The sequence below is a fragment of the Falco biarmicus genome, chromosome 8 (genome assembly GCF_023638135.1).
Source record: "Falco biarmicus isolate bFalBia1 chromosome 8, bFalBia1.pri, whole genome shotgun sequence".
Lineage (NCBI taxonomy): Eukaryota > Metazoa > Chordata > Aves > Falconiformes > Falconidae > Falco > Falco biarmicus.
In genome coordinates this window covers 34151381-34223469 of record NC_079295.1, presented here as the reverse complement: position 1 = coordinate 34223469, position 72089 = coordinate 34151381, and positions in this window count along the sequence as shown.

Here is a 72089-nt window from a genome sequence, read left to right as displayed (position 1 = left end):
TGCGGAAGGGAGCATCTAGCTGCATCACTAAATCCTGCAGGCTTTATTTTGGCCAGAGCTCTGCCTTGATAAGAAGCGAGAGTAGGGACAGCTGGTTCTGGTGCAATCCTCTACTGTTCTCTGTGCTATGGAAAAGCAATATTCCTCTTTGTTCACCTAGACTGGTGTAGTAAGGGGCAACGTGTGCTTGTGCAGTGTCACGTATGTGCTGTTTGTATACGGCCAAGTATGCTAGTGATGGTCGCGTCTTATGAACAGAAGTTCCTGGGAATTTGTAAACATACACCCATACATATGTTTTCTGAATGCAAACTCCATTTGGGGTAATGATGTCTATGAACAACTTACAAAAGGATATTTTATATTAATTTAACAGCTAATCTTTATCCGCAAATCCCTGGAAAGCAAGCCTTTGCAATACACAAGAAAACCTTTCTAATAATTCACATATAGCATTTTTCTTTGTTTTCAAGACTGCTTAGCTAACCTGTTCAAAAATATTTGCAGCCCCTCCTTCTCCAGAAAGCTCCAGCTGATGAGCCAAGCTCTCAACATTTCATTCCTGTGTAGATAGTTTGCTAAATTTTTTCCCAAGGCTTTATGGTTTTCGACAATATATCTTTCATCACTGTATTGCCAAAAAGAAGTGGCTGCCTTGAAGCCTCCCTTAGGATTTGGACTGGATATCGAGGATTAGTTTATAACTGGTAACTTATGAACTGCATAGTGTTCTACAAACAACTTATTTTTCTTAATATAATGGTGAAACTATGAAACCCCATCCTGAGAACTTATTTCGGAAAGGATATTTGAATGAAGCTTTAAACAATACTTTATATTCCTATATCAAAACTGGTGCTTTTTAAAGGAGCATATTTTTGTCCTTTTGTCTTCATACAATAAGCATTAATTGACCACAAATCTTGAAAATATTCATCTCTGGTTGAATTTGTATGTATTTGTTTTGGATTTGGAGGGTTTGTTTTTTAGTTTTTTTTAAATCTCTAAGAATGTCTGAGTTTTGAGTTTGGCTTTTATGCAGCTGGGATCTGACAGTACAACACAAGAAACCCATTATTTATAGGAATGGAATCACAGCAGGTATTGGCAGAATATAGCAATGGGAAACTTCTGAAGAATATTCCTTGCTTTTACCTGTATTGGTGCAAGTCATATGTGTTGGTAATAAGGGCAAGGAAAAAATAACAAGTAAGCACAGATTTTTTTATTTGAGCACATCTGTTTTATTTCAGTTCAGTGTGATGGCTGGAGGGAGAAAGGGATTTCTTCAGAAGGCATGTGTTTAGTTCCAATTCTTGGCAAACTTAAAACAGAAAAGGACATTCAATTTTTTTAATGGATTTCCTCCAAGTTGGTTATGACAAAAGTGTATCATTTTTTTCTAGTGCCCACAGTGCTCTCAGGCCAGTAGAAATACATTTAGATAGAAGGTTTTCCTATAATCTGTTTATGTAGAATATATTCAGAGTAATCATCCCTTTGTTTGCATTGCAGTTGCATCTGGAAACTCCTTTCTAGACCAGGGACCACACTGGGAAGCCTTGCAGGGACAATAACAGAAAGCTAGTCACCACCCCAAAGTCCTTATAGCTATCTAGATAAAACCGGGAAAGAGGGAAAGAAGAGAATGGATTGCTAAGAAGAAAAGTGATTTGCCCAAGGACATATTTTAAACTAGTGGTAGTGCAGGATACTGTTGGAGTATATTACCTTCTCAGTATTTTACTAAAGTGCATAGATGGCTGGAAAATTATAACTTATTTAGCAGATGTGTATTTGGTCATGTTATGGAAAACTCAATCTTTCCTCCTAATATAGAAAGGAGCATGTGAACTAGATTACATTTTTGGCATTAGACTGAATTATTTGTTAATGTTTATTATGATGATTATAATAATTTATTAACTAACATATTGATAAAAGTTCAGGGGAAAGAGCACTCTTAACATGGTCCATTATTATGTTTGTGTCTAAATGCCCTTGGCTGGACAAAGCCAGAAACAAAATAGCAGTCAAGGTGGACACTTACTCCTGTCTCAGCTTGACATCACCGTAGTGAACTCAGCCAAGATTGAGGTTTTATTAGACCAGACACTGTACCATCCCTGTGTAGAAATGTCTCTCCATGTCAAAGAAATTCAGTTTTAAAGAACCTGATGGATAAGAAGGATTAATACTAAAAAATGGAAGGAAATGAGGAAGGAAAACAGCTTTTTTTCTGTAACATTTAAGTCTGACCTATTTCTCTTCCCATTAAAGTAAATTTCTGTTTCCATTTAAATCTTAGGAAGAAGAGTCAGGGCAAAGTTGAGTGCTTTTGAAAATCACTCCCTTAGCAACTTGCCGAAGGTCAGTGGTGGGTGTTTGTGGCAGAAATGGGAGTGAACACTAGTCCGTTGTCCTAATCACAAGACCATGCTTCCTCTCCTAACCCCAGGTTGACTTCAGAGGGCTGTAGCTAATGAAAAAAAATTCCAAATTTTAAAATACTAAACTTGGCACTGATGATAAGGAAATGATTAACAGTCAACCAAGAAAAGGCACAACTGCACTGACAGAGACAGTCTTCAGAGTAGAACCACATTTTCATCTAAACAGGTTTTATTGTAGCTCTCCTGATGCATACATTTCACTGCATTCTGGGGTTTTGGGTTATTTTTTTTTTGTTTTGGCAGGCGCCACAGAAGGCCTGATCCAATTCCTGAAGAAATCAATGGGAGTTTGATTTGAGCCATAGAAAACCATGAAGGCAATTTCAAGTGATAAAAGTGTGGAGCCAGACATTCAAAAATAGCTTTTTAAATATGTGTCACTGACCTTTCTTATGGCTTGCAAATGCAGTCTGGTTACCTTAAGTGAAGTTACTTTACAGGGAAGGCATGAAATTTGGACCAGATACATTAACACTCAGAAGAAAACAGTGAACTTGCTTGGGAGCTTAAGTGTGAGCTGGACCATGAAAAGGAGCTTGGATTCAGCTCCCACCTGCATCTAGATTTCTCTAGATTCACAGGACCAGACATGGAATAGGATAAGAAAGGGACCAGGCTGGTGAGCCTGATCCACCACTTAACCCCTGCAAGGCAATTTGGGAACTCAATCGACCAAAAGAAAACAGTGACTCAGGTGTTGAACTGAGTGCAAGCTCTTCTCACTGTGTTCATCTTAGCATGAGGTCTCTGAGCCAAGGAGAGAGAAATCAACTAACAGCCTAGTCTTTCATTCCAGTTCAAAGAAGAAAACTTCATGAGGTTTGACTGAATTGACTGTTCGGTCAGGGGTTGAATGTGGCTCAGGGACATAGGATAACCCTTGAGGTCAAATAACTCCAAAGACTCAAAGACAATGGTACAGTCATGTTGAGCAGATCTTGTACTTTACCTAAGACTGGAGTAAAACCCTTTTGTCAGAAAACCTGCAAAAGAGAAGGAGTCAGCAGCTTAAGGTTTCTCTTTTGGATCCATACACAAGAATCACGGTAGGTTCCTGCAGCTGTCTCTGATGTCTGAATTCCGGGCTTGTAACCACTGCTGTCTTTGGCTACTGTGTTTGTAAACGGTGTTCAAGATTATCATTCTGCTGTAGGTATGACAAAAGTCCTCCTGGGAAGTTAAAAAATCCAAGCACTGTAATCTGATGGTCATTCTGGTTCTTGATGGCATCCTCTGACTTTTCTCCAGAGTGAAAATAAATAGGGTGGGGGGGAATGTTTTATGATCCAGTTCTGTGGTGCACAGCTGCACAACAGCTCCCTGGAAAACTGTATCTAGTGACAAACATAGCAACCTCCATGTCATGTGCCAGGGAACTCTATTTACATCTACTCTATTACGTGGGAATAGTTTCTTGTGTCTCTCAGATGTCAGAGTACCAAGTAGATGACAAGTAATGAGAGGAGATGGTCCACACGTCTGCTTTTATGGGTTCATCTCCTTGTCTCAGTTCATAGAGTGCCAGAAATAAAGCCTTTTAAGAGTATGTTTGGTGCTGTGGATCATAAGGGTAGTCTTACTGGCTACCACCACAGTGATGTGTTCATAAACAGGATTCAGTTATCATTTTCCAGCTGTTTCCACACTGTTCCCCGCTCCGCCCCAACTGAATCTTCAGTGTCAATTTAGGCAGACACCCCCACACATTTCTACAATGTTAATGACACTTCTTCGAAAAGGCCTCAAGTATTATCTTCAAGTGTTAACCTAGGTCTTGGTGGACTCAAGCCTGCATTTCTACTGACACCAGTGAAATTCCCTGCACAGATGAGGAATGTAGGTGAACAGAAAAGCTGGCAGGAAGCTCTCCATCATAGCTATTCCAACACAGAGCAGGATATTTCAAAAACAACTTTGTTGTTTTTTTTGTGAAGAATGCTTACCTCAAATATTCCTTCTTTTCTCTTTTAAATGGAAGAACAAAAAACTTTTCAGAGAAATGCTGAAACTTAACTGCCTTTAGCATATTTTGGTACAGAAATATGTTGGATTTTTTTTTTTAATCTAATTCCAGCCTACTTTGAAGATGTGAACTTAAATGTTGGATAAGGTTGATAATAAAATTGCTCCAAATTAGTGCTGTGATAATTACCAGCTGCTACAAAAATCAAGTGTCCATATACAATCATGTAGGAGTCCTTCTTCCAAATACAAAGGAGAAAGTATGCCCCTGAGATAAATTTAAGCATTACTCTGTGCAGGGATATTCAGAAGTGTTGTATAAGTAGTTATTATGAGAAGGTTCTGGGCCATGGCAATAATTATGTTTAAACACTTTCTGAATTTTAATTATGTACCAATGTCAGAAGCTTTTTTGGACACAATTTTTTTTTCAACATAATATTCCCTTTATTTTGAAATCATAAACTCTTAATAGTTGAAGTGTTGGGTTTGCCTTTTTTCCCTTTATCCTAAGCAGATGTTTTCTCTCCTCACTCTTCCTTCCCCTGCTCTTTCCTCATTGGAAGGAATGAGTGTGTGCCAAAAGAAAATTGAAAACAATGTGAAAACCAGAAAAAAACTACTTTGTTAGGGAAAAATAAGTTAATGAAGAACTGTTCTGTTTTGAAACTACTGGACCAAATTGAATTTCCAAATTTATTTAGAAGTATATCAGATTCTGACCAGTCACACTAGCTTCTGAACATTTTTGTGTAATTATTTTATGAGATAGGAATTCAAAAGAATTAGGACAAATTTTAATGCCGAGAGGGCAGCAGGTCTCTTCCACAGCTGCCTCCAGATCTTGCTTTTCACTCGAGGTAAACGCTTTTCTGTACCTCATGGCAGAGGGAGCGTACAAAGGAGGAGCCCTGCATGCAGGTAGATAGTCACCCATGTGATACTTTCTGTGAAGTGGTCCTTTAGATGCCATCCTTGCTGAAAGATGATGGTAACCTTAAATCCATAGCTCCAAACGTGTGGTTTCTGACTACCTTAACGTTCTCTTTGAACTCCACTCAGCAAATACAACCACTGTCTCCAAAGGGGCTGCAGGATTTGACCATATGATTTGATTAGAGCCTTAACGAATAGCAGTGAAAGAAAAGCAGTAGCCAATGAATAATGTGGGGCGTGTAAACATTTATCAGAAAGAATCCAGCATGCTTTGCATTTATTCCTCCACTTACTGCTTCTGACAGTTACATCTGCATCCATCCATTTTCTTCAGTCTAAGTGAGAATCATTAGACATGTTAGACATGTATTTATGTAAAAGGGAACCCTCTATGGCTACCTAGTTTAAGCTGAGTATTATTTTAAATGATTTATCATTATTTATCCTGGATCTAGGTTAACATTTTTCCTTTCTTCCTTCTCGATAATTTGAGTGGTTCTACCTGCCAGGTTAGTACCTGCTCTTATTAAATAGCATATCATATTTGCTTCCATTAAGCATGTATGTGTGAATATCTTCATAAAACATACAGAAAGCACTAACTACTCAGACCTGTGGGACAAAAATCAAGACAACATCTAAGAAAAGATATTTTTTTATTTTTTCTTTATTTTTGCCTACAGAGTCTGCTGTGGTTGCTATTTCAGCTGTTCATTAAAGTTATATTGCTTCCTTTATCTCTTGTGCTCATGGAATACAAGCACCTCCATAATGAGCTTAAATTACCACAAGCTAAGAATAGAAAACTCGATTTCAGTTCTTGGGAGGCTGAAGCTGTGGTGGTGCATGGGTAATCAAGCAATATTAGCTGTATAATGGTGTTAGGATCCCAGGGCAGGGCTGCTGGAATGTTTATGGCAGGGAAGCACAGTAAATACTTGTTTTTGAGCTTTCTGGGTTTCTTTCTCCCCTCACCGCCCCTGCCCGCTTATACATTTTGAAATAAACACTGTTGCTTGCTTTATATTAATATCCTATATATGTGGTTGGTCAGCCATGTCTGTCTTTGGAGAGTAGAGCCCCCTGTGTTCTCATTTTCTCATTTATACAGCTAAGCTACAGAGAAGTCTCGGTCACCTGAGTTATCGGTATCAGCAAAGCACAGGGTAAATTCAGTGAAAATGGCAGAACTTAGACTAAAGAGGCTGTGTGTGAGAAAAAAACTCTATTTCCAGGTGTTTTGGATGCTGTGGTTTTCATTCCATTAATTAACAAATAAAACTATTCCTTCCACACCTGATTTTTAGCAAAGCACCATTGAGAGTATCTTGTCCAGAGGGATCAAACTTACTCTCTTGTCAATTTAAGTTTATCAGACATTTTAAGCAGCTTCTGCTCCATGATGCCTGTCCCCTTGGACATAAAAAACTCTGGAGGCACAGGGAATGGTGGTGTGTCCACATTTCCCCAGGTATTAGCAGATTGGCATTGATTTTATTTTACTGCAATGACCACACTGCAGATGGCATCAGTTCAGGACTGCTGAATTTAGCTGTGATGGCTCTGGAGGTAATAACCTCCCAGGCATGTTGCCTTGCTCCAAGAGCACCCACAGGCACAGGTTAAATCTACTAGAGACATGATGACTTGGGAGCCAAAAGGCAGGACAAGAGGTATCATGAAACTCACCTGGATTGGGAAGAAACACACTTTATCATGGCAGTATTACAGAGCCTTTGGATAGTTTTCCTGTTTGACTGCGATATATTGGCTTTTCCCCAACTTCCCAGTCATTTCAATCTCTTTCTATAAATTTTCTTTCTAATGATTAAAAAGCTCACTCACCGTAGCTTGTAAGAGTTCTTTTTAGCATACTAAATACTAACAAAAAACTGTTTAACCATCTTATAGGTCATATGTTTCCTTTGCTAAATATTTTGGCTCAGAAATTCATTACTGATTGTATCTCATGTTCAGAAAATAACATATACTTTTTGACAGGATATTATCCTCAGTGGAGAATCTAAGTTGATGCAAAGAGGGGCACCTCAGAGTGTCTCATAAGACATTTGTGATAGAGCACAGACCCAGCTGAGGCCTTTTGTGACCTGGGTTAATCAGAGGATCATCTTTCATCGGGGGGGAGGATATCTCTTGAAAGCACCACAGGTGGGAAAAGCTAACCCTCTGTTTAAGCTAACAGGTGCCATTTCTGCCACCTTCTTATGTAAACTGCTTCTGCAAATTGTTCTGCTAATACCAGGGAGAGCAGATAGACTGAGGCTCTACCTAAGGGCAGTAAAGTTAGTGGACTTTGGCCTTTAATGAGCAGAAGGTGCAGTTCAATTGCAGTTCGTTAGTAGATATCATTAGCTTATATCTCCAGGGGTCATTGGCAGATATCATTAGTAGGGGGTCATTAGCAGGTTTAGTCGATATAAGGAGAGCTAGAGCCACTTCTGCAGTGTGGAGAAGGTAAGAGCAGATGATGCTTTATTAGTGGCTAATTCAGATGAGGCTGGGTCTCTGCCAGGGGCTGTCAGAGCTGAGTTGTGATGATCCAGGAGGGAGTCCTGGTGCCTCTGATGATGAAAGATCTGGGTAAATGAAAGGAGGCCTCCTTATTTTTAGCACTTCACTCACATAACTTTAAAATGTAATTATGCGACCAGCTTGAGAATACTAAGGCAGCTGTCAGTCTGACCAGTGGATGGATGGATCTAGCACGTACTGACCTGCATTTGAGGTGAGGATTTCTTTGGGAGGTGGCATCTGACGTAAGTTACTAGACTGGTATTTATGATCTGTGGCCTTTCCTCTCCCACGGTCCGCAGCTGTTCTAACTGCTGTGGCCTCATGCCCTAATGAGCCTTGAAGGGATTCACTGTCCCTGGTTGCACAGGTCTGGTGAGAAAGGGAATGGTGCAGGAGATGCTACGAAGGGTGATCCTCTGGGTTTTAGGGAGGTGGCTCATCAAGCTAGCGGGACCCATGAGGCAGCTATAGGGTATGGGGAACACTTTTAGGATGATCTGAATTGTATCTCTCTTGAAAAGCAAATGCTCTTTTGGGTTTGGGTCAGCATAGGTGGTTTCAATGTGGAAACAACACCTGCTTTTTCTAATTAACCTCTAATTACTAATGAACTACCAAATAGCCAGTGTACCTGGGTAGTCTCCCAGCAACCTTGAAGTTGTTTACCTGATTTCTTTTGCTTTTGCCTGGGACTGTCTATCCCCAGCTTCCCCTGGGGCTCAAGCATGCATGGGAGGGGTGCACCCTGTTCTCATCATGTCTCATTGTGCCCACTCCTGTCTTTCTGTAAATCCTTAGCAACCGTATCAGGCCATTGACAGTTTTCCTTAGGAAATTAGTAACTTGTGTCCATGGCAATGACAATCAGTTTGGTCAGTTCTGAAAAGCATTTGTGTTTCAGGCAGGCTGTTTTCACATTGGAAGCTGCTAATTTGCTAAAGGTTAAATTCTTCTGTGGTTTCAGGATCTGAATTTAAGAAGAAATGCTGTAAGTGAGCATTTTGCTATGGATCAATGTTTTCCAACAGAAATGCTCCACTTTTCTGTATTAAAGTGACTGTTTTCATTTTGGTATTTGATCACTAGTAAGAGTGAACAGTATAAAAGAAAACTCTGCTTAACCTAAAAGAGCTATGTGCATATGATGTAATTTACTTCTGAAATTTCACATTTATTCTGGTTCTTTGTTGTGTTTTTTTCTCCCACTTCAAAGTAAAAAAAAAATCAAATTCACATCCTTAAAATAGAGTATATCATCTTCCTTTGAGTAGCAACTTGTAGAAGAATGTAAATAGTCAGTGGTGCTGGTGCTAAACAGTTCTAATGCCATAAACTGTACATCTGATTGCAAGCGTTTGATAGATTTGCCTTTACCCAAGTACAGCTAAGAGCTCTGTTAATGCTTGTCATGGAGCTTTACACAAGTGCAATAAGCAGTTCACACATTCAGTAACATCTCCTGCACATTTTGAAGGAAGATCAGTGATTTTTGTAGTTATCGGGGCTCAAAAAGGATGTAAGAATCACCCAAGGCATATATCAGGAAGATGGCGTAAGTTAACATATCCTATCTACATCAAATCCAGTTGCAGGGTATTAATCCATATACAGGTCTGGGATATTTCCAGTTAAGCCCAGGAATGCTTCCCACTTCTATAGTGTGGGTGTTTCCACCCATATTTCAGAGGAAGATGAATGATTTCCAATGTGCTCCCCTTTCCCCAGCAAAACAGGTTACTTTAATCAATAAAACACTGACATAACGATGAATTTTTGTTCATAAAGTTTTTCCAAAGAAAAATGTTCAAAATGAAAGCAAATGTCCTTTTAGCATTTATATTCATAACTTGGAAACAAACTGAAAGATTATTTTTAAAACTGAGAATTCTGAAGTCTTACCTTACCAGGAAAATGCAACATTCCTCCTTTTCCCCAAATGTAGATATTCTTCACAAACCTTAGTCTTCAGCTAGCTCCAATGTTTAACACACCAAAATTATGGGTACTTGACAGGTAGCATGTGATGAGTAACATTACTATTTTCCTTTCCACAGAATTTGCCCAAGTGCAAATCCACAGTATCTGCACCACCGCACCCTCCCAAATTAGTCACACACTTTCATTTTTTTTTTTTTAAAGGAAGACAGAAAACTTGAGACTCATTTCACCTAGCTGACTGACAAAAATATGACCATTCTGTCCGAGTCAGTGGCTGGCTTGTTTGTGGGGTTTTTTTAGCTCAGCTCCCAGAGACAACACAGAAGTGGTGATCAATTGTCTTTCAACAACATTTTTTCTGTTACATACAAAGGTTATTTAGATAAAAGGCTGAAATTCTAGGTTATTCTACGTAGATTAGATGAATAATTAATTAGAATGGAGGTTAAAGAGGGTGATCTCAGACTAAGCCTACAAACTGATTTCTAAAGCAAAGAAAACCATATGTGAAGGTCTCCTGGCCATTCATTGTTTCCAACATCTTCCTCAATCAATGTTTCACTCAAAACCAAAACCTTTAAAATTTTTAATTATGTATCTTTTGTATCTGATAGCTGCTTAAAGCAATGCAATTTGAATTGTTTCCTTCTACTTCGGTACTTGTTTTAAAAAATTTTGAACAAATATTTGTATACAGTTAGATCATACACAGAGTTCACTGGTTTCTACTTCCGTCATTTAGAGATGTCCCTTTGTAGGGGTGCAGAGAGAAATGAATGTAGTAGACCTTTTAAAATTATTTCTAAATTAAATACAGTAAATTCCTCTGTAATATAACTTATGAGACCTGAAGATCAAAGCCTTACAAGAGATTTATCAAAAACAAATAATCTTTTTATAGAATATATGGTAACATCAAGTAATGTCATGTTGTTGTTCCACTTATCATGTGAAAGTGATGAAGAGTGGTGCTGCTTTATTTTCTGGATCCTTCACCAGTTTTAGAGGAAAAGATGGCATCAGGAATCAATTTCGTCTTTTTTTGAAGTTTGCCTAACACTTTCAGTGCTCTTTCTCCTAAAAGCCCCATATGGCCAGCTATTCCCTGCTTATGAGTGTACGTGTACTGCTGTTCTGAATGCTGAAATCCAAGTCCTCTGCAGCATAAATCTGGGAAAGCTCAGCGAAGTGTGAATCTGATAGCTCTGGTTAGTGCTGATCAGTTGCAAGCTGGAGTGTGAATGAGCAGTCTGACATATACAGTGTTTTGTTATATGTTGCTAAAGAAATTACATTCGGACAGTAAAGTATTTATGGTCGTATTTGTGACTTGCTTCATTCACGTCTGGTCCATGGTTGCCCTCTGGGAATGGCAGGAGAGACAACAGGAGGGAAATGTGAAATGGTTCAGCAGAAATCAAAGGACAAAGACAAGATATTTCCTTCCAGGCAACCCCTAATCTGGATAAGAGAGAGTTTGTGGCCATAGGGGACATGAGACCATAGTGGCAAAAATATATGTACTGCAAGTGAATTTACTTTTCGGTTTATTATTTTCTGTGCCTCTTGTGCCATAAAGCCATCACTATGATAGTCAGCTTTTCAGGTTCTCAAGGAGATGAGAGGTTGGGAAAATGATCTTTTTTTAAATCTATTTTTGTTTAAATGTAATTTATTTTCTGTGTGTGTGTCTTGCTACTCTGATTCTTTTGCTGCTTCTCTTTTCTCTTGAATCCCATTAGACCAAAGAAACTACTTAAGAAGTATAGGAAAAACAAGTTGGATGGAAAGTTGTAGACATAATTATTACTTTTGTGTTGAAATAATGCCTAGTGATGGTGATGCACTATTTTCATAGAGAAATTTTCTGCTCAGGTATTTATTTTCAATCAACGCTAGATTTTTTTTTAAGAACTCAGAACAATCTAATCTTTGACTGATATCAACTACTAGGCATGAAAATACTGCAAGAACAGACTCTGGCCCAATATAGACGTTTACTACATGTCTACCTGGGAGTGTGTGTCGTATGTGTGTATACAAATATAAATACTGTCTTTCTTGTACTCTGCTCTTGTATTTCAGTGTAACCTTTACTCAGGACAGAGGTGCTCTGAGGTAAAAATCAGCCTTTCTGAAGACCAGTTCTGGGTATCTACAAAGTAGGCAGGTGTTTGGGGTAGCAGACAGCTAGAGGAAGCGTGGGGAGAGAGACAGCAATGAAATGGGTCTTCTTCCTAACGTACTCCTTGGGAGCCCAGGGTGTGCCAGGACGCGGGGAGCTGGGGAGGAGGGGAGGAGAGCAGCAAGGGGCTGCTGCTTCATGACTGGATCCCTCACCCCAGCTCTCCTGGCGCTCTGACTCCAAGGGCTGGCAGGACCTGGTGGCTGATATTCCTTCCCTCTACACCCCACCCTAAGCCAGCCTCTGCTCTTAAAAAACACTTTTCTCCTGATGCAGGACCAACCTAGCTCTGTCATGACCTCAGCTGTGACCTCACCATGTCATTCATAGTGTGGCAACATGTTAAGAAGCCAGCATGGGCATTTGTGATTTTTTTTTTTTTTTAAGGAAGGAACCACAAATGTCGTCTGCAAAACTAAATACCTTCTTATGTTTGGAGCTGCATTAAATTTCTTCATTTGTTTGTACAGAGTCATCCTCATGTTGAAACTTGTATTTTAAACTGAGTCACAAAGCAGCAATATCTGCATTGAAAGGAAGAGATGAGGGTAAAGGAACAGTAAATAAATTTCAGCTTATGCATATCTCGGATAACTTACAGTGTTCAAATGCTTGCTGATAGGTTTAGCTATCCCCAAACTCATCTTGTCCTACTGGGTTTTTCTTTTATTAATTTATTTTGCCAAAATCTAGTTTTGTTCCATATCCTGTTCCTATTGTAAACAACCCCTACAAGCTTGGTCTCCCTTGTGATATGAAATTCAATATTCCAGGTTTCTAGTCAAGACTGTCATCAAATGAAACATGATACTGAGATATTCATGCTATGAAGTTCACTGATGTAGATCAGTGGAGGAAACAGTCTGCGGGAGTTATTGGAAAATACAGAAGTGGCCACTGTTACTGGGGTGGAAAAATTACACGGTAGAGCAAATCTGAGTGATATCTATGTTGTGACCATTTGTGGGCAAGGAGGGTGTGTGAGATCAGCAAGGCTGACCTGTTGCCCACATGGTGACTACCAAATGCTCCAGCTGCTGGAGCAGGTGGCTTTAGATTCTGCTAATTTGTTTCATCACTAGAAACCATCTTAAGTAGCTATAAATTTGGTTTTATACAATTCCAGATTTCTTGGTATGGGCAATAAGACCAATGATGAGGAGGGCTGATGAGGTTCAGTTGCTGGTGATAACAGATCTTGTATCTTGGCTTTTGACTTCAACTAATTATGTTTTTTATTATCTGTTAACCTTGTTTTATTGTAAAGGAAAACCTCATTGTATATCAGAACTGATAGCCATGTAACTTATAAGTAGATAATGGACAAATCTGACTTGGACCAATACCCTTGCTATTATTTCTTTGTTCTCCAGAAGGACAACAAACAGAAAGCATGCTTGTGTTTTCTTATAAAAAAGCTCCATTTTCCATTCTGAAAGGCTGTAATCTATATGGTGGTCATGAAAAAGAAGGGGAAAAGTATGAGATGTAACCACAAAAAATTATAATGTGATGAAATCATCTGAAAGTCGTCTTGTGTTAGTTAATTCTGTTTGGGACTGCCAGGTGTGCAGGATGAGTCATATAACTTCAGAAATATTTTACTTTCTAGGACAAACTGTGTTCTCGTGTCCGGGTCTGAGTTGACTAACATCTGAGGCTAAGCATTAGCATTTACTCACTCTTCTGTTGGTAACATTTCTGTATGAAATGATTGGGCTGAGGGACAGGCAGGAGGTTTCCTTGTCTTTGCTGGGAAATGCCAGTTTGTTGGAACTCAACTTTTCTGCAGAAAACTTCGAAGGGCACAAAAAGAAGCTTTTGCTCAAAAGGTATTTATTTGCCCCTCGTTCCCACTACAACATAATTGGCAGCCTATTGGTTCAGATGAGTCATAGCCATCCCTGCCTCAGATGTCTGTTCTGAATAAGGCAAAGCTTGGACTTGAACTCGAGTTATGCAAATGTCCAAAGCCCATTTGGTGTAATTGGTATTGAATTATGTATGCAGAACAGATCTCCTACCAGCTAAGTCCTCAGATATTCTAAACTGTTCTAGCTGGCTTTGGGAAACCTCATCACTTTCAGCAAAATGGACTTCTGGGTTTCCAGCAATCTGTTCTTTCTGTTCTGTGTCTGCACAAAGTGCAGATGTGTACTTCACAAATTCATTGCTGCTGGAAAAGATTTCCCTTATGGGTTCAGTTCAGATTCAGTAGTAAAGGCAAGCTCCTAAGAGCTCCTTCCTTGAAAGTTAATTTTAGCTATTTGTTGTAGGTGTCATCATTACAGACTATTTACACTATTCATTTTCTGCTTTCTTATACTGATATCTTAACCTTGCAAAATCCAGTTTCTAGATCACATGACGTGAACTATCAGATTACACAATCCATTAAACAACACCTTATCTTTCAGTGCCTCTTTTCCCATTGTTCTTAGAACACATCTTAATTCATATGCACTGTATTCTTTATGTGGCTTGAAATGTTTCTGTTAGTTAGAAGTCAGCTGAAATGTGCTTGCATCTGCCCATTTCTGACAATAAGGTCAATATTTGTTTCCTTTCCTGGTGTAAATTGGTTGATCTTCAGAAAAGCAACAAAATCTTTTGAGGATTTTTAAAAAAGAAAAATGTATGTGAACAATAATACTATTCTCATGCTGTTGCTAGACAAAATACTCATTTTCAGCTTTCTCCCATCTCACAGCATGAGCAAAACTCTCTTATCTCAGTATATGTACTTATGCGTGTTGTTTCTTACCGATATCTGTGGATTCTTAGAGGTAAACCTTCAAACCACTTTTTCAAATAATCGCATTTTGCTGTTTGAATAGCTTCTAAATGAGAGCTAGCACTCCTGTTAGGGTGCGTAGGCTATTTCTGCTCTTTGTACATTATGAGATAATTTGTGTGAAAGGTTACCAGAAAAGGTCTTTACATTGTACTCTATTCTCAGAATGTACTTTGTAAATTTGCTTCATATCGGCAGTTCGTCTTTATTTCCTCTCTGGTGGACCTGGGTTTAAAAGAAAAACACAACAAAACCCCAAAAAATACTATTTCTTCGATGATCTTTACTTTCATTTCAAATCCTAATGAAAGTATAAACAATGAAATGTTTAAATAGTTGAAAGCAATATATAATTTTTGAAATTTTATTTACATATCTATCTTGAATAGAACTTGTATCTGGAATTGTATTTCCACAGGAGATATTCCTCCATGAAGAGCCATTATGTAAACTCAGAACTGGGGTTCAGTGCAACTTTATGCAGCACAGGAAACAATTTGTAAGGGCACGTTGGTGATCTCTTGCTGCAGACCTGGTTCTTGACCCTGAGGCAGCTTAATAAACATCCACCAGGAGTTACCACAGCCTGGCCCAGACATGGCTGCAATGCCATATTAGTGTATCTGGGTTTTGAAAGACTGAAACCCCATCCATACAGAGGGGAAAAACATTTGCAAAGTGTTTCTCCTCCAAAATATTTTTTATCTGAAAATTTAATTTAATCAGCACATTCATCATTTAGAACTTGTTCTGTAACTGTTTTTTCAACCTGCTTTAATAACGATTTAAAGCATAAGGTATGGTGTGGTCAAAAAAAAAAGGAACTTATTGAACAAACGATTCATTGTAACATTAAAATGCAAGACACTCTGGTGAAGCCAATAAACGTATAACTGATTAATTAAGGTAAGAAAAATCAATACTAAAAATACAAAGTACCTACATGGAAACCATACCAATGCTGTGCTACTCCAAAAAGACATCTGGGGTAAGCAGTTTGCTTTATCATCATGCTGGCATGTATGAAAGTGTCCACTAAGGATAAAGGAATTGCTTTCTTGGGTCTTTGGAAGATTGTGGAAGATTGCATCTTAAAAGGCTGTATAGGTTAATTTCTACAAAGCTTGTAAAGAAATAGCAAGTTATTGCAACCTTAGTAGTATCTGAAGTAATGGAAGACAGCAGAACTTGCATGCAACCTACACACCAAATAGAAAATAATTAAACTGAGCAATCTGTGTTGCCACAGATACCAAACTGAGCAACCAGTTACAACTTGAATGCACTTTTTGATTAAGTGGCACACACATCAAGAGCTGAGGTTTCTTACTCTGAAAGGTTCCTGGTATTTACCATGTTTTCTCTACTAGGGCTCCTGAAACTGCTCCTGGTGCAGTGGCTGATTGATGGGGTCAGCACTTGAACACAGGGGCACTAGGAGGAGGACTTGAAAGCAAAAAATATATTAACAGAAGTGAGAATAGGAGGTTATAGAGCCCTGCAAGAGAAGAGATTGTCTAAAGATAATAAGTATGCTTCTGTTCTGTAATACATCTCTTGAGCAAGTAGGCTCTCTGGAAATCACTTGCCTCAGCAAAACATGGGCCTAAAACTCGTCGTCTTTGCCTGATACAGAAAGTGAAATATAGATTAGGGTTCTGAACCCACTTTTGTGCATTGGGACTGTATCCAGGGCTGGCAAACGCATGCAACAGCTGACCTTTCTACTGCTTTTATGAAGATTGTTTCTGGTGGACTCCTGCCACAAGAAAATAGAGAAGTGGGTTGTAAAAGAGCTTGCTTAGACTTGACAAGTTTGCTGAGCGTTTCTTCCCCAAATTAGAATGAAAAAAGTTGAAGGTAGACTTCAGCTTTCTCAGCTGACACATCTTTGGCTTCAGAGTTGAAAATGTTTCAACATCTCTGTGAATTTCAGCAGATATTTGGGTTCACTTTTAATGTGCCTGATGTCAGCACGGTGTAGCTGAAAGCCAAAACTCCCTGCCAAGAAAGAAATGTGTCCAATATCAATCATCATGTACTTAGCAGCCTGAGTCCTGTCTGGACCAATGACTTTACTAACTGTATTCCCATATCTGGGTTACTTCTTTCTGATCCCATAAATAGGATGATTGCAAGACATAGCCTAAAATACCTAAAGTGATCAAAAATAGAACTACATGGAAACTATCCTTTTAGAAGGGTGTATTTTACCTTGGCTTTACAAGAATGTGCATATTTCTCCGTAGTAAAATTCCAACCTGGAACGAATTATGAAGGGACAACTCTCAATGGGCATAAATCAGCATAGTAATGTCAATTTACAAGGATTTGAATTCTTGGGGGTTTTTGTTGAGTGGGGTTTTTTTCCCCTCCACCTGAAAATTTACCACTTTCATGGAAAAGGTCTTACTAGGAACTGTTTTCATACATGCTGTGATCAAGAGGTCGGGGGTTGTTGTTTTGTTTTGTTTGGAGGAGGTTCCCCTTTCCTTTCATTGTTATGGCAAAAAAACCCAAACAACTGATCTTGTAAATAGGTTTACGCAGCTCTAATGAAGAATGACATGATCTCTGTAAGGATACACGTGAGGCTTTGTTGTTCCAGTTTCCACTGAGCATGACATGTCTGGAATGCTTTATGATGACTGCATCATCAAAGTACTAGTGGGTAAAGAAAAATTGGAGATGTCTCTGAGCCTGCGTATTGACTTGCTTTACCATTTTATTGGGTTAGCAATCATTATAAATCAAATTCTAACTCTCATAGTTTGATGATGTTGTTAAATTACCTAGGTGCCACCTCTAAGTACTGCCAATGCTTCATGCCTTGGGTGCTCTGTAATAAAGTGAGGGGGATGTTTTACTTCTAAAGCAAAGCTGGCCCTGGAACAAGACAAGGGTTTCCTGAGGTTTTGCAGCTATATCTCACAATTCAGCCTTGTGCTTGCAGCCTGACTCCACGCTGCCTCCTCCAAGCCCTGTACCTCTCCTTCCTCATCTCTGCATAGTGTGGCATCCTGTCTGGGGAAGAAGGAAAAAGGGCTTATCTGTCAATGATTAGCACAAAACTGCTAGGCTACCTTTACAAAAACAAGGTATTTTTTCTCTGAGTGTTGTAATTGAAAACTGTCTCTATTTTAAGGGTGGGTGAAAATGCCGCAAAGGCTCCAGTACTGGTGGTGAACTACTGGATGCAGCCAGAGCTGTTCATTCATGTGTCACAGTCTGCGCTGCCTAAAGGAAAGTCTCCTTCAATTTAAATTATAGATAAGCCATACTTTTGGGGCAGGTATTTTTGAATACTTTCCAGATAATCACAGATGCATTACAGCATAGGAACTATACCTTTTTCTGAAAAAGGTATATTTTTATAAGCAAAATATGCTCAACAATGCGTGTACATTAGCGTATACTTCTGTAGTTTATCCATCTATAAGTTTGCCCAGACTGAAGAAAACTCACCACTGTTCCTTAAACCTTTTAACCTGAATCAGATGAGGGGAAATAAATGAACTATGTCTCAGTATTGAATCTTTTATACTCGTTATCTAGCCATAACACTGTGTTTGATATAATTAAAGCTGCCAGCCAGGTGATACTTGGCTAAAGTTCAGAGCAAATCTGCCCATGACAAACAAGCTTCAGTGAGTGTCCCCATTAAGAGATTTCCATGGCTGATGAAGGTTTCAGTGTAAGTGTTAGATGAAAGGCAGCATCCTTCCTACCCTCAAGTGAGAGGTATTGGACAGGGAAGAACCTGCTGGCACTGTCATAGCAGCTATGACAGCAAAGGGAAGGTTATACTGGAGGTGTCAAACACTTGCTTAAAACCAGAGGCAGACACTGAAGTTTTTGAGATCAAAACCTCCTCTGCAGATGATGCCAAGACTTGGTGCAGATGCAGAGTTCAGAAATGGGGAAGATACTTTTCTTCATTCAAGCAGACTTGGCTTCTGCGCTGTCTGTGGAAAAAGAAGAAAAGGACCATGATGACTATGGACTGCTAATGAATTTTTGAATTAAAATTTCCAGTGGTTATTATTCTCATGACTATTACCTGCAAGAAACATTGCTTGGAGCCAAATTGTTTCAAAATTTCTAATTTACTCTTTTTATTAGGAGAAGCCTAGACTTTTGGTCAGGTCCCATGTCAGCGTGACTCAGTGTAGCTCTGTTCAAGCTAAAGGCACTGTATGAATTCATACATGCTTACAGTTTAGAAGTCATGGAACGACTTCTCTGTTGGCTGTTCTAGAAACACTTCTTCCTCTTCCATCCATCCAAGACAGTGTGCAAGTATGTGTGGGGAAAGAGAGGAAAATATAGACATTTCTGTTGACTTGGATAGTGCACCTTATATTTTTAGACCTCCAAAGGTGCTTGTTTTGTGAACAGAGATTTTTGTTAGGTGTAATGAAATTAATTTGCAAGGAAGTTACTAATTTCATTGAAAACTAGAGATCCTCCCAATACATGATTCATCATAACTCCACCTCAGCCCTGGCCCGCAGGGATAACTAACTCCTTTGGTGAGAAGATAATTTTATTTTAATTCTCATGCAATCATTGGACAACTTCAAGACAAATGCCAGCTATCAATCTTTATGAGTGAATTATTGTTTTCACTATTAGGGTGTGGTGGAGTAAAGGATGTCATACTTTAGTACCTATAAAGCTTTTGGATATAATTTGCGTGTAAGCCATAATAAACATAAAAATGATACTTTGTGACCTACATGAAAAATACATTAAGACAACGAAAATTAAAGACTTTGAATAGCATGGGAGATTTTTTTGATGAAGAACATAAAGATTTATTTTTCTCAGCAATTCTATTCAAATTAATAACAGGGTGGTTTGGGTTTTGTCTGTAACTATTTTCCTGTATCAGTAAATTATTATTTCTGATCCCTCCACTCCTATGTGCCTAGAAGCAATGGTGAAAAAAAGATCAGTTTTCATTATTTGCATCCAGTGTTGTATCAAACAGATATCTGAGGTTCAGAGGTACTCTCTGAAGAGGTACAAGTCAGGGGGAGTGTTGACTGTGGAAAAAAAATGAAGAACTGGACTTTGAAGAGCCCTACAGACTAACTACATATTACATTGCAAAGTCTGCATATTACTGTCAGCATACTTGGTAGATTTTGCTAGCATATAAAATGTACTAGACACTCCTAATAATTATAGTTCTAATCTTGCCAGTGATTTACCTAGGCAGACATGTACACCCATATGGAGCTCCATAAATTTTAATAGGGCTCCATGTGGGTTTGGAGGAAGAAGTGGGGGGTTGGCATAGATAACTGTTGTGTGACCTTCATTCTGAGTGGAATTTGGGTGGTCAGAGATGTACCATCGAGTGTGCTAGGTGCATGTGTGCATGCATGGTTCCAGAGCGTATTAGTTTGAATGGTGGTGTTATATTTGGAAAAAAGTCTTTGAGGATAAATTAATTCTGTTGTAATACTATTTGGCTGTGGTTTAGTTTCTCACTTTGTGTCTTCAAAAAACAGAGGATGAGAGGCAGCACATTTTTCTTGGTGAATTATTATTTATTAATAATAACAGAGATGGCTTCCAATTATTTTTAGATTTCTTTGGGTCCTTTTGAAGTGTGGCAAAAGCATCTTTTCTAGGGACTGCATTTATGTCTTTTGACAAAGCATTTGGTATGGGGAATATATTCTCATCCCTTCAATTCTGGATTCCCAGAATTAGCTCTTGCTTATGTAAATGGTACACAGAACTCAGAGCATATGTTGACATAAGGGTTGTTTGAGTGAATAACCCTTACCTCTTTTCTAATTTTTCTGAGATTGTTGCTGTCTTTCAGAACCCCAAAGTTCTACTGATTTTGTATTGTACTGTAAACTGTAAACCGGTTTTGGACTATGACATTTCTAAATTTCAGTGTAGAAATGCCTTTGGGTGTGATCGTTGGGGATCTTCTGCATTATTAATTGATGTAAACCAATAAAACAGTATATTGGTTTCTTGATTCATGTTGATCATTAATTTATAAAAAATATTGGTGAGCTGTTGTTTGAATTGCATAAGTAGTGCAACGAATCATGTAAAAATAACTGAATAAGTTCCAAGTATGTGCTTTGGTTGCATTCTGAACCACTACTTATGAATAAGAGAACTTATTTATTAATAGAAAATCATATAGAATTATTATTTATTGAAAATTTAGACTGATTTTCTTTTGAAACGTAAATCATAACACTAAGTGTGAACTGATGCTGAAATTCACTTCACTATTAATCACATCTGGAAGTCTGCTATCTGGAAAACACAGCGTTGCCTGCTTTTGCTACATTACATTACTAACAAATGCCATAGTCCTCTTGAAATAGTATTAGGGTAAACTAAAGAGAAATGAGGAAACACAGGTGAAGTTAAGTTCCTTTGGTGAATATGTGTAAAGTTATCCTTCTCACAACTTTTTTGGGGTAATTTACGAACAGAAGTCATTTTTTACATGCCTGGTTCTAGTATGGAGGTGGTACTGGGTGTTTCTTGATTGTCAGCTTGGTAAAGCATGGAGACTGGAGAATTACTTACTTCCTTGTCTGCTGGACTCTGATGTAATTCATTGCACATCTTGACCAATTTATTTTTTTATCTCTTTTAACAAAGAGGAATTCGGGTCAAAGGGATTCAAGCTGTTTGCCTCAAACCTTACAGAGTACAAACTAAATATTTCTGAAAATAGTGGTCTTTTACTTCATTTCCCATTCATACTGTAAATGTCCTGAAGTAGGTAGGATCAGGCAAGGGGATGGTTTTGTGGTTTAAACTCTATAATTAGGAGGCATTATTGCCTTGTGGTCTGTGTAAGAATCCAGGCCAAGAAAGTTGTGGGTTTAAGCCCCGTTTGTTAGTTTGTGCTTCCTTTTTGAACTCTTACAATAGCGGTGGTTTGAAGACCAGACTTCAGCACTCAGGAGTACTAGGATTTATTGTAAGCAATCACAAAGTCTTTTAGGGATGTCAGGTAGCACATACATGCTAGATGCTGGTAATTCTGCCAAAAAATGCTACCATGAAATTATTTTGGTTCTTTCCACAATCTGGGGTTTTTTTCAGAAGAATTAATAATGTTCTTTCTGTTTCCCAAAATTACCTTTTTTATTAAATGCTTCATAGTATATAAATAGTTTTCCTCAAATACAGCTTTGAAACAGAATCTCTGAAATGATCCATTATCCCTCACCTAGAAAATTAACAGACACCTAGAAACAGCTAATGTTTCTTGATGCCTGTAATTAGTGTGGTTTAGCTATCATTTTGTTTTGCAGCTCTGTACTATACTACTACTACTGAATATGTATGTGTGTTGATGGGCCAGGAAGTTGTGGTATCTCAGCAAACAAAATAGACAGTTTTATGAGCTTCAGAACTAATGAATCTTGCTTTCCTATGAATTCACGGTTGCCGGCTCGGTTTTGAATTTTTCCTCACAAATCAGGCATTTCTCCCCACTGTAAACTCTCAAAAGCACTTGATTCAGCTTTTCCATGAGTTGGGTAACTTAAGCATCTCTTCCCTCAGTCAAGTGATTTGGTCTAATGAAATTTGTAGGAACCTGGTTAGGAATTTTGGTATTCCTGTGCATTTGTCAAACACATTCAGAAGTGGTCATTGGGTTGAAAATTACAAGAGGTAAAGGCAAGTAGATGATTTGGTCACATAAACCTTACTTTAGGGAATCAGGCTAAAAATATCCAGGGAGATAGAAGAGATGTTATAGGAGCTTTTTGATCCCTTTAGTTGCATTAAAGAATATTTTCTTCTACATTTGATCCTTCTGATTATGGAAGGTCTGTTTCAGCTCTGTGCTGGTGCTCTGAGCATGTGTATCTGTTGGAAAGTAGCCCCAAAGAACCCAAACAATAATTTTAGTTTACACAATGTTATTTTATTGCTTTTATTTTTGCTTAATTAAGAAAATGTTTTGATAAAATGGAACTAGAAAGGTAGGGATGGAACCACAGAAGTAGGAATGAATACTGTGAAAAATTTGAGGCAGATCTCAAATGTGTGCAACTAAGCGCTCTTCATAATTCATGTTAAACACTCTGCAATTTTTAAAAAAGAAAAGCAATATTTCAGAAGTACTAAGCATTATGCTTAAACCACAGATTCTGTAAAAAATGAACTGCATAAGCTATTAGCAACTGTATGCGTCATAAACACCTTAGGCAAGAAATCAGATCCTAATGCCAAATGCAGCTCAGCTCCATCAGTCTACATGGAGCTACACTTCTGCAATTTTATAAGATAAATGTCTGTGCTGTTTTATGTGATGAAACTACAGCTTGGGTGAATCCTCTTATTTTTCACCAGTGATTTAATAAAGGCAAGCTCAATATAAATATTGAAAGGCTGCTAGTATTGGAAATACCTTTTCCCTAGTAGCTGAAATATGTGAGAGCTTCGTCTTTTCATATTGATCGTTAAAAAAAAAAAAAAAAGTTAAGATTTGTCTATACAAGAAGTGGGTATATTTACTAACTAGTGGGCTCTAAACATTTTCTGTAACATAGTACCCTTTATATTGCATTTACAGAGAAAAGCTTCGCTGAGCTATGTTTTACCCCAGCTACTGGGAACTTCAAAACAGATTACAGAGTAAAAGAGGAGAAATGTAGCAAACTATATTCCCCTGCACCGATTTCTTCAACACAAATCACTGTAATAACACAATAAAAGAGCTGCATTTAATTATTTTTCCAGAACTCATAAGTTTAAAAGAGATAGGGTATTTATGAGTCCCATTTGTGCTCTCTAATCCACAAGATACCAAAAGATACAGAACATAAAACAGTGTCTATTGGAAGTGACACACTGTGCCTCTGAAAATGTTTGCCTTATTCTGCATCTCTCTCCAAATAAAATACTGAACATTAATTTAATCATTAAAAGAATAATGAAAACAAGGACCGATGAAAATGTAATCAAGATAGATGATTAATAGTCACAGAAGTGTCATTTTTAAAACAGTTTAAAATATCTTCCACGCTGCTCTGCTGTGTTCATGGAATAAACCTACTTTAATTATTTCCTGTTCAAGCTTTCCTCTGTTTCCTTGGTTTTAGGAGGAGTTTACCTAGCAAAAACCAATGCTGCTCATTTCCTCAGTGGATTAACTGGGCAATGATGAAACAGAAGCTTCTGTCTGCTTCATTCTTTACACAACCTGGTGTTAAAGAGTGACCTTTCACCCTCAGAGATTTTAAGGATTAAGGATGCTTTTAAGTCTCGGTCTGGTTACTAATCCACCACTTTCACTTGATGTTAAATAAGCACTTCCTGATTTACCCTTTAAATCCTGTAAACATAATAAAACAGAGTTTAACCTTTACCTTAGGATTTTACCACTATCTTATGCTCTGTCAAATAAACCTTTATAAGAAGCAGGAAAAGAAAACTAATAAGCCATAGCCTGATTTTTTTTATTTTATTTTATTTTTTTACCTTGGGATATGTAACAAAACATTACAATATTTTTAATATATTCAGGTCAAACAGTTGTTAGGGTACATAGGGGTCCTTACACTCTGCAAATAATGGAATTTTTAAAAAGCATTTATAAGCTATTTGAGGTAATGAAATAGATGTTTCTTCTGCATTCAGACTGCTGTGAGCGAACGATACTGAAAGGAGTTGAAATGGAAATATATTGAGAGATTTCATAATCCAAGGCTTTGCAACTTTCAAGAATATCATTTAGCCTCCAGCCACTGCTTTGTAAAGTCAAGCTTCCATATGGTGTAAACTGCATGTAAACTCCATTTGCAGTCCAGGGACTATCTTGACTTACACCAGCTATGGATTTGACCCTGCAGAATTGTTTTACTGCTGTGTTTTTCTCTTTAGGAAAATGGCATCTATGCTGAGGAAATATTCGTTCATAGCTATTTCCAGTGGCTGTATTTAATAGTACAAAGTTAGCACTACTCGCTGCCAGAATATTTCTGTCTGTCACAGCTGCAAAGAGTGTCTCCTTATCATTTATTTATATAAATAACTTCCTATCCATATAAGTAACTTCAACACAATGCTCCCAGCCTGAGGGCTGGTCTGGAGACCAAGGAGGTGGTGGGACCAGCTGGAAACCCCTGCGTGCGTGACAGCTCCACAGGCTGAAAACTAGGGACAACACTAGCCAGAAAAAGAGCTTTGGAAATGCCTTCCTTAAATCATTACAGCCACTGCCCATTGAGTATTCCTAATAAGGTTTGTTTTCAGCAAACATCCAAAATACCTCATTTCAAAAATTCAGTGTTCTGTCACCTTAGAGAGTTTCTGGGTTTATATCTCATAGCTGATAGCAGTAAGTAGAGAAAAATTATCATAGGATAAGAAGTTAATTCCCTCTTCTGAGGCCCTAAATCATGGACCTTATTAACAAAGGAATACAGTTATCTGTCTGAATGGGGACCTTGCTTGGCTTTTGATATCTTTTTGGGAATATTTATTTTAATTAAATTGAATATCTGCCTTGTATCTTGCAAATATCTGATTGTCTCTGCATCAGCTATTGCCTAAGAGGAAATATAGACAAAGTAATCATTTATACATGCATGATTTTCTTACCATGATCAACAATCCCTTTGTCTTCTGCCTTAATAATGCAAAATATCCTGTTTCCTGCATGTTTGCTAATGCTGCTCACATTGGTGTGAATGACTCAAGTACAACCTCTCCTCCACAAGTTTGAGGGACCTGTTTCCCGAGCTGGAGAAAAGCTCTTGTCAAAACAAATTCTGATGTTTTAAAGGCTCTGAATAATGTTAGGATGTAATGCTGAGGTAGCTAGCTTCCCTGGTGTCAGCTGGGGATAAGTGGATGATAGCTGGAGTTCAAAAATATTTTGAATTCATGGAGCAAAGATTATTTGCAACCTCCTTGGAAATTTATTGGGTTTACTGGGTAGGGCTGCTTTAGAGAGTTTTATGGTTCCCAAAATGGCCTGCTGTCTTAAGAGATGTTTATAATATTGGACCTTTTTCCACAGTCTGTTTGGAGACAAAATGCCTGTGAAAGGCAATAGGAACTGTGGCAGGGTATGAAAACAAGAAATAGGACAAAGGAGAAAACTGTAAGCAAAGAAAATTTTATTTCTGTTTTTCACTGAAATTTGGGAAAGAAGGTGGACAGGAGAAAATGCTTTTGTTTTACAGATTTTTTCATCCACCACAAACACTGGCAATGCCATGTTCATGTGTCTTGTGTCAAAGTGGTCCTGTGAGGCACTGCCAATAGGAATAAAACCCGTATGAAAATAGGACTGAGAACATCTTAAAAACAGAACAATCTTCCCTTTGAAATAGCCTTCCACAGACGCTGAAGACATGAGTAGCTCACAGCGATGTGAATAACATTCTTTCCCATGAAGCAGAATTTGACCAAATTGAGCAAGAGCAAACCAGCCTTTGGCATAGCCCTGTGAGATTCATGGGTGCTGAATCAGTGAAGAATTTGGTCTGTTTGGTAAATGCAGGTGGTTGCCTTTCCACATGACAAAGGTAAGTGTAAGAGATCATCCACCTTTCTTCACCTGTGAGACCCAACCTTTAATGAGGGATCCTACATGCAGAGATCAAATGGAACTGAATAAGAAGGGCTGAAATAGGCTCTGCTGGAGTCAGTGGCAATAAGCTTAACTTCAACTAAAGGGAGAGATGGCCGAACTACTAGCATCAGGAATACAGATCTGGGGGTAGAATACGGCACAGCGGCATTGCACTTCATGATGCACATCTCTAGCTGAGCTGACTCACTGACTCTGCAGTACTGGCAGGGTGTTTGCAGGATCTTCCTTCTACATGTCAAGGCAACTGTTTCCTCAGACCCTGCTTGTCTGAGCCAGCACTACCTCATGGTTATGGTCACTGTCTGTGGGCATGTTGGTGAAAGTAGGGTGTCTTGTTCTTTGATAGTTAAACTGACTCTTCTAGACAAGCAATGCAGAGATCTTTTGTTTTGTTTTTAAATCAAAACTCCTGGGAAAAGAGCCTTGGAAATCCTGAAAAGACAGTATTGCTCCACCTAGCATGAAAGCAAGCCACCACATCCTTGCTGAAAGTCTGAACTCGTCCTCACTCCCCTAAAATCACCTAAATCCTTTTTACTTAAACATATCTAACATATAACTCAGCTGTGATCTGCATTCTACCAGGAAAAGAACTACCTTCACATCAAACTGTACTTATTGGTGGTGGTTTTTAGCATTAATCCTAATTGGGACTTCTGGTCTTATATGAAGTTTGAATTGTTTCTGCTTTTCTACAGAGACCTGAGACTTCTTTTCCAAGTCCCTTATCTGATTTCAAAAAGGCTTCGTTCAGGACATCCATAAGCTTTGTGCTACATATGTTATTGCCATATACTCTGGAGAGTCTTCAATTGAAGGAAACCTATAACAGTAAAAAAGGGGGAACAGATTTAAGGTGTTGAACTGACAAGGTGGTTTGGTGCGGGTTTTTCTTCTTTGTTCTGTAACTACAGCTTTCTTTTCTAGTGCTATTGATTTTATAGTACTTAATGTCTTGAAAACAGCTTATATGTGACTCCCACAGTAATTTATGACTCTGGTTTGTTTCATTATTATCACTGTTTTCTCAGCTCTCCTGAATGAAAATGATGTAAAAATAGTTCTATTTCTGGATTCTGGCATAATGAAGGAGAGCTCACACCTGTATCTATGATGTATTATTTGCTAAAATTTTTTATGACAGTTAAAGTTCCCTACCTCTTGCTATTATTAATAATATCTAGAGTTTTTCATTATAACTTTTAGTGAATTATACAAGAAGCTGATGGAATTTCTGTCTTCATTTTGGGAAGCTGGACCACTGGTGAGGTGATTTACATGAAGTCAGCCAGTAGACCAGTGGTGGGTAGGGGTGAAACACCGAGCTCTTTGTCCAGTTCTCTGTCCATGGAGACACATTACTCAATTAACTAATGGTAATCAAACCTGATTCTTCTATTTGGCTGATGAACTGCTGCTATAGCACCTACAATACCTGTTTTGTTGCTGAGGTTGCTTGCAGAAGGCAAGCAAAGAAGGGTCGGGGGAACAAGACCTGAAGGATTTTCCCAAGCGACCACTAAAGGCAAGGATAATGAAACTAGAGGAGAATGGGGACAAGCAGTCGCAGTGGCTGATTCAGCACGCTGGCTGTGGCCACTTCCTGAACCTAATCTGAGCCGCTATCAGGGAGGGGACCAAGGACAGAGGGATAGGGTCTTGCTTCTGGCCTCAGGGGGTTACCACAAACCTAACTTGGAGCCAGGTGGATGGGTCCATCTGGGAGAGAGCAACTTCTACAGAATTTCAGAGTGCCCAGGCTATGGTCTGTTCTGTGCTACCAACATCAACCACTTTCAGCACATTTAGTGAGTCCATGAATGAAAAGAAGATGATGTGTTGGCTGAAAAAGAACGTTTTGCATTTCTCTGCAACTCTGCAGCAGAGTAACGTGGAGTCAAACACATTTCCAATGTATGTATGCAAAGTATGTGACTGTGCTAGATACATGCCAGAAAAGACCGTAATCAAAGGAGTTACACAGATTTCATGTAGTTACTGCTCTTTTGGCCTTCCAACAGGTCACTGTACTGTCATTAAAATCATCAAAAGGCCGAATGGTCCTATCACACCACAATTTCCAGAGTTATGCTCAGTTTACATCCAAATTAACAATAATGAAATCTTAGAGTTTGGAGAAAATCAAGGAAAGGTTTTACTTTCAAATGGAATTGATGTCCTTAGCCAACAACAACAGAAAGAAAGAAATGAATATATATATTGCATCTAAGAAGTGAATATTTCATTTAAATTTTGTAATATATTGGCCTGACACATGTAGTATTACACTTAGCATCTCTTAAACAAAACAAAACCTTTTATTGAGCAGTTACCATTCAGACAGGTTATGGCATTTGTAGACTAATTAGCAACTGTAAAATATGACTAACCAAATCATTATTTTTGACTAAAAAAACTAGGCGCCTACATTCCTATGTATAAAACATTTTTTATAAGCTGTACATGACCAAGGAATATTTTACAACAGGGCTTAAGACAGAGAAAATACTAATCAGGATTTTAAATGTCTGTAGTTATAGTCCTGTAAATGTTCTTGAAAATGAAATGAATAGCTTCCAGAGAGGTGCATAACCAGAGAGGTGATGCAATGGTGCCAGTGGGAAGGAATGGGCTGATGGGAGAGCTACTGGGAGGCCTCGGGTGCTGTGGAAGTCATCCAACGTGTAGGAGAGAGACTGGCCCATTACTAAGGCCCTCTTTGGTCTTACATTGCTTTGGGTCAAGGACAATGGTTACAAGTGCTGCAAAAAGGAAGGGAAGTGACATTCAACTTTATTTCATTGTAAAATAAGTACCAGTTAAATAAGACTAAGATTTTTTAAAAATAGATTTAAAGGATTCTTCTAGATGAGAGCGCACTACCACTTTTGCTAGCACCTTACCAACTTCAAGAGTGCAGCGGCTTCAGTATCTAGGAGGAGGTTTTTCCCAAAGATCACTCGCTGTGCTTCTTAACAAAGTGCTCTGGATTGCTCACCTGGCTTCCCTTTAAATTTACACATCTTAAAAATGACTTCAGCGCCAACCCACTGGAGTTGATCTAGGTTCCCTCAAGTCTCATGGAACTTAGCTCATGTTCATCAAGAGCTTCTCTGAGTTGCAAGTCAGTGAGGTGTGAAATGCTTGTGGTTTGATGATTCACAGAACTCTCACCGTGAGCCTTAATTAATCAATCTTTGCAAGGAATTTGAAATCCTTGGATGAAAGGCTCTGTTACCACAAAACACTGTTATTACAATGGCCACCACTTTTATTCATGGGGACCTCATTTTTATCATTCTTTTTTGTACCATTGCAATAGCTATCCTTTTATGTTGAAAGGGGAAGAGCTGTGTAAAAACGTTCGCCAGCAAACATTTCTCATGCTGATGGTTTAAAAGAAACTATACTTGAAAAGCGACACAACTTTCCTTACAGCCATACCTCCCCAAGCTGTGATCTTGTCAGGCTGCAGACATTATAATGAGACTGAGCTGGGTCAGCACTAGGATGGAAAAACAGGCAATGATGCTGATGATTGAGAAAATAAAGCATCTTAATCCAGATTCCGCCACTGCGGGTGCCCTCACAGAGCACTGGGGAGCCCATGGACTGTCCTCATGCAGCATGAATTAAAGCAAAAACCTCTGCTCACTGCCAGCAAACAATCTCTTTATTTTTCACACAGTGAAATTACCAATGTAGTAGATGCACACTTTGGTGGCATACTACATTGGTAATTTTACTGTGTGAAAAATAAAGAGATTGTTTACTGGCAGTGAGCAGAGGTTTTTGCTTTAATTTATGCTCCGTTAAAGGCAAAGAAATCTACCCCAAAGTGTACAATCTGTATCCTAAGCACAGGTGTGTCATGGATGTGGCTGAAGAACAGAAAGAAAGAGAGGGATATGAGGGATGGTGTTAGAGTTATGTTGTGTTTATGTCAGATGTGGTTTTCATTTTCCCACACGTAAAGTACTTTCCTTGGTCTATGTGTTCACGGCTCTCAGTTTCATGGATAGATCCATTTCTCCTGGTACTTGGACCAAAGTGGTTTTCAATCATCATGTGGATTCCTATTTAAGGGAATAATTTAGCAAAAATAACCTGCACAAGTACTTAGAATGATACACTGGAATTTAAGTCTCCAAGTTTGTCTTTGATTTTGTTGGTATCAAAATTTTGCATTCAAGTTACAGATTTGATATTCAGGGAAAGAGATTGAGAGGTAATTGGCTCATCCAGCAGCTAGTTTGTCGTGTCTAGTACATGAAGTCTCTGAAGTGGGGAAATTTTTCTTCCTCTCTTTGCAGAACTGTGTAGGACAATTAGGGGTCGAATATGAAGTTGTTACTGTTTTGTTAGTATTACATAAATAACCATGTTTTCTGCCCAGATAGCCAGTGTGCAAAGAGAATAACAGAACAAGGAGCAGAAGTTATGTTAAGCTAGTGAATTCTCAAACCTGTTGGGATTTGAGGTTGGTTTTGGAGTTGATACCCATGGCCAGGTTATCAGGCTTGTCCTTTACAATCTGTGTTTAAAGTAGGTGTAAACATTGTAAGAAGTTGCAGCAGGTCTGGCTGCTGTAAGTGGCAAATGGAGACTACTGATCATGTTAAAAAGACATGTAAAAAGCAAAAATTAAGTCATGTAAAAGGACACAGAAGGTGCTCACTGCAATTCTCTATCCACCAATTTGAAGTACTAGTTCAAGGACATGCTATTGCACTCAGTGTTCAAAACCAGTATTCAAAATCTTTTGCAAAATGCAGCAAAAAAAGGTCATTATATAGATCTCATAGTAGATGTAAACCTCTGTCATCAGCAGTGCACCCATGTAAAGGAAGTCCTGTCTGTACAACACTTGAACGTCATAATCTTAAATTTCCACTGGTGCTATCTTCTGATCTTTCCAACTTGGCTTCTTTCCCATCTAGGTTTAGCACTCATTTCTGATGAATATCTGGAAGGCTTTTGTAAACATAATTTTTGCATGTCATGTGTAATCTGAGATCAGCTTAGTTTTGTTGAAGTTTTATTTTGGCATGTAGGATACCTATGTAACTGGTTGTGCAAACCTGTTCATCTAATCTGGTAATGTGTGTCTAAACTTTCAGATGCAGTAGGAGAAATGCTTCTTGGTTGATCCCAGCGCTTGGGACAGAGCAGAAGGAGGAGCACCCAAGTAACTTCCATACTAAGGCAGTGAAGAGCTTGGAAAGTCCCAAGCCACAGTTGCTCCATTTTCAGTGTTCTTTACCCAGGCTTTAAATGATCAGGTCATGTCCTAGTTTCTTGACAGCTCACAGTTATACCCCACTAGCAGAGACGAAAACTGGAGGAAAAATCAGTTTGTACCTAGGGGACTCCACCATATGGAAATTATTGTCTGTTGTTTCTATGCCCATAAGTTCCTTTCACTGGCTTAAAGAACTTCAGCACCTTAGAAAGAAGGGAAAAATAAAGTTTTGTCTATGAGACACCATCCAGGGTCAAGGTGGTTTGAGGAGGCTGAGCACGGGGCTGCGGCAGACTTACCCCTCTTAGGCTGCCACATTTAACAACCCCTGATGTAAGCAACCGTACCTAAGCTTTCCTACATAAGCTTTTCCTGAAGGAAGCTGGAGAACTACATTTAAAAAAATATGCCTTTCTCACATCTGCAGAGGTGCTTGGATTTTTGTCGTAGTGCAAGATAAAACTGCAGATGGGAACTTCAGGATAGAAAAGTATGGGTTTGAAATGAAGGAAAAATAGATTTGAAATGTCCAGTGTACAAAATCATATGGTCTAATGAAAACCAGTTATTTCCTTTAAAAATACTTGGTTCTAATCATTAACCAGCTATTGGGCTACTACAGGTATCTTCGCACAGATCCAAGACTTTCTTCATATATTTAATTGTTTGTGTGTTTCTTGTGCATTTAACCTCCATTTTGAATGGGCTGCACTTTTATTGATCAATTAATTTGGGCCAGGTAGTATTTATTTTAACACTTTATATTTGCTTTCTAAACAGTAGTTTTACTAATTTTAAATAGAATTACAATGGCATAGCAATGTCTGAACTGTGCACTTACTAAGACTTGGATGCAACAGAGACATCAAGTTTGTATCTTTCCTAACTTTTGCTTCCATCTAGTGCATTTCTGAATTTTTACCTTAGTTTCTTGAAGTTCAGTAAAAAATTAAAATTGATTAATTTAATTAAACAACATTGTCCCAAGGCCAAGTAGCTCAAATGTTCATTTTTTATTAAACAGTAGCTTCATTCACACTTTCAAATTACACTTTGTTCAAAGGTCTCATGAAAAGAAATTTCTTTCTTTTTCCCTGTCCTTCTAAAATAAATGTTGAGAGGATTCACCCTTCAAATAGCTCATAGAATTTGAAATAGAAATAATCCAAAAGGATTTCCATGGTGATAGGAACATGGTCCAGGCTACACTTTAAGGAAATGGCATAAAAGCAAATGTTGGAGAAGTTAGATTAATAAGTAATCATTTTCACTGACAATAAAATCAAGTGGAATAGGCTAGACATGAGTAGAATGCATGTCATTTATTTAAAAACAGATTGGGGCAAGCAGCTTTTGGTCAGGTGTGTACAGGATCCACACTGCAATGTTGGGTCAGTCTCTTAAAAAAAATCAACTTAATTATTGTTCAGAAAGGGAACAGAGTGTATTACACTGGAAATGGAGGGTCTGCAGCAAAACACATTGAACAGATGCAGATGGTTAAGAGGTGGAAAGTAAGAGCCTGGGAGACCACAAAGCATCTATGAGGAAAGAAAAATAGTGGGGTTTGTTTACTGGTAGTGAGTTTTGTTTAGTTGTATGAATTAAGTGACACGCAAATATTTTTATGACTGCATTTATTCTCCATAACAATATGAAGGAGCCACTGAATAATAACAAAGTCCCTTGTGACTGCAGAAGAAGGGTGATTAAATTATAATCACATTGGATTAATTAATCTATAATATTTGTTCTTTATATGAAAGAGGAAAATCAGCCTTCAACATAAAGGTTATGTACTCATGAGGTCTGTGTCTTAATAAAGAAAAGGCTTTGGGAAAAAGCTTGACAAGCCCCCCAGATATGATATGTTGTAAATGTAGACAGAAGGTTATTACTGATATAAAATACATTCAATGTAATTATCAGCCACAACAAATAATCAGAGAGATGATAATGAATAATTAACATTTTTATTTTTCTGTAGTAATGTGTCTAATAGATAAGTGCACAACATTGAATTAATTTATTATGCTATAGCATTTTAGTAATGAAAACTGTATCATCAAAATATCTCTTCAGTGGTAGTGCAAGATATCAGCTTAAATAACTGATAAGGCTTATTCCTTTGTTTTCCCCACCCAATTGTACTGAAGATGCCCTGAAAGCAAGCAAGTAGCAAAAGGAACTATAATAATCTTGAAAGAAAACCGTAATAAAAATATAAAACTTATGACCTGATCCTCTAGTCCCCGTAAATTAAAAAATGCAGGTTATATACTAAAAGGACCTTTAGTGTATTACATCAAATTTACACATATTTTAATTTCGTTTTTGCTGGTTCTGTTACTAACAAATTACATCTTTAATTCTTTCCAAATAAAATACCAGTTGCAACTTATCAGGTATCAATTAGTGTGTCAAAATCATCTGTGTTCTGAATGAGAGAGAAAATTTATGCCTGAAAGATAATGTACATTTAGATTTTAATTACTTAAAACCAATCATTTGTCTATTGGAGGGATATACTTAGAGATTTTAAGACTGACCATATACCTCATTTTATGCAGACTGGTTTTATACTTATTACTTTTAAATAAAATAAATAACTGTTTATTTTTAAATGGATTTTTTTTTATCTGTAGCTAAGAAAAACATTCATTTTATCATATTGTGTAGAAGAAGGTAATGTGCACATTTCTGAAACCCTGGAGCTCTGCACAGGCACTGCCTGCAATTTTGAAGCCCAAAGTCTGATTTTTTTTTTTTAATTATTTTTTTAACTTTCTAATAAAGCATGAACTGTAATCAGACACCTAAAAGCCCTTGGACCTTGGCTTAGTTCAGTCTTGTACTCTGCCGTTTAGGCTTATCTCTAGCTAATACTGGTGATTAATTATGGTGTGTTTTACAGAATATTGCTCGTGCCGATAATATTGTATTAAGTAAAGCACTGAGCAGCACTGTCCTGTCCTCCAGCAGCCAGCTAAGGTCCTGGCTAGGGAAGGCAACTCTTGCACTGTGTTGGTACGTCAAATCTGGTGTTTATTAACACCATCGTATGTCTTGATTTCATGGGATTCCTCTTTAACCTGCTGCAAGGCAGTGCTGAGTATGTCTGTCAGGATAAAAACAGGGTGTATGAACAAAAAAAGTAATGGGGGTGCATATCTGAGAAAAAACAGAGGAAGATGGGGAGAGTATCTGGTGATTGGAGAGCCTTGATTTGATACGATGCGTAGGCTTGGAGATGCAACAATCTGTTTAATCCTGCATGCTGTAAATTGCACTAGCAGTCCTCACCAAGACCAGCAGTTGCACTTTTTCAGGATCCTATAGAGGCAAAAATACGTTGTAAATGCTCTGCTCCAGAGTTGATGTCACAAGCCCAGGGACCTGCTTCCGGGATTGCAAAGGGTACGCTGGTTTAGATGTGTCTGAAGACCAACACCTTAGTGGTCACATTCTTGCTCAAAAAAAACCATACACAGTGGAGTTTAAGTGCAGAAAGCTTTTCTATCCATATATTTAAGCAAAAGTTTCCATCAGAGATGGGTTCTAGCTGCAGTGCTGACTTCCTTTGGTGTAACATCAGGATGATCCTAGGGATTCATGACCCAAGGATTCATTTTAATCCACACCACTGGGTAAAATGTTGATACAGGTTGGGGTGATACAGGTTGGGGAGTCTGTGGGTTGCAAAAATACTTCCCTTAGCTGGATAAATTTAAGGACCCTTATTTTGGGGGATCATCAGTTGTCTGGCGGCTCTGCTCAGGTAGTATTCAGAAGCTCTGTTGTCTTCAGTCTATATTGCTCCTCAGAGCTCCCAGACTGATTTTCTTTTTATGAACAGCTCCACCAGTTTCTCTTTCTGAGCAATATTTTAATGTTTCTCTTTCTCCTTTTTTCTTGTTCTCCAAGGTCTGCTTATTAAATTATTATGCAACTGTGATACTAAATCTTATCTTTTGACTATAGTGCACAGAAGAGGCAGATAAGACTTGAAGGGAGGGATGAACCATTTGTCTATCAGTAGGCTATGAGAAGCAAGAGAAAGTAAAGAGAGGAAGATGACGTTTTTGATGAATATTTGTAGCTGAGCAAGACAGTGCATTAAATGACTTTTCTATTTTCAGTATGGGAGCGTATTTGTATTTCTAAAAGCAGAAGACTTTTACAAGATTTTAAATCAAATCTGAAGTTAAAAAAAAAATAATTTATAACTCTGCCTCCAGCAACTTACTATTTATTCCCTGCTAGCCAAGTTTATCTCCTGTTTACTTTATTGAGTAAGGTATAGTACTCAGTTAAGAAAATTTGTGGTCACCTCATTAGGCTATATCATCAGCAATAGCCTGAGGTCGTTTGCATGAAGTGATTTTTGGGTCTGTCTTCTACCCTGCCTGTATGACTGTATCTGTGAGAGCAAGTTAGGAAGGATTGTGCCCCAGGTGCAAAAAGGGTGAAAACAGACATCAAAGATTTTGTTTAAAAAAAACAACTTTGCAGTGGGAAGTTAAATCAATAAATTTTCAGGCTTACATTTAATACCACTTCAGCTGTGGCTAGTGTTTTCCTGATATAATGGAGGTGAATTGCTAATTGATTTGGTTATCAAGAAGGCTAATGACCAAGTCTACATTGGAAAGTAAAGCAACTCCTAATTCAGAAGGCGATGGGATGGAGTCAGTCTGTGTGGACAATTTCTGTCAGGCAAAGTGAGTCCCCATTTCCATCTCTGTGGGCACAAAAATGCCCTGGACTGAGATGTCCTCACTGGGGCATGCAGAGAATGAGGTTTGGTATTGTTGTCAATGCTCACAGCAGGCGCAAGTCCACTCTGCGCAGAAGGGGATCCTCCTGGGGACACAAAGTAGAATTTAATTTTTGTTCTTACTGGCAATGTAATTTTTTCCCTTCTTTTTCTAATTTATGTTCAGGTAGAGCAAGGATTTCAAAATAAGAGTTGACATTTAGTTCTTGTTAAAAAGTGGCTGTTTAAGCCAGTTTGATGCTGAGGAATAACTCAATTCCCTGCTTAAAAAAAAAGATCTTTTAAAAAAGTATGCAGATTTTTGTTTTGGAAAATCTTGAGTATCTTTCTATCTTTTCTCAAAGACAAATTTTTGAAAAGCTAAACTGCTACTGTCATCAGGCTAATAACATAGTGTCCCATAGCCCCTCTAAATCTAGTTATTATTGATCAGTTAATGCAATATTTAATTATACTCGCAAGGGAAAGGGACTTCTTCAGTCTGTGATTCATTATCCCTTATGAATGGAAACTTCTCAATCTTAGTAGATAAACAATAAGCAAATGTTATTGATTGTTCTCCAACATCAAATAAGGATAATAAATATCACAATTTGGGGCTTGAATGTCACATTCAAGAGAAGCTTCATAATCATCCGTTAATGAGTTTCTAATCTTTGACCCCCTTGCTAATGCCAGCTGTGGTCTCTTCTTGATCACTGCAACTTCCCTGTCATCGCAAAATGTGCCTTGGATTATCTGCATTAATATAGGCTGACTACAGAAAAATCTTAACAGTATTGAATGAACTGTACTAAAGCCACTTATCTAAAGAAGGCTTTTCTTTAAAAGAAAATTTTAGTGGAAATTAAAGAAACGGCAAGAACAAAGAGTAGCAAAATGGTGAACAGACACAAGAAATGTTTGAGAATACAAAAGAGAATTTACCCTATTAGTGAACAAATTTCTTGATGGCTTGCTCCAAATAAAGAATTGACCTTCTTGTGAGAGGCTGGGGCAAGTTATCTGCCAGAGTGCTCAGACATATACAGAATAATCAATAACAGTGCACCAGCTCATCTGTGATAACTGCCCATATATGCACTGGCATCTCATGAGAACTGTGGACACTGAGTTAGCAGAGCCTTCTTTCTCATCTTGAAACCAGGCCATGCTCATCTGATGTTATTTGCATTTACAGTGGGCTAAGAAGTCACCTGTGTAAAACAGCTACTGATACTCCAAAGCGTGTTCTAGTGCTCTGCCTCTGTCTGAAGATACCTGAGCCCTAAATCCAAACCTGTAACCCTGAATCCCCCTGATCAGCTACCACCTAACTGTACAAGCTCTGCAGCCTGTAGAATCCTAGAATGGTTTGGGTAGGAAGGGACCTTAAATATCACCTAATTCCACCCCCCTGCCATGGGCAGGGACACCTTCCACCAGCCCAGGCTGTTCAAAGCCGTTTCCAGCCTGGCCTTGGACACTTCCAGGGATGAGGTATCCACAGCTTCTCTGGGCAGCCTGTTGTGGCTGCCCCATCCCTGGAAGTGAAACCTCCCAGGCAGAGGAGAAAACTTCCTCTTTCATATCTCACTTCTTGAACAAAGGCTTAGCATGTTGTCTGGCTGATTTTTAAAGGTCTGTGCGGGGCTGCAGCCCCCTTTGGGCATCTACCTGCTCCAGCGTGGGGTCCTCCCCAGGCTGCAGGTGGGGAACTGCTCCTCCGTGGGCTCCATGGGCTGAAGGGTTGGCCCACCTCACTGTGAGCTTCCCCAGAGGCTGCTGGGGAATCTCTGCTCCAGCACCTGGAGCACCTTCTCCTTCTCCTTTTTCACTGACCTTGGTGTCTGCAGAGTTGTTGCTCTCACATATTCTCACTCCTCTCTGGCTGCAGTTGCTCTTTCACAGATTGAGTTTTTTCCTCCCTTCTTAAACATGCTGTCCCAGAGGTGCTACACCCATCACTGATGGGCTCAGCTTTGGCCAGCGGTGGGTCTGGCTCAGAGCCAGCTGACATTGGTTCTATTAAACATGGGGAAAGTTTCTAGCAGCTCCTCAGAGAAGCCCCCCCTTTAGCCTCTCCACTACCAAAACCTTGCCATGCAAACTCAATATTACACTGATGGAGATAGGTGCCTAAAAGCAGAATTTTCAGAAGCTAATCAGTTTGCACTAGAGTCTTTGATAATGTCTGTTGCTTTTCAGGAGTCTAGCACTTACTCAGCTATAGAAGGAATATAAAATCAAGGTGCTCAGCTTAAAACAAGAAAAAGTAGAAAAGGAGTCACCTATTGATCTGTAAGTCCACACCTATACAGAATAAGATTTTTGGACATGTACTTGGAAGTCAAATGTTCACAGTCAAGGCACAGTCATCTTGACTTTTAGACTATCTCAATCTGTTCAATTTGCTTTACAGCAAATAGGATGTGTTGCAGCTATTAGGCCAAGGAAGTCTGGGTTCAAAACAAAACCAGATGACCTCCCCAAAATTAAACATGCTATTAATTGTCTAAATAACAGAATTCCCCCCAGCCCAAAGCGGTCCAAAATCCTTTCCAAAACATCTTTCACTGAACTGGCTTCTGCATGTTTTCATTCTAAGAATGAATAGATTTGTCTGCAGCATGCTTTCTTGGATGAATGATGGACTTTCTGGCCCAAGCATTGAATCTAGTTATCTTTAGTGAACATGATGTGCTGTACTTTCATTAAAAGTCTGCAGCAAGTAGTTTGTGTAGACTTACACCCTCATCCTCTTATTGCTGGAAATCTAATTTTAAAAGCTGTCTTGGGACTTTGCTGAAGTGTTTGTGGAGTAAGATCCTTGGCAGGCTTCTTTGTCTGTGTCATAGAAAACCACCCCACTATCTGGCACAAGCATCAGATGATGCCCAAGGGATGCCCAGCAGTGGCAGAGCAGGAGGAATACAGCAGGACAGGGCTGGCAGAGCTGCTGCATGGACTCCAGGCATCAATTCATCACATGCCCAAGACTAACCCATGCCACTTTCTGTCTTCACTGAAAAGTACAAAAATGTAACAGTCTCTTTCCACCCACAATCCTTCCTTAATTACATCTTGCTTTTATATCTGTACAGTTTCAATTTGAATTTCACCCTGTGCCCATCATTATGGTATCTGACTCTTAGTCCCTTTTCATGTATCCAAGTGAGCCCAAGGCTGGATTGACCTGCAGCAATGTCCTTCATACAGTTTCTTACTTTTCTGTCAATATCAGCCACAGCACGTGAGATGGAACCACTAATATAGTCTTTCCACCTTAAAAGAGCAAATAGAATGTGAAAATTAGAGAGACAACAGAGAACAAAACAAAAACATTTTCATACTCTTGCGTAGAACTGTGCTCCCATGTCTTAAACGTTGAATGCTGCATTTGAAAGGCCATAAAGCAGAAACTGGGAAAGGTCAGAGGAGGATGAACACAGAAGATAAGGAATGCGTTACACAAACCAGGGAACTTCTGGCTGGGATGTTGGAGAGGATATAAAATGAAATTTCTGCAGGCTGTATCTACATTTTCCAATTCATTTCAGAGTGAAGCTATTTTGAAATGAATCCTCTGGTTGTCTCCATTCGCCACCTGCTAAGTAGATTGTCAAAGCTCTTTTGGTACAAGTACTTAATGGTGAAATTTGTTTACAAGCCAATATATAAACCTCATCACAGCACATTTCCCTGCTGTGCATCTAATAGAAAAACTACTCCAGGTATTTACTATAAGGAAATCAGATATTGATAAGGATTGAACAGAGGTGACGGTTTCACTTCCTACCATTAGAAATGCCAATTCGACTCCTCCTCACCAAGTTACTTCCTTCAGAGACAAGAGCAGCTCGCAGAAGTGAGCCTGCTGCCCAAGGACTTCTGTGTTGACTACAAAAGCTTGAGAGGGAAGGGAAGCCCTGTGACAGCTATTGCCCCGTGACTTCTGATCTGTTCTGTGTTAGCAGCTCTAAGGTACTAGATTAGGTGGGTGTGCAGCCACAGTGACAGAGAAAAGCCAGATCAATAACACAGTTCTACCCTCTCTTCTAGCAAAGCAAACAGAGGGCAGAAATGGGGTACAGCACAGAGCCTGGACTGATCGTGCCTGCAGAGAAGGCAGGACCAGAGCAGTGCAGGGGCAGGAGCAGAAGGCAATAATGTGGGGTGGGAGAAGGTGATAGCAACAATATCCCTAAAATTAACATTTGGTCTCCCTTCAGTGTGAATCAGACTGTATGTTGGGACGGACAGACAAGACTGGTGATTTTCTGCCGCAGAATGTTGAAGCCTAAAACCTGGTCTGTGAGGCACTGAACAAAGCCTTACATAAATGTAGGTGGTGCATTCTTATAAAACGGTTCTCTACAGAAGTTACATTAAGCAAACATTTCATTCATTCTCATATCCTTTGCCATAAAGCACTGGCATTAAAAACTTGTGCTTTTCAGTGGTGAGATGATTCTGTTATTTAACTGTACCTGGGTACCTGAAGGACCCAGAGAGATCAGGGACTCATCACCTGGGTGCTATACAAACATCCATTTATTTATTTTACTTTTAAATATTAGTCACGTTCACTCATTGGGCCAATGATTTAAAGTACCAAAAATATGTTCTTTTATATCATGTGCTTTCTGACCTTTTCAAAATCTTAACAAATATTCCTACAGATTAATATTATCAGTGTCTAAAGACCTTTTTGCCTGGAGGCTGCATGACTGCAAAAGTAAAAAGCAGACACTGTCCAAGGATCTTTTGATACAGTTATGCAATAAGAGATAGCAAGTGGATACAGTCAAAAAAGGAGCAAGAAGCAGCAATGGAACACTTTTTGTACAAACGATCAAGCAGTCTGACCACTGCCAATTTTATTTTTTTTTCCAGCAAAAATAAGTTTTATGAGGATAATGAGATAGCTCTGTGCATATTTCTGGCGAGCACTTTCCAAATGTGCAGAAGCAAAAGAACAAAAAAGGCTTGATGAAGAGTTTGTAAAGGGACTGAGATGTGGGCTAATGTTTCAATAGTGAAGAAGAGACAGTAGATGCACTGACAAGAGCCTGTGAAGGGCTTGGGAAGTGAAGAAGTGTGGTTTGTACACAATTCAGGAAGGAAAAGGCATAGTCAAAGCAGCAGGCTAAAAACCAATTATTTTTGGTAGCATTCTTACTGCATATGAATGGAGTAAATTTGCACGCTTTGGGGGCCTGAGAAAATGATATTGCATTAATTGAGAGGTAAGATGGTGAGAACTCGAGTTACTTGGAGGGATTCCATATTTCAGAGAAGCTAGACCAGCCAGCTTTAGGCAAACCAGGCATCCAAAGACCTAGGGATGGACATGAGTCAAAGTTAACACCAGGGTTATGGTTTGAATCAGATAGGAAGGTGATACTGCTCATAACAAAGAAAATGAGAGGGAAAGGTTAAGAATGACATTTTTGCCATGCTGATTTTTAGGTGATGGTTAAATACCAGAGGATGTTAAAGAGACAGACCAAGACCTTAATTTGGACACAGGGATAGGTCTAGTGAGATGTAGATCAGTGAATTATTAGCATAGAGATGGCAGTTGATGGTAATTGAAAAAGTCATCTTTTAACAGGTTATGCGGGGATGGATAAGATTGGTGTCATTAACAGCAGAAAAAGCAAAGATAGTGTTTCAGAAAGGGTGAAACGTTCAGAGGGCTGGGGTGTAAAAGGCTTTAATTAAAAAGTCATGATGCAAAGTCCATTCATTTAAATTCACACTGGCTCTAATGAGTTTTGGATCAGGTCTAAAGAAGAAAAAACTGAATTTCACAACAGAGAGCAAATGACAGAATTCAAAGTAGGTTGACATTGGGTAAGAGTAATACTGAAGCTCCACTACGTGTGATGTTATCCTTTTGGGATTCATTGTACACAGCAGATAGAGTCATTTCAGATGGTTTTGCTATGTTAAGTGATGTCCAGGCAGCACTAATTCCTGTGTCTTTAAGAACTCATACCAAAAAAATGTCAGATTAGAGTAAGGGTTGTGGCTGGGAATACTTCCAGGATATATCTCTGTATCATTGACAGGAGGAAATCTTGGCACTCAGATAAACAGTGTCCTTGTTTCAGCTGAGATACAGTTAATTTTCATCCTAGGAGCTGGTACAGTGCTGTGTTTTGGATTTAGTGTGAGAACAACATTGGTGACACACTGATGGTTTAGCCGTTGCTAAGTGGTGCTTACCCCAAGTCAAGGGCTTTTCAGTGTCCCATGCTCTGCCAGCGAGGAGGGGCACAAGAAGCCGGGAGGGAGCAGAGCCAGGACAGCTGACTTGACCTAGCCAGAGGGATATTCCATACCCCAGAACATCCTGCCCAGTATATAAACTGGGGGGAGCTGGTTGGGGGCTGCTGATCGCTGCTGGGGGACTGTCTAGGCATCGGTCAGAGGGTGGTGAGCACCTGTATTGTGCATCACTTGGTTTTCCTGGAGTTTCTTTCTCTATCTCTTTTTCTTGTCTCCCTTTTCATTACAATGATGATGATGATGATGATAGTATTATTATTTCATAATATTTTATTTCAATTATTGAACTATTCCTATCTCAACCCACAGGTGGGGTTTTTTTTCCAGTTCTCTTCCCCATCTCACCAGTGCAAGAAGGGATGAGTGAGCAGCTATGTGTTACTGTTGCCAGTTGGGGTTAAACCACAACACAGGGTCAGATTATTGTCCCTCTTTTCATGCTGAACAATAGGTAGTAGATAAAGTCTGGCAACTCCTCAGACTATTTTCTACTAAAAAAAAAAGTCAAATAGGTTGAGGTAAAAGACATGACTCCACTGAAATCAATGGAAATTTTGTCACTAAATGTATCGAGGGTATCACTGTGGGGCTTAAATAAAGTCTTTGACATAAATCATAGGATTTTCTTTTCCTACAGCATGTGAGCATAAGACAACTTGTCTGTTTGTGATGCTCAGAAAAAATAAGGCAAATAAAGAAAACTTATGATGTCAGTGCGTGTAGGTTAAAGTGCTTAATCTGGTATGAAGGCTTCATCTGATCTAAAGCCCCTTTAGCTGAGAGCGTTTACATGGGGATTTGACATGCTTTAATTTATGTTGTATTGACCTCACACCATTAATGGATTTGCTTTATCTTTCCCAAGTGCCTCAACTAGACAAGCCATTGGTTATAATTGACAGAATGGGATAGTTAGACCCAGGGATGTAGGCAAGCAGATACCATGTTGATCCAAACAATATGAATCCCTCGAATGTGCAGATGCCACTAGATTTATTTAAACATCTCTCACACTTGCAGTTTGATGAGTGTTATAAAGAATTAGCTCCGTGACCTAAAATAATCCAGTCATAACTGTGTTTAGTTTTATTTTGTAAATGGCAGCCTTGTTGAATCCACGCAAGTTTAATTCAATTTTATTTCTCTCAGTGAGGTAACATGTCAAGCTGTGTTAATATTTTCCCCTCCCACTCCTTGTTAGTTTGCTGAAAGGACATATTTACAACACACTGAAGGGCAGGATCCTTGTTGCAGCTTCTTCCTGTACAGTGATTGAATTAATCATGAAGAAAGAGGATCCTAAACATTAGACTGAGTGCCAAAGAACATGACTTCTCTCTGAAGCTACAAGACAAATCTTCCATTTGGGATTTTGGGTAAATACCTAGGGTCAAGATTTTCATGCTCTTGTGCCTACCAGGGGAGCCTGAGTCCATGTTCTAGATGTGTAAATCAGTGTACTGATCATTTTAAGAGAGCTGGTGGAATAAGGTCAAAGACACTGCCCAGTATGCCAAATCTGGGACTTGATTGCAGACATCCAATATACAGTTACTAATTTTAACTCAGTTTGCAAGCATCTCACCTTAAAAAAGAAATAATAGTAATAGTATTTTAATTAGTTTTCCAGTTTTCATTGTTTTGGAGGAAAACTTTGCAATGGAGAGTGGACCACATTCTAATACAGGCTTGGGTGAGTTTTCCAAGTTGGACACACGTGTTGCATGATTAGTAGTAGGGCCACAATCACTGGCTGGATAATCCCCATCAGCACTTGTAGGAAGATGGGAATGGGGAGAAGCCACTGGGGCTGGTGGATCTTGCACCAGGCTGGTACCCAGCCAAGCTCCTGCGGTGGAGGACATCTCACTTGTGAATGTGCTCCCAGACTTCCACCACTATCATTCCCATCAGCTTGCCCGAGCACATCATATGTGTCATGTGGTCAAACGTGTAGAGTTCGGTACACACATCCCAGATTAAGGAAGCTGATTTAATAGGTAAGATAAAAAGAGAGAGAACACTTTCCCTGTTTCTGTACCAGTCTCTGCTCTGCGTGACCTGACTCATAAGTCTGCATTCTTTGAGGTAGGAACATGGGAAGTTTTTTAGTTTGGATTTGGGTTGTTCTGGATGGTCAAATCTGGAGTGCAGGTGGAAATTTCATCCCCCTAACTGTGTTGTGATCAGGTGGAAGTCGTCACTATAAAAAAAAAAGTTTAGTGGTTCACATTAAAAGTCAAAATACATACTATGAAGTTGAGATATATGTTCTAATGCTTTCTAAGGAATTTCCAGAGCATTGTCTAATACCTTGCTGTTCAATGGGGGAAGTTTTTTGTGATTCATTACTGACTGCTACCATGTTTAGAAGTTAGCTTGACTTGAAATTCAGTCCTAAAATACTTGCGTGATTTTTTTTCTGCTAATATTTCATAACTTTTGGGTTATGAATGATGAGATAAATGAAAAAACATATATCTATATGTAATGCCCGTTATTGTTTCTAGATCTAAAAGACTTGGCTGAAAATAGAAGATAAAATGCTGCATGATTAAGTGTATTTGAAAAAATAATATCTAATAACTTGTATGCGTGAACTTTGTCTTCATTTGTGTGATTAAAAATAGACACATGAACATGCAAGGATAATTCATAAGAGCAAAAACTGACATCCTTGAAAAAGTTAATATCAAGAAATAATTTCACCAGTTATACTCATCCTATAGAAAGTTCTTTGATGGGGAACATCCTTAATAATCTATAAATTGGAATTTAAAAAGGAATATTCAAAGGAAGTAATGACCCCATAATATGTTCTGGCAAAATACTGTTATATTCGTGTAGTATGTGCTTTACCTAACTAGGGGTGGTGCTTATTGGCCCTCTAAGGCTACAACATAATCTGGAGCATAATTTTACATCAAAACTCATGGATTCAGGCACAGCATTAAAATGTTAGGATAATTTGTATGGGTAGGGCTCTTTCCAGTATTTTTGCCTTTGCTTTATTTTTCATGTCTGAGGAGGACATGCAACTGTGAGGCCTATGCTTATTTGGATTAAACGAATTAAAATTCTGGTGAATGAAGGTCCCTCTTTCCTTCCTCTAAGGTAGTACCTGCAAGTTAGAAGAGATGCCAGGTCAAATCCATTCAAAAACAGAAAAAGAAGGAAGCAGAAAAACAAAGTTACTGGCAGGGGATGGCAGTGTGGCATTCACAGAAGACAACAGGAATGAAGTGAGGCAGAATCTAGACTTTGCCTTTTATTATGTTGAAGATCCAGATCCCACCACTCACCACAGTGGGACTACATTGATTTGCACTGGTGAACAGTCTGGCCAAAAACTAAGGCACAAAACATCACCTGCATCTTTCTAATCCCACTTCACATCAGTTAGCCAAACAAAAACCTCTAGATGGTGTATATGTTTCTTCTCATCCAGTCACAGCCTCATTCAGCAACTTGACAAGCTGCTGTGGTATTTGAAAGAGGTACATCTTTATTTTTACTTTTGTTCATCATTACAGAAAGTATAATCAGTCGTAACTAGCAGCATCTCTTTCCCACACCATCCTGAAAGCTGTTGACTAAGGCAGCATGAGAAAAGGGATGAGGCCAAAGGTGTCATTTCCTTTTTAAAAAGCGGTGGGTTTTAATTACTGTGTCCACACATCTCGTACAATACCACTGGTCTGGGTTCTACTGAGAGGAAACACCCTAAGGAATAGCTGGCTTGGGTGCACTGCCAAGTAGGGCCTGTCCTTAGCGGTGCCAGTTCTTTTCAGAAAGGATGAACAAAGCACACAAGCCCTGGCTTATACCATCTTAGATGTTAATACAACAGTAATAATTGTCTCCTTTTAAAATGTATCTGGATAATACCTTCACAGTTACATTTAAATGTCAGCATTTGTTAGGCGCTGCTGCTATTAACTGAGTATTTCTTATTCAACTACATAAAAATTTTGGTGTTTCGGAAACTCTTACTCAAGTTTGATGGCAATAACTACGCAGCAAGTATAGAACGTCTTCGAGCAAAAAGTATTAGCAACATTTTCCCATTTTACTTTAAAAGGCTGGGCTTTGAGTTACTAATATCAACTACTTTATAATGTTAAGGTTTGGAAATAAATGTATGTTAAATATTAATATAAGTTTTAATCTTCAGGAAATAAATTCATTTTTGTGATAGTGAACTTGCTATATTTTTACATAAATATATATATATACACACATCTAAAAGAGAGACACAGAGCAAGAGAGGGATATATATAAAACTGTATATGCACTATTCAGTGCAATACTATTGGTATCAGATTATTTCCATTTTCCTCTCCTTTGTTTCGTAAGGTATATAAAGTTCTTGGAAACTAAAGCAACAGACTAAAAATTACTTTTCTTTTTATGAAGGCCTTCCTAAACTAATTCATAAACCTTCACAATTAATGAAAATAACACACTGGAGCATATCCTTAGTCACTTTAATACTGATACTTAGAAGCTTATACCCATTAAAAATGTGTGGGTTTGTTGCCACTTCGCAAAGCAAACTGAAGTTTCTAAGTTCTGTTGATTTGACTTTCACTTTCTGTTCCACCCATTTTCCTCCCCCATCCTGCCTTTCATTTGCCAGAAAGCCCTGTCTAGCTTATTTACATGTGAAAAAAACTTGGAGCATCATGTGGTGAGGTTCCAGGGCAACACTGAATCCCATTCAATTCTCATTTCCTCCCTGACAGTCACCATTGAATCAATCATGTTTTCCATGCCCTCTTCATGACCACCTAGGAGATCCCAAATCACTTTTCATCTGCTGTGTCAATCACACTCAGACCATGTCCACTTTTCATTACTAACACACTGTCATGTGACCAGCTAATCTGTCACTTTCTGACAGCGGTTAGTGTGCCAATTGATTTAATTAGCAATCAATTAGCTTGTTACTATTGGAAGTAATTACCTTTTATAGAGAAAAGAGTGCAGCTGGCCATAGCAATAAAATTGCACTAATAAAACTGCATTTACCTCCCCTCTACATTCAAAGTCACTAGCACTCAAGGGTTAGCAGAATTATTGGTGACATACACATACTTGAAGAGTCCTAGGGGATTTCTTTGCTCTCCTGATTATGCTGGCAGACTCTTTCATTAGTATAGTATTTATATCTTAGGAAATAGGTCTGATTAAGGTTAACGTTAACATTTACATTGTTTACTTCAGCAAAGGTTTTAGTATCAAATCTTTGCTAATGAAAGCATTCTTAAAGATGGCTATATATTAATGCTTTTGCATTTGCAGTGGAAAACTTCTTAAAAAAATACTGTGCACCTTTAAAAAGCATGTGTATCATACTTAACTGCTGGTAACGTTACTTGCTATTTTTGTCCACTCTATAAAATATATGCAGAAATTTAACTTGTTGGAGAATTAAGTGCCCTCATAAACCTTGGAAATTCTGCAGTAAAACCAAGAGAAGTACTTTCTAGCTGTTTTCTGTTTAAAAAATCAACGTAAACTTATTTTCTGTTTGATACATAAACTATCCAATATGCATATATTTCTAATCTATAATTGTGCCATTTCAAACACCAGGACTGAAGTACATATCACACACTGGTGCCATTAAATTCAACCTGCAAAATACTCCCAAGGCAGACAATGACTCGCTACATTAGCTCTGTGGTGAACAGAAGAGTCAGTAATGAAATGAGTAAGTAGACTTGTACTCCATTCATCATCCTGTTTGCTTCAATATAAGTGTTCTTTTATCAGCAGTATTGGTACTGATGTCATCACACTAGGCATAAATCACAGCACAAGTGACAGTGTCCTATTAAGGGTCATGGTCTAAAATCATTATTGACAAATTAAAGACCACAGTTAGCCATTTCCCTGGCACACCCTCATTTGTGATATAGTTTGAACCTTTTTAGCTGGCTGCAGGATAAATAGTCATTTAAAGTTCTGAATAGCTGTGTATATTAATTCACTGACCACACTCCATTCAAAAAAAATAAAAGACAAGAAGCCCCCAAACACAAAGATGTTAAATCTTAGGCTGATCCTTGTCATCAACTCACATTTCATGGAACCTGGTTGTGAGGATTATGGAGAAGACACCATTACATGCCAATCTATAATAAACACTCCTTAGTAATGTCTACAGCAGATAGGACAAATTCATCACGGGTGTAATTAGGTAGAGCTTCTGCTACAGTCAATGAAAAGCAATACAGAGTAACACCGGGAACAACCTTGCACGGCTTCTTCCAGTGACTTTATTCTTCACAGAGGTCAGGATAGGGTAATCTCAGCCCTGTGTGCTCAACCAATTTAAAAGCATCTAAGCATCTCTCCTACCATGTCTTGTTGCTTTTCAGAGAAAGCAACACTTTTCTATATTGTCCAGTATAACCCCTTACAGAAATGCTGAACAGAAGGACGTTGACCCAGAAGAGGTATATTACTATTCTTTTTTCAGGAAAGGGTGGTAGGAACTCCAGATTCTCAAAAACCGTGTTGCTTCAGCCTTTAGGTAAGATAATGGCTGTAGCTCCTTCTGTCTGAGAAAACTATTCATGATAGCTGCTGGGATTGTTAGTTACGCTGGTGTTTGTGGCTTGTTGGTTTCTTCCATTGGTCTTGTGCCATTGTTGTTTTGCAGTACAGACATCTCTCCCACACATCATTTTATGGAGGCCACTGGAACAGTCAATGAATGAATCAAATAAATTCACCAAATGTGACTGTATCTACACTGGTAGCAAGAGACATCAGGAAACTGTATTAAATTAGACATTTACTTCCAGCTGCTGTTTGGGCAGTTTATAGGGGAACGGTTTCTGTGTTGTCTTACTGGAACACCTACCTGAAGCACTGATTTTCATAATGTAAAACCATAATAACCTTGGATGGGTTCTAATGATTGAATCTGGAACTCTTCAGAAGGTTGCAAAGATTAAAGAAAAACTCAAGCCCATCCCTGAAACTTCAGACAGTGATAAATCCTATCTTGCTTCTCTCATTTTATCTGTATACCGAGGGCAAAAAAGTGGGAAATGTTCTTTATTGTCAAATGACCTAAAACTCCAGTATTTAGGCATTTTCAGGAATGGTTTTGGGAACCCCTTCCAGGGCCATTTCTTTCAAGAAGCGATCTGTTAAGGTGGGATGTGATCTACCCCCTCCAGTATATTGAAATATGAAGGGCAATATCTTACTTGGTTTAAATGAGGTCAAACTGATATTTTAACCGATTTACACTCATTTCTGCCAGGTGTGGCTCCTGCTTCTCTTGCGGTTGTGAGGATGGAGGCTTGTGAAGAGAAAGCAGGCGCTGCCCGGGTGCGGGACTGTCGGCCAGGGTGCAGCGCCTGCCCGCTGGGTGCAGCAGGAAAGGGAGGGGAGGGTTAATGACAGGGTCTGTGTTATTTGCTCTATTAGGCCAGTCTTGGCTTCCAAATCCATTCAGCTCTATAATCACACTCATTATACAGTATGACTCTTTATAATGCTTAAAATGTTGCCAAGTACAGTGTTATAGCAGAGACAGAACGAACACTGTTATTAACATGCACAAATTTAAACAAAGCTTACTCATATGGCTACTATTACTGTAGTATCTGAGCACCTCATTATCTTTAATGTATTTATCCTCACGACATCCCTCTGAGCTAGAGTAGTGCTATTATCTCCATTTTACAGACGGGCAGAGCAATAATAAGGGTATGTCTGGGAGCCCAGTCAGGGATTTCAGCAGGGCAGGCTCCTGTAAGAAAAAACTCGCCTTTGGTGCAACATCGTGACCAGAAATGGTAGGTGATCCCTGCTGCAGCGTCGTACAGACCTGTCCAAAATTAATTTTGAGCTCTGCTTTCAGCCTGCAGCAGGACAGTGGGCTTCAGCTCCCAGCTTAAGTCACTCTGAACTGTGTCTGTCCAGCGTTTCTGGTCTGTTTTGGTTTTCTACTTTTAAAGTGTCTGTTCTACCTATGCAGCCTGTAAGCCTGTATGATGACTGGTTGCTTTTTTCAAGTGATAACAAACCAGTTAATCAAAAGAGACTGGATTTTCAGACCAGCTGATATTTCTTTTTGACAGATATTTAACTTTGCTAAACATCTACAAAGTTTGTTAGAGGTGTTTATCCGTCATTGGAGAATACATACAGGTTATATCTTATGCATAAAGGGATTAAACCCATCCCAAGTGTATCAAAAGCCACACCTTCTGTTACTTGGTGCTAAAGGAGCACTAATGTAAGCTGCACGCACATTTGTTTACTCCAAGATCCAAACAGTCTTGTTCTGACAACTCACCCTCAAACACTGCAATACTTGGAAGACCAGCTAATTTCAGGAGACTCCCATCAGTCTGGGACCAGTGAGTGGGTTCTCCTTGTGGGGCATCTCATTGCATCAGCAAAGTAATTATGGACTTTTACTCCAGAGTTCAGCCCTGAACACCAGCAACATTGACGCCTGGCTCTAGATCCTCATAAAAATGACATTGAGATGTTTCAGGACAAAATTCCAATTTTATCTCGTTTCCAAAATATGTATCAGGCTTTTGGTGTTCTGAATGTTAATTCTTTACCTTAAGGATCACTGTGGGTGTCAAGCATGAATTCCTTTCTACAGTGCAATGATTAGCCTCAGATGACCCCAGACTGGTTTTCTTTATGGATGTGACATTCCTAACACAGAAATCTTTTAGATAAGAAATTTCTGGTTTAAAGTGAATCCTAAAAAAATGTAAATTCATATTCCAGGCAATTTTAAGACATCCATTTATGTCAAGAGTTTATAGGGATTTTTATTTTTTTTTTTTACTACAGATTTTATAGGGTTTGGCTGAAAAACAACATTTTATTGTAATTACATCTTATGTGGGGTTGTAGCAGTTTAAATAACATTTTTATAAGGTGCATCACATCCAAAAAAGCATCTCAGGTCAAAAATGATAGCATATAAGATATTATCCAAGAGCAGCTCATGACTTAGGACATTTATAAGAACTGTTTAAATCCAGGTTCAAGCACCTGAGCTGTCTGTTTCATGTCCTAGGTGAGTTTCTTAACTATAAAAATGTTGAATTTCCAGTTCCAAGTATATCTTCAAAGGAAGACTAGCGAGAAAGTCCAATAGCTGAATTTCATAACTAACTTGTGGAAAACTTGGACTGATGGTAGAATTTTGCCCTGAGCTGAAACAGAGACCTTTTCTATAATAGTGATAATTTTCACAGGTTGGAGAAATTGTTTGCTGCTTGCTTTACTTATTTATTACTGTACATCTATACTTATTATTTCACATTTCTATCACACTGAAAATTTATTCAAATGTGGGGTATTTTAAACTTTGAGCAATTTGTAATGCTCTCTGATTTTGAAGTTAAGGATATAGTGTTTTGTATTGAAGGTGCTTTAAAAATAAGTCTTTTGTTTGTTTAATACTTTCTACAGATAATTTTTAATATCTTCAAAGGACTACATATTACAGTAATCAAGAGTTCGACACTAAAAGTAATTGGTAGAGAACGCAGAAAAAGAAGTATACAGGGTTACTGATATACACCAGGGCTTAAGCTGACATGAATTTTTATCTTAATTATCGGACAAATTTGTACTCCCACTATTTAATTCAATTTGCATGCATCGGTAGACACTTATTAAAGGTAATATTACATCTGTCATTTTAAGACTGGTGAGAATTTTATCATAGGAGCTGCATGAAACAGCCACTCTATTATGTAAAGAACTCTTTTGTACGGCTTAAAATAACCAGTATTGCATCCCAATTAACTATTTGGAGGAAAAAGTCTTCTTTGTGGTACAATTACACATAACACGTAATAATATGTAGGTCTTTTCCTGTACTAGGCTGTATACAGACATAATGAGTTCTTTCAGACACCCCCTGTCCTTAATATCGGACCAAGAAAAAAAAAAAAAAAGGCAACTGTAAGCTGATCTCAAATCAGGTTATTGAAGAAGGACGTGTGTGCACTATGGCAGGTTTTGCAGACCTTTTCTATGTGAACTGCACTTACTGTATTGACAAAACATAGCTGTCAACCCACATGAGCTAACAGCTCCTAATTCCTTGTTTTTCCTTGGGACAGAGCCTTGGTATATTGTAGAAAGCAGGGAAGTAGGTAGCTATTCTCACTACTGAAAGTCAGCTGTTCAATTAAAAAACCAGCGCGGTAGTTACCATGGCACCAGCCCTATTATGCTGCGTATCAGTACGGAGGCTTAAATACTTAATACAAACAAGCACATTTCTTAATATAAATACCTTTTCATGGAGCCTCTCTATCATTCTAATAAATACATTTTCAGGTAATTTTATTTGATTGGCAGTTTGTTAGGAATGTGATGTGTGAAATTTCCCTGGGAAAATTTTCACTTCAAAAGGAGCTTTTATTTTTAAATTATCCTGGTTGGAAAAGAAATATTAAGAACAGGAAAAGCTGAACTGTGCACTGCTTCCCTCCTGCACCTCTGCTTTTCAGCTGGTTTTAGACTAAAATAACATTGCCTTACTAACTCGATTACTTTAGTTGTGACTTGCAGCCATTGACCTTCTGATCAGTTGTCATTAAAAAGTCTGCTTTCCCATCCAGTGTTTACTGTGGGATGCCCTAACAAGATAATATAAGCAATGGCTTTTAATGGAAAGTGTAGTTTCTCAGCTGCGAAGAACAAGGGTTTCCCAAAGTATTCACAAATCAAGACATATTGTCAGATATAAACTAGTATAATTGCCTTGGATTTTTAAAGACTGCAGAATTGGCTTAATGGAAGTCGAGATATTTTTAGTATTAGATTATTTTCTATTGCAGAATTAATCAGAGCATTACTTATTACTCTGGGAACAGAATAAAAAGGTGATCTCAGCCTCAAAAATGTACTTTAAAGCTGAGCTGAGTCCCGTACTTTCAGAAGTGCACTGCCACTGTGGGTGACACTGGGAAGATGAAGATTATCAGCTGGTATGTTTGGTCTCTGCCTTGTATCCTCAACTTCACTATGTTTTCACTGATATGGCTCACAGGACACAGCCGTGACCAGATAAAGCTATTGTGCATATCCTAGCATTGATTTTTCTTAGCCAGATTAAGCAGGTTGTTATTAAGAACTCTTGTTACCTTCTTTGCCTTTTTGATGGGAATTTTACAAAATGTTACTTCATATTTTGCACCAATTATTTTCTAAAGGGCAGGCATTTGGCATCAGGTGTATTGCAAGCAGTTGGGTACTACTCACACTGCTCCAGCTGAAGTTGTATTTTATTTTGCTGAAGAAACAGAGGAAAAGACTGAGTAATTTGTCTCCACTAACATGAAGTTCTCCATGACTTTCTATTGTTGCTATTGTCGAACAAGCCCAAACGTTGAGAAACAATCTGGGAATTGAAATTGTCGCTGGATGCTGTGTCAAAGAACAGCCCATCAATCTCAAAAGAAATTTTAAGGGAACAGGTTTTTCATGCCTGTGCGCTGGTAGGAAGCCAAGTGCGTATTGCCATTTGATGGTAAAATCAGTGTACACCTGTTCCAACCAGCTGGCGCCATAACCTATGTCAGAGGGATATGTCACTGCTGCACAAGCCCAAACTGCTGGCGGTGGCTGCATGACAGTCAGGGAAGACAGAAAAAGGAACTTGGGGACCAAAAGAGGAGGAGTTTACAGTGCCATTTCAGGGACACAGATGTGTGAAGAGTGTGATAAAAGAAGGAAACATCGGAGGGAATAAGCTCAAACAAAAAAGCAAATGTCATTTGCATGATGTAATTATGGACAACCATTGACTGCTTCGTAATAACACTCAGTAGGGCAATGTTAAACCTACTGTGAGTGCTAAAAAGGCCTCAGCTTGAAAAAAGGTCAGTGTGAATTAGTATATATTTGCACATTAATTCTGAATGTTATATCATAAATTTTATAGCCTAGTGGTTACTGGTATATAGTGAAGATGACACTAATGCAATTCAGACAGGATTAATTCAGAAAGGACTAGCATCTAGCTTGTCACTTTAATTTGTGGGGAATGAAGAAAATGGAGATATGTTAATATATGTGTAGATTGTGTGTATGTAACTTGTGCTTGTGTGTGTTAAACGTAATTGTTATATCTCCTGCTGCATTGCATCAAATTCACAACCAAAATCACAAACCACTTTAAAAGCAGAAATATTATCAAGTCTGCTGTTTTTAAACTAACTAGATTATGAGTTCAGCTGCAGTTTCTTTCTCAGAAAAAAAAAAAACCAAATCCTGCTAACCCTTCACTGGTGTAAATGGTTATGCCAATGTACACCAGCTGAGGATGGTGTTGCTTAATCTATTGAGTGGATGTGTTATAGTCCTTCTGCTCCCCTTTTACCCTTATATATATTTTTAAGTTAATGGATTCTGGATGTCCTATGTTAAATTTCAAGACCTAAAGCTAAATTTTGATGTGGCATATGCAGTGTGTCCCCAGTAAGAGAAGGAGGCAGTATGGGATCGTGAGGGCAGAGCTGAGGTGCTTGCACTTAGTTGCAAACTATGCTATGGACTTTCTGAGTGCCTGTGAGGTTATCACCAAGGATTGCTTTGGTTTTCTTTGCAGGGGTTGAAAGCAAATCTGGTCTAGATCCTTCATGTGGCATTGAGGTGTAATCTGGAGGATATATACCGTTATAAACCTGAAAACCCTTCCCCAACCACCGCCTAGCTCCGTAGGCACCTAGTTGCCATCAGTACTTTATTCTGAGCTGGGTGCCTGCAGCCACAGACATGTTGTGGATTAAGGTTCATGACAGTGGTTTGTTTCAATACTGCATTATTTGACAGTGCACAAAACCGAGCCTAAGCCTCTCTTTTCTTGAGGAAGAAGTCCAGCGAGCACCCTAAAGGACAGGGAGGTGTGACAGCTTCAACTGCTGTCAACCCCTCTCAAATTCTGGTACAATGGGCAAGCGTGTCTATGTTTAGAAGAAATCCCAGCTTGAGGCCAAGGGTACAAAGCCTCTTCCAGTGGGATGAAGTGAATTTCTACGTTTAAGACAGCCACTAAGTGTGCTGTATGTCCCTGGGCTCTCCAAAGGGCCAACTGGTCAACACACAGGGTTGCTTGTCTCTACTGTGAAAAGCCACATTTTTCTCCAATTATTTAATAGGGGGTCAAGATGCTTTTTCCTGCATCTTAAATTTTAACACCTAGCTTCATCCTTTGTTAAATATATCCTTAGTCTAATCTCCAATTCCCATTTGGTAAAATCACATATTATATAATATTTTATAAATACATACACATAAAATACAATTATATAAAAATGTAATTCCTTCTTTCCTACTCACTGGATCCAGGAATCCCTTACTATAAAAATTGATAGTATCTAGCCCAATATACATTTAATGACATAGGAGTAAGTTATTCTTCATTTTCCGTGCACCTTTTCCCTTTATAATTTTCTTAAAGAGACACAAGTTCTGAACTAAGATTCCTAAAGTAATTACAGAGATTCCTTTAAGGATTTTTTATCAGTGACAATATGCTGCCTTCTGTCTTTAACAGGATGGGGAAGGTCTGAGATATGGACTACATAACAAAGGGGCCTAGTCCAGATTGTTACCGGCGCGGGGGGGTTGGGGGCAAACAAAAACCTCAGTATGCTTGGGACTAATGGTATAGTTATGTTCTTGATTCAAATGGATTTTTCCACAATTTTGGGTTTTATTTTTATTATTATTATTTTCCTGAGACTGGATGAGAAATTTCGCTTTCATGAAAATAGGAATTAGCATTCACCCGCATTTCTTTGCTTATCCCAAAAAAAAAGGTGAAATTAATATTCAGTCTCTTACTAAATTAAATTACTAAATAAAGCTAGAAACTACCACAATTCAGCCTGAAAATAAAGCAGGAGGAGGAGTTCTTTTCCAGCCTCTTCTCAAGACCCCATATTTCCCAGTCAAATCTCTCTGGATAGTGCTGGCGTACCTTCATCACAAGGCTGTCAAAAAGGAAAGACCAGCAATCATGGTGCTGGGCTGTGAGAAATGAGAGCTTGAGCCCATGTGTTGTTTTCTGCCAGACCAGGGATGCCTACCCAGTTACAAGGTAACTTTAAAAGTCATCCTTGGTCAACAAGATCCTTCCAACATTGAGTCTCTTCAAGGTACCCCTGAGTTAATTTTTTAATTGTTCATCAGTTATCCTGGGAAAAGGACCACATAATCACCTGATCCCCTGCATCCATTAGCTGGCAGATTGAAAAGTAGCTTTAGTGTTAGACTACAGTCTGGAGTGGGTTGGAAGATCCCATTGATAATATTCTGTAGTCTTAAAGACTAAAGAGGAAAACAACACAAAGTCTCTCAGTCACTTGGTGCACCAATAGCAACAGAAGAAACCCCAAGTACTATGGACATGAGCTGTGTCTCTTCCTTGCAGTGCATCAGAACAGTGGGAAACAGTGTCCGTTTTGGGTGGTTAGTGATAGCAGAAATTCATGCCTCGAGCTGGGAGAGAGGAGAGGAAATTTGCTGGTGGCATATCTAAGTTGCGGTCACTGTTGGGCCAGCAGGAAAGTGTAGGTGTCTGTCTCATGCAATGGAAACCTGTTTGAGGTTGTAGACTCTGGAGAAACATTTTATAAAACAAAGATTTATAAAGGACTCGTAGCATTCTCTGAGAAGACTAGACCCACTCAGACTGGTGAGAGGAGACATCTGCTCACACCAAGGACCTCAGTGCTCCAGGCACGAGCCAGATGAGCCATGACCCCTACTTCCAACATGAGCTGGATTCTAACTGAAGGAGTTTGGGTTTTTTTCCCTAGAAAACCACAATGCTTTGTAACCTGGGAATCCCTGAGCTGCTTACATAAATTAATGCAAGGTTTTAGCTGATACAGCTCTGCCCTTAATGTTTGTGAAAGGGTTTGGGTTTACCATCTGAGAGTTAAGTGTCTGCATGTTGCCAAATGAAAGCTTTTCTATTTTCTTAGACTTGTAACATATTTATGCATTCCTAGACCTGTATCAGCAGCTACCTTGTGCTGTTCTGTGTGTCCTGTTATGGAAGGGGGTGTTTTCCATATTTCCTTCTTCTGTAATCCTATGAAATAAACGTTTTTGACATGCAAGGGAGGAGAGCCCCTTTTTTCCCTTGTTTCAGGACAGACAATAATTCCCTGATGCTCAGGTAGCTGCCTGTCTTACGTTATTTTCCCAGCTGAATGCTCTAGTCACTAAACTCTAACTTTCTCTTTTTGTTCAGTACTTAAAGGTGAAAGTAACCTGGTTCGGCCTAAGTTTTGCACTATTTATCCTACAGGCAGTAGAATTTTCTAAGAAATTATTAAAAACTCCAAAGATATGAATAGAAAATAAAAACACTACTTTGAACAAGAGGTTAAAAGCAAGAAACAGAGCTTCTGCAGAGTTGCTCAGATATCATAATGGTGTCTGATATTAGCCAGAGCCAGGGAGGAAACTGGAGCATTCTGAATGTGAAATATTTAAAAATAGTTTCATGACTACATAAATACCTTTGGAGTCAGAATTTAATTGAAACTTAAATTCTTTGAGAGTTATTAGTCATTAAAAAGAATGACCCTCTATTTAATTTTTAGATTTTAATCTCGTATTCTTTTCTCTCCCATTAGTTCAGAAACCAGCTTGTTATTGCCCCTTAAGGCTTTCTATATAATTAAATATTCCTGCAACTCCAAATGCAGCTATACTAGAAGAACCTGAGTCAGAGTAAAGTAAAATTTTTACAAATTTTTTCTGTTGAGGGTTTAGCACTTGAGTCTGCTTTTACTCATGTCAGGTATGGGTCATACTTTTCTTGCATAGAAATGGGAATTTTTGCCACCGACCTTAGTGCGATCATGAGTAGGTACTATGTGTCTGTGTAGACACACAGGTCTTTTTGCTTACGAAAATGATGAAGACATTTCTGGAAGAAACTGTTAACAACAGCCAAGAGGTAAACCTTCCATGTCTAGAAACAAGAGACAGAGCTTACACTTGGTAAAATGTCTGTCTGTGTATGTTGTTTTACAGGCAATGTAAGATTTATGAAGTCTTTAACTATAAAAGTCCTTATTTTAAGTGCTGGATTATTTATTTTTTTTTGTAAATGGGGTGTTAGATAAGTAGACCATGTGGTGGATATGGAATAAGTATTTAATAATTGAGGAATATGGGATATAATTTGCCAACAGTACATGTGATTGACAGTGAAGCATCGTTCCAGCATATCAATATCCATTATACATTTTTATATGTCTAGTTATTGGAGAAACCAGCAGGAGAGCAATACAATGACTATATAAATAAATGCGAGACCAAGGTCCACTTTCAGGGCCCAGGGCAAGACTATACAACTTTTTTTTTTTTTTTTGGCAGAGCTAAGTGCTTAAAAGGTCTGTGAGAAATTAGACATTGAAAAAGGAGTCTCTAGAGAGAAAAGCAAGCTGTAAGAAAGCAATTCATTGTCAGACCAGGTGGAAGAGACTAAAGTCCTCCAGGCTGTCTGGAGCAGACTTTCTGGCTTCTAGGGAAAGGTAAACCCAAGGGATGCCCAGCCACATGTAACCACGTGACTGCTGCAGGACAGGATTCTCTCTGGCAAGCTGGGGTTGCTGCAGCAGGGCAGTCCCAGCCTGGACCTCGTACAATGCTCCAGGTAGAGGGGAGAGGAGTCTGATCGCACTGCTGTATGTGCAACGTAAGGTGGCCTTTGGGAGCACTCAGGCTGTGCCGTGCCCTGCTGCAGCCTGTGGTCCTCATGCACGTGTGCCCCTTCCCTCCTGTGATACTATACAGAGGGCCTCAATGGGACCACAAGGCTTGGATGCTCCTCCTTGGATGTAAACCCTACAAGAGAGTGTTTCTGGCCAGCTTCCATTCTCATGCAAATTGCCATCAGGGACAAACAGGTTTGAAATTGTCCCAGGACTAACAAGGTCCTCGGTTTAGGTACAGAAATAAGCAAGGAACCAGAGCACAGAGAAGGACAGATTCTAGATGAAAGATGAGCACGAATGAGATGCTACTGTCAGCAAAGATAACTCTCACTTTAAATGGATCCTGAGGTCTGTTCTGAGTGACTCCTGTATAAAGTATGCATGATGAAGGGAAAAGGTAGTTACTGGGGAAGCTGGAAGGAAAGGGGTCAATTCCTAGCTCTGCCAGAAGGTTATTTGGCCAGTCTCAGTTTGTAGAGATTTTAATTCAATAAGGCCCTGATCTTTGTTTGAAACTACTATATGCCATGTTGATGCAAGAAATACCAGTAACAATAACATCCTGGGTTTTGTGGTGGTGTGGGTTGTTTGGTTCTTTTTTTCCAAATTACGTCATGTACCACTTTCCATGCCTTTCAGTTTTACTTTGGAAAGAAAGGCAATGAGTAGGATTATATAGGAAAATGCAGGTGGCAGTAACTACCAACCCTACCCCACACAGTTTGAGTTTTACTGTTTACATTTTCTAGAAAACCTAGGGATTTTGTTTGTTTGCTTTGAAGTTGGATTTATGGCTGAAAAAACAGTTGAACAAGCAAAATACTATGAAAATATTTGATTGCTCAATATGAAGCCCATTATTTGTCTTGTACCACTAAATTAAAAATAATACATCTTCAGAGGTACATTCACTTGCTGCTACAGAAGTTTAATAAAGCACTTTGCTACCTGCCAATATCCAGAGAAAACCCCAGACTAATGATTTTTACTGATGATATGGGTGAAGGGATTCTTTTGAAAGGTTTGAACTACCAGGACTGTATTAACTGTATTATGATTTTTTGTATTAAAATACATCTTCCCAGCTGTATATCTTCTGGATAAAACTGGGATCCATATGAAGAGTAACTGGCTCAGATGGATTTGAGCACATCAGTGATTATATTAGCTAGAAAAGGAGGCTGTTGGACAAAAAGAACACTTTTTCATGACTGTTCTTTGGTAGTCAAGCTGGTGTTCAATATTTCTGAACTTCCAAAGACAGCTGTGGCCAAAATTGTTTCTCCATTTAAAATTTACTGGCATACTGCACCTATTTCTCTCAAATGAGCTCAGCAATACAAGTTTTGTCGCCTCTGTCTAAATGAAAATAAGTTGCTACCTTGTCACTATATGTCTGAGCTCTTTTATTAATTGTATCTTGTTTCTTTTTTAATGATGAAATCTTAAGTTGTATTCAACTTAATATTACAGAAAACTTCTTAGCCATGAGAACAAAGTAATACTCTTTCTCAATATAAGACTTTATTACGGTGGGAATACATTTGAATATTCATGTAAGGAAAAATTTTTACTCTGTAGAATGGTATACTCAATAACCCAAAAGAAGTCCTTTGAAATTTAAAATGTCCATATGTTAATTTCAGATGTGAGTGTATACTTCTGGTGTCCTTTCTTTGATCCTCTTTCTTTCCCACATCAGTGACATTTATCTGATTGGCATTATTATATCATCAAGGCTCTTCATATTGTCTTATATTTGTTCTGGCAACATCCCTGTGAACTAGTCATGTGCTGGTGCTTTCACTTTACAGACTGGGAACTGAGGAGAAGGAGTTAAGTGACATGCCCAAGGACACATGCAGAAAGACCATGGCGAGGCAGAGACTTGCAAATAAGCCTTCCAGCTCCCAGACAAGCACCAACATCAAGCAGCAGGACTCCCTTGCCTCTTCTTGTGGTACTACATCACCTGGCTGCTCTTAGCTCTTTTTTACAACTCTGAAGGCAGGGAATCAATATCTCAGTGCCAAGGACAACTAAGCATATAAATGTAAGCAGTAACAAGTAGGTTCTAGGTGTGGCATTTCCTCATCTAACTCCAGAAGTCTGTGCTGCAGGTGACTACATCTGAGTTAATTGTCTTGCTGCCTCTTCAGTCTGGAAAAAGACGTTTCAAGGGTCCTTTTTGTCTAAGGTGGACAAGGTAAATCATGCTTCTGAAATACCTGTTTCACCCCATAGATGGTATCTGGATACCTAGTTCAGTGCAGAAGTTAGGTAGGAGGAATCCCAACTAACTTTGTTGTTTCCAAGTTAACACACATGCTTGCACTAACATTTCTTAACCATCTGTACACCCACTATCAGCACTCTCAGACTTTAAAAGGACAAAGATGCTGCTGGAAGGACATACAAGCGCTGACTGCGTCATCACATAGCATGGGACAGACTGCTTATACTCTAACTATTGCTCATTCCTTAACCACTTACACAGCAGACGTTTTAGTACATGGAAAAGGCACTGAGTAGATCACTGAAGTGGGCTAGACTTCAGCCAACACAAACTGCTGTTTCCATCATGTGGACAGTGCTATGGTTCATAGCAAATCAACAAAGTAAGAATGAGCATATTTTAATTTTTATTCAACTTCTGTAGTTCATTTTGGCACATCTTACAGCTAAACAAAAAAGTCCACATCCCAAATTGTGCTGCCACAGTGATTTTAATTTACAAACAATAAAAATTAAGCTAAACATTGAATGTGTTACTTTAATTTCCCTCCATCTTGTTTCCTTCTTTGTAACATGTGTGAATTAACACATTTGTTTTCTGGGAAGGAGTGACTGAAACTTTCTTCTAATGCATCATGAGCTAAATATTTCTAGTGATCACTGATCAAGGAAGGCTAACCTAATGAATTAAACATTGGTTGAGAGCATGGCTTTCAAAGAGGACTTTCTATGTAGGGTTGCCATGCTGCTGTCCATGATTTCCCAGGCAGAAATATGCATGCATGCATTATGGAGATGGATTCCCAGTGTGCAGTAAGCCAGGCATATCAGGTTTATTGTGCATGTGTTGACATTTTTGGCACATTCATGAACGCATCCAACTCATTTTGCCTGCACCATGCAATTGATATGTAGAAGATATTCCCCTGTCCAGGACTTGCGGTTGTCCACAGACCAAAAAGAGGTACTGTTACTATTGCCAAGCTGCCAGGAATGGCTACTGTCCTCAAATCCCATAAAAACAAGATTTCCAGGAGGAGAAAAAGGACATGTTTGAGTTTCCTGGACAAGTGGTAATCCTCATTCCATGATCTTAGATAAATGATTTCATCTGATTGCTTACACATCCACGTTTAAGATGAAGCAGTTACAATGATGTTACACTAAGTGATACTATGATATGAAACAGTGTTGGTAAAGAGCTAAAATTCTTCAAGATGTAAATCTTCAGGAGCTGTAACCCCTGAAAATGCATTTTAAATCATTGCAGCCCTGTCTAAATGTCAATAAAAGTTGATGGGCTCCAAGATATCCCCAAAGGAGGTCCACAAAACATACTTTTCACTCTTATAGAGAACCAGTTATTTCCATCTTGTATTGCACTGAAGACTATGGGCTTTTGTCTCTTCCCCTTCTAGCAAGCATTCCCAATATGTTGATGCAAACCAGAGTAAATCTAACCGGTAGAAAAGGGATTGAGGCAGCTGATTTAGGAGAACAAATGTCGACCACAGAGGCATCAGCTGCTCTTCTTTCAGACAGTTCTTCAAAGCAAGAACAGTAGCTTGCTCTGATTTCCTGTCTGTTCTTATACCTCTTTGTTTAATGTCATCCTGGGGACATTGCTTTCTGTCTGGTAGAGGACACATCCTCACCTTCCTAGCCTTCAGTTACTCTTTCCTGACAAAAAACACTTGAACATGAAGACAAGAAAGTCTTTGCCCTTGAAAATGTTTGCTGCTAGGCTGTATTTGTCCCTCCACTGCATCATGAAAATCTGACTTCATCTGAAGCTCCAGTTATATTTATAATTATGTGAAGGGATGTGACACTAAAGGAAAATTGTGTGGGTTTTGTTTTGTGTGATTTGTTTATAACTTAACATGGCACTTAATAAAAAAGCTGTATAAATCAACTGATACAAACAATCATTCCTTTATCAGGAAATTACATGTGCAAAGCATTGGTTAGTGGAATGAGTCTTAATGAAATTCAGTCAAAAGCTGCAGATCTGAGAATGAACAGGAGCCTCTTAATAGAAGAAGGTTCTATTTTTCCTGTAAGGTTCAGAGATTCAGACAATAAAATAGTGATTTAATAGACTTTAAGTCAATCAAGATGATACAATAGTGTTAATTAGCCTTTTGTGCCTAATTCACAACTAATTCTGTTGTCTACTTATTTATGTTCTAAAGTGGCCCTGATGAAATTTTTAATATTTCACCTAAGCTGAAGATTCATTTTTACGCTGGCTGGTAATTTTCTCATATATAGCTTGAAATTGTACTCTAGATAATTTTGCATAGTAGTATATCTACATGTCAGGACCATTGGCTGCTGTGTTGAATGGCTCTTCAGAGCTGACAACTGGATAATAGCTTTACTTTCAGCTAGCAGAGGAAGTCAAGAGCAAAAGTGTAGAGATAATGTGAATATAATTCATTATTCAAATATGCAAGTGATGAACTGAAAACAAAGAGGGAAGAGTAATAATGGTGTCATTATTTTTATTACTCTTGTTTTGCAAACGTAGCGTGAAACATTAAAGTAGATCTTTGAGAGATTCTCAACTGTACAGTGACAAATTTACTTTTCTTGGGAATATTGATAAAAGGAAAGTAAAACAGAAAGGTTTCTGCAGAAGGTATGCTGCACTGTTAGTTGTACTATTAAATATTTTCTTGTTGCCTTTTACTCTTTAAAATTCGCATTACTAGTTACTCTTTAGAAGCCTGATCAGTGACTGGAAGAAAGTGCATTGTTGTTCTTGTGGGTCTTTTTAGTTAAGACAATCTTCAAAGCTTTTAAATCTTTGTAGCATGACTAACAAAGGCCAAATAGGCGGTTATGTAAAGCTTTCCTTGAAAAATGAGGCAAATGCATGTGATAGCAAAATACCCTCCATGAAAGCCGCACAGATACAGGTTTTAATGAAATAAGGACCTAAAGAGCATCCATTGGGTAACTGAAGTGTTTTCCCCTTCCTGTGCTCTTTAACATTCTACCTTTCATATCACCTGGTTTATTTCTTTAATGCTTAGTGAAGGTTTATTAAAAAAACACCTGTAGTGCTTTTAATTTTTAAGTGTATGCACAGTAATATTCAGACTTGGAAATAAAGATGAACAATGTTTTCTGCTAAACTCACAGCAGGGGTAATGGAAGTCCCCTGCAAAGACTGCATCCCTTTTGTGTGGGGCAGTGGGGCAAACACCTTTTACTCCAGGAAGCTTATGCACCAGGGAAAGAGAAATAAAGCGTGGAGGGGGCATGGAGGTCTCACCTCCGTGTGCGTGAGTAACGGAGAGCAAGGCAGCACATCTGGAAGGGCCCAGGTACAAGCTATGGCATTCCATATCTCAGTTTAAAATCTCTTTGTACCTGCATAGGGAGGCTTTGTGGATTATTTTTATAGTACCTGCAATGTGTGCATTAGTTGTTTATCATACTGCAAGAGACTGTACAGCATGCTTTTATGAAAACGGTCCAGAACTTACGGGCAGATTCGACATGCAGCTGTTATGAGGTTACAGCTCTGCATAATGCTTTCTGGGAGAACTTGGATAGGTGCTGCTCTGCAAGGAGTTAATTTGAGATAAGAAAGAAGGGGATTGTAGTTAAAACCAGCATTACCTTCACATTTCCAAAGGTAAGTTGAAGCAGGCAAAGCCTGGGAAGAAGAGAGGATTGTTTTCCTGAATACACACATGGGAGACTGAGGCACAGAGGAATTCGGGGTCTTGCCTAAGGTCAAAGAACAAGCTTGTGGGAGACCTCTCCTTACTTTTGATTCATTGTCATTCCACCAAGACTGTCTTTCTCGGCTTCACAAGCAATATTTTGCCTCCTAAGCCAATGCTGTATTGAGAACTGATAAAAATTTAGTATTCAGCTCTGAACATTTTATCATTTTCATGGTAAATTAATGAAGGTATGAAATGCTACAATGAGTAGAAGTGCCACAAAGGCTTGCATGATACAGTAACTGGTGATGAGTCTGATTCTCTTCTGACTTACAGCAGCTTAAACTGTAGAAGACTTGAAATTTAATTCCATTAATTGCTATTTCTATTTTTCTCATCTTTACCTGTTTTCACATATGCAACTCGTACCCAAACTTGAAGTAGCCTTTTTATCTAAATAACCAACACAGCCTCCAGCTGAAGAGCCTAAAAGGTTATCAGAGTTCTTCAGAGCTACGGTTTTGGAAACAGACTGCGTGAAGAAACGACCAAAGCTGCAGTGTGAACTGGGAGTTTCAGGGGCAGCTTGTTCCACTCTTTTTATGACTCTGAAAGAGTCATTTAGATCCTGAGTAAGAAAACTATTTAAGCGCGTGCTCAGCTTCACTGGGACAGAAGCCTCTGCTTGCAGAAGCATGTGTTTAAGCACTGTCTTGAAAAAAATATGGTTTCCTGTATCAGGGCTTTTAATCTCTCCATTCTCCAGTTCTCCATCTGTTAAAAAGAATTAACAGGTGGCAGAAAGGAAATGTTATCTGCCTTCTGTTAGCTTTTTAAAGCCTCTGACTCTGAGTGTGTTGAGCCACTATCTTAGTGAGCCCTCAAGCCTCTCTTGAAGCATCCCTGTCATACTACAATGAAAAAGAAAAATTTATGCAGTTACTTAACAAGTATATTATGCAACACTGAGCTTCCCAGAAGAAAGATTCTGAGGAATGGGGAGGGACTGTTGACTTTCCCAGAATGAGCTGTAACTGTGTGGAGGACCCCATGCACTGCACCTTAGCACCAGAAATGCAGAGGCTTCACTGTTCTCTTGGACTCTGAACAGGTATGTGTGATGTCGAGATCAGAGAGACAAACCTTTGCTTGGACAGCCTCAGAAAGGAGAGGAAAGGTCCTCCTAAAGAGATCAGCTAGTGCTGCCTAAGCAAGATGTTCCCTTCAGTGAATACCAAAGAGGATTAACCTATAGAGAATAGTTGCTCTGAGGTGAGAACCGTGATCTAGAGCATGAGGAAGCTGGCCAGGCGCAGGAGTACAAATAACCATGTCTGCATGGTCTCAAGCTCTGTTCTATCATTGATAAAGCCAAGCCCAGAAACCAGTTACACTTGGATGCTACACCCATGCTGGGCTCCCCAGTTTGCAAAGACTGCAGTGCAAAACAAAGCTCTTCATTAATTATTAGTAGTAGTATTTATTTGCCTTGTGTTATGAAGACCCCATATGCAATACAGAATAGAATATAATTCCTGTTGTAAATAATTATAATCTAATTAGAGGAGACAATCAAAAAAGGGTGAAAGATATAAAAAAGTGAACAAAAGGGTAATTAACCAACATTTCATTAGCTCAAATATTTTTTCCCTTTTTTTTTGGCTTTTTGAAGTTTCTTCCTTGCTTATTTTTTGAAGAATTTCTTTTTAAATTAGCAAAATCATTTCAGTTTTCATTTTGGCTCTTTGTAAACTGGAAAAAAAAAGCTTCTCATTACAAATGTATTAATTAACATGATAATAAGCATGATTCTGCTTCATGGATAAAGGCAGCCCTCTCCTATTAAAGGAGTGAGAAGAACATTATACATTGGCTGCTTCAGATGCTAAGAAACAGTGTAACTGATCAAAGCCAGCCCCAGCCCCTTGCAGGGGCACGCTGGGCAGCTGCCCACCTTACCAAAACCAGAGGGGTAGTTTTCCTTTCAGAGTCATTTCTTTCTGCTCAGTTATCAGCTGTGTAATGCTGGTGGATGCCAGGGGCAGATGTGCTTTGCCCAGTGAGTGTGGCTGACCCGAGTGCGGCACGGGGAGCTCCGCGCTGCCTGTTCGGGGGCGTTTGCAACCTGTGCCACGCTCTCTGCTGCAGCAGCTGCTTTTCTTCCAGTCTGCAAAGCAGGCAATTAAAGTGAGCCTGGGTATGTCTGCAAAAGCTGAGGTCAAAACTTTGACTGAAGGTTCACATACTTAGCCTAGCCTGTGCTTAACACTGTGTTATTTATTCCCATAGCTTTCACGGTCAGCTTGGTTGTTTATCTGGCTGTTTTGCTCACTGTATTCCTGGGAAATTTCTGTTCCTCTGAAGGCCGGTGACAAGGGCAGCAGCACAGCAGGTGTGGTACCAGCCCCTCTCCAGCCCTGTACAACCATATGCTGTTGAGCTTGAGAGCACCTTCCCCTTAGATGAAGGGCAGAAATGCCAAAGCACAGACGGAGAGGCAGAGGCTGGCCTTCCCTGGCTGGCATTTCCACAATCCCCACAAGCCTGATAGCTGCCATAGGACTGTTTGCTAAATGGTCACTCTCTGACTTCTGATCCTTGACCAGCTTCAACACTTTTGCACCAGCTCCACAAGCAGGAGAAGTAAGAAGAGTAGGGATGGGAAGAGTGTGATATGCGAGTTATTTTCACAAGTTAGAGATGACCCCATAACTCATAAGTGGTGGAGCGTAGCCTGCAGAAAGGAATTTCTGGCCACCACTGACTGTGCTCACTTAATTTATTGCTTAGCATGTACCTCTTATCGTCAACAATGAGGAAGCTGGTTTTCTGTGTGAAGCTAACGCTTTCGCTTGCTTGATCCTCGGGCAAAGACTGTCTGCTTCCCCCTCATCCCTATGAGTGCAAACTGTTTCTTTGGGTAACACATTTTCAGGTGGATTCTGAGTCTGCTGGGTTGTCAGCTCCATGCAACATCATAGGCAAAATTCTTAGTGATGAAACAAATTGGCAAGTATGTGTGTGACATGGCATCTGACTATCAGATGTTAGAGGAATGCAAAAGACATACCATCGCGAGGCATATAATTCAGTGTGTGTGTGTGTCTGTATATATAGAACTTACAATTTATATTCTAATCATCACAAAGCAATCATACTGTGAGTGCAGTTTTGTTATTAATACTTACTCTTTGATGCATAAACAATCCCATTTGAAATTCCTGGTACCATCTATGCTAATCTTTCACTGGAAAAAAACTTATTTGCAGAGGAGGAAGAATGAAGGGTAGGTAAGCGAAATGTATTTCATCTGTTTGAAATAACTGCAAAACTATCAGCATTAACAGTAAAAATATTTAATGAGTATTGCACTAGCCAGCACCAAAAGTAGTGAGATACAGAATTGCATTTGTTCTGTCACAGACATGACTGACATTTAATTATTGTCTATTTTTGTGCTGATAATCTCATTCTTATCATTCGTTGTTAAATCCTTTAGAACCCCAAGAAAAATGAGATCAAGTGACAAAAATAAGATAATGAGATCATATGAAATAGAATAAAATTATATCTTGTAGGTAAGAGGAGACTAGGTTATTATATAGGGTTGTATAAGCTCTATAAGTGATTGTGAATTAAATGCGTTGAGCTCACAGAAAAGCTTTGGGAAGAATGGCTGGTTGCAAGCTAAGCTGACTTCTTGGTTACCATTGTGCAGCACATGCCTTATGCAATGATGTAAGATCATTGTAAACCTCAAAAGATGGTGAATTTAAGTCTGGTTGGGGGAAAAATATATCTTTCCAGCTCACTTCCCTTTGTGCCGTTGTGAAGCTTTTGGAAGCTGGTTTGTCACAGTGACTGTAAAATCAGGACCTATTTTTATCGTTCTTAGCTTTCAGCCAGAAAAAGGCTTCCCAGTCTTTTGCCAAAAACTATATTGACTACACAACCCGATCCAAGCTTTTGAGTCACTGTATATGTCTGTTTGCAATATGTAACAGGAAAATACTTCTGACTGAAGTTTTAAATGAGGTAGGAAATCTGTTGCAAAAATTAGATTAACAATGAGTTCTGCTAAGGGAAAGGCAAAACTCACCATTTATTACTCTTTTCCAAGATAACCTGTTAAGTTCATTGAAAAATTACTTTGCAAGTTGTATGGTGGTGAAAACACTGAGGATTTAAATTTGTTTCCTTCTAACCTCTGAATGATGTAGTGGAAATGTAGTTTATGCATGCTAAGAAAAAATGCTGACAAACAAAATTATATAGCTCATGAATGTGCTAATTTACTGAACAGGAATATTACTTATCTGAGTGCACTAGGTAGTGACCACTCTAGTGTTTGTATTTCTGCCAGCTTTCATGTAAGTGGGCTTTGTAACTGTTTGATGACAAAAAGCATAGGTGGTGCAGAAAGGGAATCTCTTTTTCCTCCCTTCACAGGATTCTCCGTGACCTTATGAAACAACCCAAAGTTGGAAGCTGGGGTTTATTCTCAGTTCTGTTGTTGACTGTCTGTACAATTATAGGCATAGATCTTGAATATTCGGTCCATTAGTTTCTGCCTTGTAAAATAATATAAGTCACGATTATAAAGTGTTCTGGAATCCCTGGATGAACAGCACTCTGTGAATTCAAAAGGCTCTTGCCATAAGAACTTGCATGCAAAGTGTTATTACAGGCACCTCTATCTGTACCAAAATGATTATTCAGGGTGGAAGAGCATGTGCGTCATCAGTTTGGGCCCAACTTCTTTTTCCAAAAATAGAACTGTGCATTTTATGAAAAACGTGTCTACAAATAGCCTATGCCTAAGCTTTGCTTCTTGGGGCAATGGCAAGAGAAGTAGATCTAGTAGCTGCTTTTCAGGTTTTGGAGATGCAACATTTAACTCTCTGCTTCACGCTCTAGCTCAGACAACCTTCTTCATACGGGAATTCCTGCAGTTAAGAGCAAGTCCCAGTTCTGCTCCTTCACTGGAAATGTAAAATTGAAACCAGTCAGGGTGCTTCCAGCAGGTGATCTGCTTGGGCTGCTGTGTCACCAATGAAAAGGAGGTCATTCCTCCATAGGGTGACCAAGAGCTTCTAAACGAGATGCTTAAAGTAGACACTGTGGGTATCTCTGTTGCTGAACCTGCAATGCTATTTTGAGGGTGGCTGACTTTCACATTTCTGTACTCAAGCTCAGGCCACATTTAGCTTCCCACATTCTGGCACCCAGAAAACACAAGAGAGCTTTGGTTCACCCGTTAGGAGCACGGCTTTTGCAACCATTCTCCTACGCAAGTAATGATTGCTCCCTCAGCTTCACACTCTCCATTTCCATCTTACCAGCTTGGCCTAAAATGCCCAGGTAGTGCTGGTAATGAGTAACCATAATGAATGCGAAGAAACACATAATTTATAGGACTCTGTAGATTGCTCAATCTCTAAGAGAAAGCAAGACCCAGGAGCAGCACTCTGCTCAGGATAAAGCTTTTCCAGGCCCCAGTTCCATTCGTACTATTGGTGAGAACAAGTTATTCCTTGGCTTCTTTCAGTGACAGAGCAGAAATCTTCAGGAATCCATAACAGAACTTAGCTAATATTTCAAAACTTTGCTGCTTTACCAAATAAATCTGTCAAAGATTTAAATTTATTAAGCACATTTGGGAATCAACAGACATTTGTATTTAATAGAACCTATGCTATTTTTTATTCTCATTTGTTTTAAAACAGAAAAGTTGAGACTTAGTTTAAACTTTTGGAAAAGTTTAGCCAGACATAAGCTACTGAATCAGCAGAACAGAGTATCCCACATCAGTGGTTGTGTAGATGTACACATAAGCCTTTCTTCAGTCTTTCAGAGAGCTAGCAAACTAGTTTTTACCTTGAGTTTTATGTTCAATTGACTTTGCTTCAGTGAGCTCCATAGTAGCGGCACTGAATGTCTGGAACAACCTGAGGAACAAGGGAATGAAATGATCCCACATTACCAGGCATTTGCTGGTGATCCCTGTGGTCTTGCCCAGTTGTCCCAGCCCAGCACTTCAGCTCTAGAGCCCTCAGTGCAGCTGCACATCCTGGATGTGGATGCAGAAATTACACTCCTCCACAAGTCTTTTTTATTCCCCATATTCACAAGCACGACAGGAACAGCAGACACCCTGACAACTTCAGTAAAGCACATGTAAAGTCTCAGTGCCTTGGAGCGGTCAATGAGCTCTGCAAATCCCAGGTAAGAACAGCAATGTTTGAAGAGGGCTTTCAGACTGTGTGCTGTCTTCAACCTGCTCTGGAAAACTTCTGTCTACAAAACAAAACTGGTTGGTAAAACTTTTTTTTTTTTAGAAAAACATGCACACTGTCAAATCTATATATATTAATTTACTTTGGACTAGTATAAGTCTGTATTACTAACATGCTACCCTCAGGAAGAATTTAGATATGTGATTTGGTAACCTGTTGACACTTACATGTCCACAGGTGCTAATGACCTACATCAGCTGCATGTTTTGACAAAGGCTTTCCTCTGCTTTCCCCATTTCATACATAAAGACCTAAATATCTTTAAAGGACTTCTAACTTTCTGAATTGGAAAATAACACACAAATAGCATGTAAATGGTGGCTTGGTCTTACATATATTTTTGTTGAATTTCCTTGTAGTCATTCTATAAGCCCCACTGTTGGTGATAGAATTAAATCTGCTACCTTGCCGC